Here is a 72,089-nt window from a genome sequence, read left to right on the forward strand (position 1 = left end):
AAAATCAACTTTTTTCATCTCAGGGATTCATTTTGGGATGGTAACTAAAGTTTAAAGCAGAAATAGGGGCACTTTTAACATTTTCATTTTTGACCAAAATCGATGGGTCCGGGGCTTAGGGAATTTCTCATATGCCACAAAACCGTTGAAGCTCCTGTTCAAAAATCATGCTCCAAAATCAACTTTTTTCATCTCAGGGATTCATTTTGGGATGGTATCTAAAGTTTAAAGCAGAAATAGGGGCACTTTTAAAATTTTCATTTTTGACCAAAATCGATAGGTCCGGGGCTTAGGGAATTTCTCATATGCCCCAAAACCGTTGAAGCTCCTGTTCAAAAATCATGCTCCGAAATCAACTTTTTTCATCTCAGGGATTCATTTTGGGATGGTAACTAAAGTTTAAAGCAGAAATAGGGGCACTTTTAAAATTTTCATTTTTGACCAAAATCGATGGGTCCGGGGCTTAGGGAATTTCTCATATGCCCCAAAACCGTTGAAGCTCCTGTTCAAAAATCATGCTCCGAAATCAACTTTTTTCATCTCAGGAATTCATTTTGGGATGGTAACTAAAGTTTAAAGCAGAAATAGGGACACTTTTAAAATTTTCATTTTTGACCAAAATCGATGGGTCCGGGGCTTAGGGAATTTCTCATATGCCCCAAAACCGTTGAAGCTCCTGTTCAAAAATCATGCTCCGAAATCAACTTTTTTCATCTCAGGGATTCATTTTGGGATGGTAACTAAAGTTTAAAGCAGAAATAGGGGCACTTTAAAAATTTTCATTTTTGACCAAAATCGATGGGTCCGGGGCTTAGGGAATTTCTCATATGCCCCAAAACCGTTGAAGCTCCTGTTCAAAAATCATGCTCCGAAATCAACTTTTTTCATCTCAGGGATTCATTTTGGGATGGTAACTAAAGTTTAAAGCAGAAATAGGGGCACTTTTAAAATTTTCATTTTTGACCAAAATCGATGGGTCCGGGGCTTAGGGAATTTCTCATATGCCCCAAAACCGTTGAAGCTCCTGTTCAAAAATCATGCTCCGAAATCAACTTTTTTCATCTCAGGGATTCATTTTGGGATGGTAACTAAAGTTTAAAGCAGAAATAGGGGCACTTTAAAAATTTTCATTTTTGACCAAAATCGATGGGTCCGGGGCTTAGGGAATTTCTCATATGCCCCAAAACCGTTGAAGCTCCTGTTCAAAAATCATGCTCCGAAATCAACTTTTTTCATCTCAGGGATTCATTTTGGGATGGTAACTAAAGTTTAAAGCAGAAATAGGGGCACTTTAAAAATTTTCATTTTTGACCAAAATCGATGGGTCCGGGGCTTAGGGAATTTCTCATATGCCCCAAAACCGTTGAAGCTCCTGTTCAAAAATCATGCTCCGAAATCAACTTTTTTCATCTCAGGGATTCATTTTGGGATGGTAACTAAAGTTTAAAGCAGAAATAGGGGCACTTTAAAAATTTTCATTTTTGACCAAAATCGATGGGTCCGGGGCTTAGGGAATTTCTCATATGCCCCAAAACCGTTGAAGCTCCTGTTCAAAAATCATGCTCCGAAATCAACTTTTTTCATCTCAGGGATTCATTTTGGGATGGTAACTAAAGTTTAAAGCAGAAATAGGGGCACTTTTAAAATTTTCATTTTTGACCAAAATCGATGGGTCCGGGGCTTAGGGAATTTCTCATATGCCCCAAAACCGTTGAAGCTCCTGTTCAAAAATCATGCTCCGAAATCAACTTTTTTCATCTCAGGGATTCATTTTGGGATGGTAACTAAAGTTTAAAGCAGAAATAGGGGCACTTTTAAAATTTTCAATTTTGACCAAAATCGATGGGTCCGGGGCTTAGGGAATTTCTCATATGCCCCAAAACCGTTGAAGCTCCTGTTCAAAAATCATGCTCCGAAATCAACTTTTTTCATCTCAGGGATTCATTTTGGGATGGTAACTAAAGTTTAAAGCAGAAATAGGGGCACTTTTAACATTTTCATTTTTGACCAAAATCGATGGGTCCGGGGCTTAGGGAATTTCTCATATGCCCCAAAACCGTTGAAGCTCCTGTTCAAAAATCATGCTCAAAAATCAACTTTTTTCATCTCAGGGATTCATTTTGGGATGGTAACTAAAGTTTAAAGCAGAAATAGGGGCACTTTTAACATTTTCATTTTTGACCAAAATCGATGGGTCCGGGGCTTAGGGAATTTCTCATATGCCACAAAACCGTTGAAGCTCCTGTTCAAAAATCATGCTCCAAAATCAACTTTTTTCATCTCAGGGATTCATTTTGGGATGGTATCTAAAGTTTAAAGCAGAAATAGGGGCACTTTTAAAATTTTAATTTTTGACCAAAATCGATAGGTCCGGGGCTTAGGGAATTTCTCATATGCCCCAAAACCGTTGAAGCTCCTGTTCAAAAATCATGCTCCGAAATCAACTTTTTTCATCTCAGGGATTCATTTTGGGATGGTAACTAAAGTTTAAAGCAGAAATAGGGGCACTTTAAAAATTTTCATTTTTGACCAAAATCGATGGGTCCGGGGCTTAGGGAATTTCTCATATGCCCCAAAACCGTTGAAGCTCCTGTTCAAAAATCATGCTCCGAAATCAACTTTTTTCATCTCAGGGATTAATTTTGGGATGATAACTAAAGTTTAAAGCAGAAATAGGGGCACTTTTAAAATTTTCATTTTTGACCAAAATCGATGGGTCCGGGGCTTAGGGAATTTCTCATATGCCCCAAAACCGTTGAAGCTCCTGTTCAAAAATCATGCTCCAAAATCAACTTTTTTCATCTCAGGGATTCATTTTGGGATGGTATCTAAAGTTTAAAGCAGAAATAGGGGCACTTTTAAAATTTTCATTTTTGACCAAAATCGATAGGTCCGGGGCTTAGGGAATTTCTCATATGCCCCAAAACCGTTGAAGCTCCTGTTCAAAAATCATGCTCCGAAATCAACTTTTTTCATCTCAGGGATTCATTTTGGGATGGTAACTAAAGTTTAAAGCAGAAATAGGGGCACTTTAAAAATTTTCATTTTTGACCAAAATCGATGGGTCCGGGGCTTAGGGAATTTCTCATATGCCCCAAAACCGTTGAAGCTCCTGTTCAAAAATCATGCTCCGAAATCAACTTTTTTCATCTCAGGGATTCATTTTGGGATGATAACTAAAGTTTAAAGCAGAAATAGGGGCACTTTTAAAATTTTCATTTTTGACCAAAATCGATGGGTCCGGGGCTTAGGGAATTTCTCATATGCCCCAAAACCGTTGAAGCTCCTGTTCAAAAATCATGCTCCGAAATCAACTTTTTTCATCTCAGGGATTCATTTTGGGATGGTAACTAAAGTTTAAAGCAGAAATAGTGACACTTTTAAAATTTTCATTTTTGACCAAAATCGATGGGTCCGGGGCTTAGGGAATTTCTCATATGCCCCAAAACCGTTGAAGCTCCTGTTCAAAAATCATGCTCCGAAATCAACTTTTTTCATCTCAGGGATTCATTTTGGGATGGTAACTAAAGTTTAAAGCAGAAATAGGGGCACTTTTAACATTTTCATTTTTGACCAAAATCGATGGGTCCGGGGCTTAGGGAATTTCTCATATGCCACAAAACCGTTGAAGCTCCTGTTCAAAAATCATGCTCCAAAATCAACTTTTTTCATCTCAGGGATTCATTTTGGGATGGTAACAAAAGTTTAAAGCAGATATAGGGGCACTTTTAAAATTTTTATTTTTGACCAAAATCGATGGGTCCGGGGCTTAGGTAATTTCTCATATGCCCCAAAACCGTTGAAGCTCCTGTTCAAAAATCATGCTCAAAAATCAACTTTTTTCATCTCAGGGATTCATTTTGGGATGGTATCTAAAGTTTAAAGCAGAAATAGGGGCACTTTTAAAATTTTCATTTTTGACCAAAATCGATAGGTCCGGGGCTTAGGGAATTTCTCATATGCCCCAAAACCGTTGAAGCTCCTGTTCAAAAATCATGCTCCGAAATCAACTTTTTTCATCTCAGGGATTCATTTTGGGATGGTAACTAAAGTTTAAAGCAGAAATAGGGGCACTTTTAAAATTTTCATTTTTGACCAAAATCGATGGGTCCGGGGCTTAGGGAATTTCTCATATGCCCCAAAACCGTTGAAGCTCCTGTTCAAAAATCATGCTCCGAAATCAACTTTTTTCATCTCAGGAATTCATTTTGGGATGGTAACTAAAGTTTAAAGCAGAAATAGGGACACTTTTAAAATTTTCATTTTTGACCAAAATCGATGGGTCCGGGGCTTAGGGAATTTCTCATATGCCCCAAAACCGTTGAAGCTCCTGTTCAAAAATCATGCTCCGAAATCAACTTTTTTCATCTCAGGGATTCATTTTGGGATGGTAACTAAAGTTTAAAGCAGAAATAGGGGCACTTTAAAAATTTTCATTTTTGACCAAAATCGATGGGTCCGGGGCTTAGGGAATTTCTCATATGCCCCAAAACCGTTGAAGCTCCTGTTCAAAAATCATGCTCCGAAATCAACTTTTTTCATCTCAGGGATTCATTTTGGGATGGTAACTAAAGTTTAAAGCAGAAATAGGGGCACTTTTAAAATTTTCATTTTTGACCAAAATCGATGGGTCCGGGGCTTAGGGAGTTTCTCATATGCCACAAAACCGTTGAAGCTCCTGTTCAAAAATCATGCTCTGAAATCAACTTTTTTCATCTCAGGGATTCATTTTGGGATGGTAACTAAAGTTTAAAGCAGAAATAGGGGCACTTTTAAAATTTTCATTTTTGACCAAAATCGATGGGTCCGGGGCTTAGGGAATTTCTCATATGCCCCAAAACCGTTGAAGCTCCTGTTCAAAAATCATGCTCCGAAATCAACTTTTTTCATCTCAGGGATTCATTTTGGGATGGTATCTAAAGTTTAAAGCAGAAATAGGGGCACTTTTAAAATTTTCATTTTTGACCAAAATCGATAGGTCCGGGGCTTAGGGAATTTCTCATATGCCACAAAACCGTTGAAGCTCCTGTTCAAAAATCATGCTCCGAAATCAACTTTTTTCATCTCAGGGATTCATTTTGGATTGGTAACTAAAGTTTAAAGCAGAAATAGGGGCACTTTAAAAATTTTCATTTTTGACCAAAATCGATGGGTCCGGGGCTTAGGGAATTTCTCATATGCCCCAAAACCGTTGAAGCTCCTGTTCAAAAATCATGCTCCGAAATCAACTTTTTTCATCTCAGGGATTCATTTTGGGATGGTAACTAAAGTTTAAAGCAGAAATAGGGGCACTTTTAAAATTTTCATTTTTGACCAAAATCGATGGGTCCGGGGCTTAGGGAATTTCTCATATGCCCCAAAACCGTTGAAGCTCCTGTTCAAAAATCATGCTCCGAAATCAACTTTTTTCATCTCAGGGATTCATTTTGGGATGGTAACTAAAGTTTAAAGCAGAAATAGGGGCACTTTTAAAATTTTCATTTTTGACCAAAATCGATGGGTCCGGGGCTTAGGGAGTTTCTCATATGCCACAAAACCGTTGAAGCTCCTGTTCAAAAATCATGCTCTGAAATCAACTTTTTTCATCTCAGGGATTCATTTTGGGATGGTAACTAAAGTTTAAAGCAGAAATAGGGGCACTTTTAAAATTTTCATTTTTGACCAAAATCGATGGGTCCGGGGCTTAGGGAATTTCTCATATGCCCCAAAACCGTTGAAGCTCCTGTTCAAAAATCATGCTCCGAAATCAACTTTTTTCATCTCAGGGATTCATTTTGGGATGGTATCTAAAGTTTAAAGCAGAAATAGGGGCACTTTTAAAATTTTCATTTTTGACCAAAATCGATAGGTCCGGGGCTTAGGGAATTTCTCATATGCCACAAAACCGTTGAAGCTCCTTTTCAAAAATCATGCTCCGAAATCAACTTTTTTCATCTCAGGGATTCATTTTGGGATGGTAACTAAAGTTTAAAGCAGAAATAGGGGCACTTTAAAAATTTTCATTTTTGACTAAAATCGATGGGTCCGGGGCTTAGGGAATTTCTCATATGCCCCAAAACCGTTGAAGCTCCTGTTCAAAAATCATGCTCCGAAATCAACTTTTTTCATCTCAGGGATTCATTTTGGGATGGTAACTAAAGTTTAAAGCAGAAATAGGGGCACTTTTAAAATTTTCATTTTTGACCAAAATCGATGGGTCCGGGGCTTAGGGAATTTCTCATATGCCACAAAACCGTTGAAGCTCCTGTTCAAAAATCATGCTCCGAAATCAACTTTTTTCATCTCAGGGATTCATTTTGGGATGGTAACTAAAGTTTAAAGCAGAAATAGGGGCACTTTTAAAATTTTCATTTTTGACCAAAATCGATGGGTCCGGGGCTTAGGGAATTTCTCATATGCCCCAAAACCGTTGAAGCTCCTGTTCAAAAATCATGCTCCGAAATCAACTTTTTTCATCTCAGGGATTCATTTTGGGATGGTAACTAAAGTTTAAAGCAGAAATAGGGGCACTTTTAAAATTTTCATTTTTGACCAAAACCGATGGGTCCGGGGCTTAGGGAATTTCTCATATGCCCCAAAACCGTTGAAGCTCCTGTTCAAAAATCATGCTCCGAAATAAACTTTTTTCATCTCAGGGATTCATTTTGGGATGGTAACTAAAGTTTAAAGCAGAAATAGGGGCACTTTTAACATTTTCATTTTTGACCAAAATCGATGGGTCCGGGGCTTAGGGAATTTCTCATATGCCCCAAAACCGTTGAAGCTCCTGTTCAAAAATCATGCTCAAAAATCAACTTTTTTCATCTCAGGGATTCATTTTGGGATGGTAACTAAAGTTTAAAGCAGAAATAGGGGCACTTTTAACATTTTCATTTTTGACCAAAATCGATGGGTCCGGGGCTTAGGGAATTTCTCATATGCCACAAAACCGTTGAAGCTCCTGTTCAAAAATCATGCTCCAAAATCAACTTTTTTCATCTCAGGGATTCATTTTGGGATGGTATCTAAAGTTTAAAGCAGAAATAGGGGCACTTTTAAAATTTTCATTTTTGACCAAAATCGATAGGTCCGGGGCTTAGGGAATTTCTCATATGCCCCAAAACCGTTGAAGCTCCTGTTCAAAAATCATGCTCCGAAATCAACTTTTTTCATCTCAGGGATTCATTTTGGGATGGTAACTAAAGTTTAAAGCAGAAATAGGGGCACTTTAAAAATTTTCATTTTTGACCAAAATCGATGGGTCCGGGGCTTAGGGAATTTCTCATATGCCCCAAAACCGTTGAAGCTCCTGTTCAAAAATCATGCTCCGAAATCAACTTTTTTCATCTCAGGGATTCATTTTGGGATGATAACTAAAGTTTAAAGCAGAAATAGGGGCACTTTAAAAATTTTCATTTTTGACCAAAATCGATGGGTCCGGGGCTTAGGGAATTTCTCATATGCCCCAAAACCGTTGAAGCTCCTGTTCAAAAATCATGCTCCGAAATCAACTTTTTTCATCTCAGGGATTCATTTTGGGATGATAACTAAAGTTTAAAGCAGAAATAGGGGCACTTTTAAAATTTTCATTTTTGACCAAAATCGATGGGTCCGGGGCTTAGGGAATTTCTCATATGCCCCAAAACCGTTGAAGCTCCTGTTCAAAAATCATGCTCCGAAATCAACTTTTTTCATCTCAGGGATTCATTTTGGGATGGTAACTAAAGTTTAAAGCAGAAATAGTGACACTTTTAAAATTTTCATTTTTGACCAAAATCGATGGGTCCGGGGCTTAGGGAATTTCTCATATGCCCCAAAACCGTTGAAGCTCCTGTTCAAAAATCATGCTCCGAAATCAACTTTTTTCATCTCAGGGATTCATTTTGGGATGGTAACTAAAGTTTAAAGCAGAAATAGGGGCACTTTTAACATTTTCATTTTTGACCAAAATCGATGGGTCCGGGGCTTAGGGAATTTCTCATATGCCACAAAACCGTTGAAGCTCCTGTTCAAAAATCATGCTCCAAAATCAACTTTTTTCATCTCAGGGATTCATTTTGGGATGGTAACAAAAGTTTAAAGCAGATATAGGGGCACTTTTAAAATTTTTATTTTTGACCAAAATCGATGGGTCCGGGGCTTAGGTAATTTCTCATATGCCCCAAAACCGTTGAAGCTCCTGTTCAAAAATCATGCTCAAAAATCAACTTTTTTCATCTCAGGGATTCATTTTGGGATGGTATCTAAAGTTTAAAGCAGAAATAGGGGCACTTTTAAAATTTTCATTTTTGACCAAAATCGATAGGTCCGGGGCTTAGGGAATTTCTCATATGCCCCAAAACCGTTGAAGCTCCTGTTCAAAAATCATGCTCCGAAATCAACTTTTTTCATCTCAGGGATTCATTTTGGGATGGTAACTAAAGTTTAAAGCAGAAATAGGGGCACTTTTAAAATTTTCATTTTTGACCAAAATCGATGGGTCCGGGGCTTAGGGAATTTCTCATCTGCCCCAAAACCATTGAAGCTCCTGTTCAAAAATCATGCTCCGAAATCAACTTTTTTCATCTCAGGGATTCATTTTGGGATGGTAACTAAAGTTTAAAGCAGAAATAGGGGCACTTTTAAAATTTTCATTTTTGACCAAAATCGATGGGTCCGGGGCTTAGGGAATTTCTCATATGCCCCAAAACCGTTGAAGCTCCTGTTCAAAAATCATGCTCCGAAATCAACTTTTTTCATCTCAGGGATTCATTTTGGGATGATAACTAAAGTTTAAAGCAGAAATAGGGGCACTTTTAAAATTTTCATTTTTGACCAAAATCGATGGGTCCGGGGCTTAGGGAATTTCTCATATGCCACAAAACCGTTGAAGCTCCTGTTCAAAAATCATGCTCTGAAATCAACTTTTTTCATCTCAGGGATTCATTTTGGGATGGTAACTAAAGTTTAAAGCAGAAATAGGGGCACTTTTAAAATTTTCATTTTTGACCAAAATCGATGGGTCCGGGGCTTAGGGAATTTCTCATATGCCCCAAAACCGTTGAAGCTCCTGTTCAAAAATCATGCTCCGAAATCAACTTTTTTCATCTCAGGGATTCATTTTGGGATGATAACTAAAGTTTAAAGCAGAAATAGGGGCACTTTTAAAATTTTCATTTTTGACCAAAATCGATGGGTCCGGGGCTTAGGGAATTTCTCATATGCCACAAAACCGTTGAAGCTCCTGTTCAAAAATCATGCTCTGAAATCAACTTTTTTTCATCTCAGGGATTCATTTTGGGATGGTAACTAAAGTTTAAAGCAGAAATAGGGGCACTTTTAAAATTTTCATTTTTGACCAAAATCGATGGGTCCGGGGCTTAGGTAATTTTTCATATGCCCCAAAACCGTTGAAGCTCCTGTTCAAAAATCATGCTCAAAAATCAACTTTTTTCATCTCAGGGATTCATTTTGGGATGGTATCTAAAGTTTAAAGCAGAAATAGGGGCACTTTTAAAATTTTCATTTTTGACCAAAATCGATAGGTCCGGGGCTTAGGGAATTTCTCATATGCCCCAAAACCGTTGAAGCTCCTGTTCAAAAATCATGCTCCGAAATCAACTTTTTTCATCTCAGGGATTCATTTTGGGATGGTAACTAAAGTTTAAAGCAGAAATAGGGGCACTTTTAAAATTTTCATTTTTGACCAAAATCGATGGGTCCGGGGCTTAGGGAATTTCTCATCTGCCCCAAAACCGTTGAAGCTCCTGTTCAAAAATCATGCTCCGAAATCAACTTTTTTCATCTCAGGGATTCATTTTGGGATGGTAACTAAAGTTTAAAGCAGAAATAGGGGCACTTTTAAAATTTTCATTTTTGACCAAAATCGATGGGTCCGGGGCTTAGGGAATTTCTCATATGCCACAAAACCGTTGAAGCTCCTGTTCAAAAATCATGCTCTGAAATCAACTTTTTTCATCTCAGGGATTCATTTTGGGATGGTAACTAAAGTTTAAAGCAGAAATAGGGGCACTTTTAAAATTTTCATTTTAGAACAAAATTGATGGGTCCGGGGCTTAGGGAATTTCTCATATGCCACAAAACCGTTGAAGCTCCTGTTCAAAAATCATGCTCCGAAATCAACTTTTTTCATCTCAGGGATTCATTTTGGGATGGTAACTAAAGTTTAAAGCAGAAATAGGGGCACTTTTAAAATTTTCATTTTTGACCATAATCGATGGGTCCAGGGCTTAGGGAATTTCTCATATGCCACAAAACCGTTGAAGCTCCTGTTCAAAAATCATGCTCTGAAATCAACTTTTTTCATCTCAGGGATTCATTTTGGGATGGTAACTAAAGTTTAAAGCAGAAATAGGGGCACTTTTAAAATTTTCATTTTAGAACAAAATTGATGGGTCCGGGGCTTAGGGAATTTCTCATATGCCACAAAACCGTTGAAGCTCCTGTTCAAAAATCATGCTCCGAAATCAACTTTTTTCATCTCAGGGATTCATTTTGGGATGGTAACTAAAGTTTAAAGCAGAAATAGGGGCACTTTTAAAATTTTCATTTTTGACCATAATCGATGGGTCCAGGGCTTAGGGAATTTCTCATATGCCACAAAACCGTTGAAGCTCCTGTTCAAAAATCATGCTCTGAAATCAACTTTTTTCATCTCAGGGATTCATTTTGGGATGGTAACTAAAGTTTAAAGCAGAAATAGGGGCACTTTTAAAATTTTCATTTTTGACCAAAATCGATGGGTCCGGGGCTTAGGGAATTTCTCATATGCCACAAAACCGTTGAAGCTCCTGTTCAAAAATCATGCTCTGAAATCAACTTTTTTTCATCTCAGGGATTCATTTTGGGATGGTAACTAAAGTTTAAAGCAGAAATAGGGGCACTTTTAAAATTTTCATTTTTGACCAAAATCGATGGGTCCGGGGCTTAGGGAATTTCTCATATGCCCCAAAACCGTTGAAGCTCCTGTTCAAAAATCATGCTCCGAAATCAACTTTTTTCATCTCAGGGATTCATTTTGGGATGATAACTAAAGTTTAAAGCAGAAATAGGGGCACTTTTAAAATTTTCATTTTTGACCAAAATCGATGGGTCCGGGGCTTAGGGAATTTCTCATATGCCACAAAACCGTTGAAGCTCCTGTTCAAAAATCATGCTCTGAAATCAACTTTTTTTCATCTCAGGGATTCATTTTGGGATGGTAACTAAAGTTTAAAGCAGAAATAGGGGCACTTTTAAAATTTTCATTTTTGACCAAAATCGATGGGTCCGGGGCTTAGGGAATTTCTCATATGCCCCAAAACCGTTGAAGCTCCTGTTCAAAAATCATGCTCCGAAATCAACTTTTTTCATCTCAGGGATTCATTTTGGGATGGTAACTAAAGTTTAAAGCAGAAATAGGGGCACTTTTAACATTTTCATTTTTGACCAAAATCGATGGGTCCGGGGCTTAGGTAATTTCTCATATGCCCCAAAACCGTTGAAGCTCCTGTTCAAAAATCATGCTCCGAAATCAACTTTTTTCATCTCAGGGATTCATTTTGGGATGGTAACTAAAGTTTAAAGCAGAAATAGGGGCACTTTAAAAATTTTCATTTTTGACCAAAATCGATGGGTCCGGGGCTTAGGGAATTTCTCATATGCCCCAAAACCGTTGAAGCTCCTGTTCAAAAATCATGCTCCGAAATCAACTTTTTTCATCTCAGGGATTCATTTTGGGATGATAACTAAAGTTTAAAGCAGAAATAGGGGCACTTTTAAAATTTTCATTTTTGACCAAAATCGATGGGTCCGGGGCTTAGGGAATTTCTCATATGCCCCAAAACCGTTGAAGCTCCTGTTCAAAAATCATGCTCCGAAATCAACTTTTTTCATCTCAGGGATTCATTTTGGGATGGTAACTAAAGTTTAAAGCAGAAATAGTGACACTTTTAAAATTTTCATTTTTGACCAAAATCGATGGGTCCGGGGCTTAGGGAATTTCTCATATGCCCCAAAACCGTTGAAGCTCCTGTTCAAAAATCATGCTCCGAAATCAACTTTTTTCATCTCAGGGATTCATTTTGGGATGGTAACTAAAGTTTAAAGCAGAAATAGGGGCACTTTTAACATTTTCATTTTTGACCAAAATCGATGGGTCCGGGGCTTAGGGAATTTCTCATATGCCACAAAACCGTTGAAGCTCCTGTTCAAAAATCATGCTCCAAAATCAACTTTTTTCATCTCAGGGATTCATTTTGGGATGGTAACAAAAGTTTAAAGCAGATATAGGGGCACTTTTAAAATTTTTATTTTTGACCAAAATCGATGGGTCCGGGGCTTAGGTAATTTCTCATATGCCCCAAAACCGTTGAAGCTCCTGTTCAAAAATCATGCTCAAAAATCAACTTTTTTCATCTCAGGGATTCATTTTGGGATGGTATCTAAAGTTTAAAGCAGAAATAGGGGCACTTTTAAAATTTTCATTTTTGACCAAAATCGATAGGTCCGGGGCTTAGGGAATTTCTCATATGCCCCAAAACCGTTGAAGCTCCTGTTCAAAAATCATGCTCCGAAATCAACTTTTTTCATCTCAGGGATTCATTTTGGGATGGTAACTAAAGTTTAAAGCAGAAATAGGGGCACTTTTAAAATTTTCATTTTTGACCAAAATCGATGGGTCCGGGGCTTAGGGAATTTCTCATCTGCCCCAAAACCATTGAAGCTCCTGTTCAAAAATCATGCTCCGAAATCAACTTTTTTCATCTCAGGGATTCATTTTGGGATGGTAACTAAAGTTTAAAGCAGAAATAGGGGCACTTTTAAAATTTTCATTTTTGACCAAAATCAATGGGTCCGGGGCTTAGGGAATTTCTCATATGCCACAAAACCGTTGAAGCTCCTGTTCAAAAATCATGCTCTGAAATCAACTTTTTTCATCTCAGGGATTCATTTTGGGATGGTAACTAAAGTTTAAAGCAGAAATAGGGGCACTTTTAAAATTTTCATTTTTGACCAAAATCGATGGGTCCGGGGCTTAGGGAATTTCTCATATGCCACAAAACAGTTGAAGCTCCTGTTCAAAAATCATGCTCCGAAATCAACTTTTTTCATCTCAGGGATTCATTTTGGGATGATAACTAAAGTTTAAAGCAGAAATAGGGGCACTTTTAAAATTTTCATTTTTGACCAAAATCGATGGGTCCGGGGCTTAGGGAATTTCTCATATGCCACAAAACCGTTGAAGCTCCTGTTCAAAAATCATGCTCTGAAATCAACTTTTTTTCATCTCAGGGATTCATTTTGGGATGGTAACTAAAGTTTAAAGCAGAAATAGGGGCACTTTTAAAATTTTCATTTTTGACCAAAATCGATGGGTCCGGGGCTTAGGTAATTTCTCATATGCCCCAAAACCGTTGAAGCTCCTGTTCAAAAATCATGCTCAAAAATCAACTTTTTTCATCTCAGGGATTCATTTTGGGATGGTATCTAAAGTTTAAAGCAGAAATAGGGGCACTTTTAAAATTTTCATTTTTGACCAAAATCGATGGGTCCGGGGCTTAGGGAATTTCTCATCTGCCCCAAAACCATTGAAGCTCCTGTTCAAAAATCATGCTCCGAAATCAACTTTTTTCATCTCAGGGATTCATTTTGGGATGGTAACTAAAGTTTAAAGCAGAAATAGGGGCACTTTTAAAATTTTCATTTTTGACCAAAATCAATGGGTCCGGGGCTTAGGGAATTTCTCATATGCCACAAAACCGTTGAAGCTCCTGTTCAAAAATCATGCTCTGAAATCAACTTTTTTCATCTCAGGGATTCATTTTGGGATGGTAACTAAAGTTTAAAGCAGAAATAGGGGCACTTTTAAAATTTTCATTTTTGACCAAAATCGATGGGTCCGGGGCTTAGGGAATTTCTCATATGCCACAAAACAGTTGAAGCTCCTGTTCAAAAATCATGCTCCAAAATCAACTTTTTTTCATCTCAGGGATTCATTTTGGGATGGTAACTAAAGTTTAAAGCAGAAATAGGGGCACTTTTAAAATTTTCATTTTTGACCAAAATCGATGGGTCCGGGGCTTAGGGAATTTCTCATATGCCCCAAAACCGTTGAAGCTCCTGTTCAAAAATCATGCTCCGAAATCAACTTTTTTCATCTCAGGGATTCATTTTGGGATGATAACTAAAGTTTAAAGCAGAAATAGGGGCACTTTTAAAATTTTCATTTTTGACCAAAATCGATGGGTCCGGGGCTTAGGGAATTTCTCATATGCCACAAAACCGTTGAAGCTCCTGTTCAAAAATCATGCTCTGAAATCAACTTTTTTTCATCTCAGGGATTCATTTTGGGATGGTAACTAAAGTTTAAAGCAGAAATAGGGGCACTTTTAAAATTTTCATTTTTGACCAAAATCGATGGGTCCGGGGCTTAGGTAATTTCTCATATGCCCCAAAACCGTTGAAGCTCCTGTTCAAAAATCATGCTCAAAAATCAACTTTTTTCATCTCAGGGATTCATTTTGGGATGGTATCTAAAGTTTAAAGCAGAAATAGGGGCACTTTTAAAATTTTCATTTTTGACCAAAATCGATAGGTCCGGGGCTTAGGGAATTTCTCATATGCCCCAAAACCGTTGAAGCTCCTGTTCAAAAATCATGCTCCGAAATCAACTTTTTTCATCTCAGGGATTCATTTTGGGATGGTAACTAAAGTTTAAAGCAGAAATAGGGGCACTTTTAAAATTTTCATTTTTGACCAAAATCGATGGGTCCGGGGCTTAGGGAATTTCTCATCTGCCCCAAAACCGTTGAAGCTCCTGTTCAAAAATCATGCTCCGAAATCAACTTTTTTCATCTCAGGGATTCATTTTGGGATGGTAACTAAAGTTTAAAGCAGAAATAGGGGCACTTTTAAAATTTTCATTTTTGACCAAAATCGATGGGTCCGGGGCTTAGGGAATTTCTCATATGCCACAAAACCGTTGAAGCTCCTGTTCCAAAATCATGCTCTGAAATCAACTTTTTTCATCTCAGGAATTCATTTTGGGATGGTAACTAAAGTTTAAAGCAGAAATAGGGGCACTTTTAAAATTTTCATTTTAGAACAAAATTGATGGGTCCGGGGCTTAGGGAATTTCTCATATGCCACAAAACCGTTGAAGCTCCTGTTCAAAAATCATGCTCCGAAATCAACTCTTTTCATCTCAGGGATTCATTTTGGGATGGTAAATAAAGTTTAAAGCAGAAATAGGGGCACTTTTAAAATTTTCATTTTTGACCATAATCGATGGGTCCAGGGCTTAGGGAATTTCTCATATGCCACAAAACCGTTGAAGCTCCTGTTCAAAAATCATGCTCTGAAATCAACTTTTTTCATCTCAGGGATTCATTTTGGGATGGTAACTAAAGTTTAAAGCAGAAATAGGGGCACTTTTAAAATTTTCATTTTTGACCAAAATCGATGGGTCCGGGGCTTAGGGAATTTCTCATATGCCACAAAACCGTTGAAGCTCCTGTTCAAAAATCATGCTCTGAAATCAACTTTTTTCATCTCAGGGATTCATTTTGGGATGGTAACTAAAGTTTAAAGCAGAAATAGGGGCACTTTTAAAATTTTCATTTTAGAACAAAATTGATGGGTCCGGGGCTTAGGGAATTTCTCATATGCCACAAAACCGTTGAAGCTCCTGTTCAAAAATCATGCTCCGAAATCAACTTTTTTCATCTCAGGGATTCATTTTGGGATGGTAACTAAAGTTTAAAGCAGAAATAGGGGCACTTTTAAAATTTTCATTTTTGACCATAATCGATGGGTCCAGGGCTTAGGGAATTTCTCATATGCCACAAAACCGTTGAAGCTCCTGTTCAAAAATCATGCTCTGAAATCAACTTTTTTCATCTCAGGGATTCATTTTGGGATGGTAACTAAAGTTTAAAGCAGAAATAGGGGCACTTTTAAAATTTTCATTTTTGACCAAAATCGATGGGTCCGGGGCTTAGGGAATTTCTCATATGCCACAAAACCGTTGAAGCTCCTGTTCAAAAATCATGCTCTGAAATCAACTTTTTTTCATCTCAGGGATTCATTTTGGGATGGTAACTAAAGTTTAAAGCAGAAATAGGGGCACTTTTAAAATTTTCATTTTTGACCAAAATTGATGGGTCCGGGGCTTAGGGAATTTCTCATATGCCCCAAAACCGTTGAAGCTCCTGTTCAAAAATCATGCTCCGAAATCAACTTTTTTCATCTCAGGGATTCATTTTGGGATGATAACTAAAGTTTAAAGCAGAAATAGGGGCACTTTTAAAATTTTCATTTTTGACCAAAATCGATGGGTCCGGGGCTTAGGGAATTTCTCATATGCCACAAAACCGTTGAAGCTCCTGTTCAAAAATCATGCTCTGAAATCAACTTTTTTTCATCTCAGGGATTCATTTTGGGATGGTAACTAAAGTTTAAAGCAGAAATAGGGGCACTTTTAAAATTTTCATTTTTGACCAAAATCGATGGGTCCGGGGCTTAGGGAATTTCTCATATGCCCCAAAACCGTTGAAGCTCCTGTTCAAAAATCATGCTCCGAAATCAACTTTTTTCATCTCAGGGATTCATTTTGGGATGGTAACTAAAGTTTAAAGCAGAAATAGGGGCACTTTTAACATTTTCATTTTTGACCAAAATCGATGGGTCCGGGGCTTAGGTAATTTCTCATATGCCCCAAAACCGTTGAAGCTCCTGTTCAAAAATCATGCTCCAAAATCAACTTTTTTCATCTCAGGGATTCATTTTGGGATGGCATCTAAAGTTTAAAGCAGAAATAGGGGCACTTTTAAAATTTTCATTTTTGACCAAAATCGATAGGTCCGGGGCTTAGGGAATTTCTCATATGCCCCAAAACCGTTGAAGCTCCTGTTCAAAAATCATGCTCCGAAATAAACTTTTTTCATCTCAGGGATTCATTTTGGGATGGTAACTAAAGTTTAAAGCAGAAATAGGGGCACTTTAAAATTTTCATTTTTGACCAAAATCGATGGGTCCGGGGCTTAGGGAATTTCTCATATGCCCCAAAACCGTTGAAGCTCCTGTTCAAAAATCATGCTCCGAAATCAACTTTTTTCATCTCAGGGATTCATTTTGGGATGGTAACTAAAGTTTAAAGCAGAAATAGGGGCACTTTTAACATTTTCATTTTTGACCAAAATCGATGGGTCCGGGGCTTAGGTAATTTCTCATATGCCCCAAAACCGTTGAAGCTCCTGTTCAAAAATCATGCTCCAAAATCAACTTTTTTCATCTCAGGGATTCATTTTGGGATGGTATCTAAAGTTTAAAGCAGAAATAGGGGCACTTTTAAAATTTTCATTTTTGACCAAAATCGATAGGTCCGGGGCTTAGGGAATTTCTCATATGCCCCAAAACCGTTGAAGCTCCTGTTCAAAAATCATGCTCCGAAATAAACTTTTTTCATCTCAGGGATTCATTTTGGGATGGTAACTAAAGTTTAAAGCAGAAATAGGGGCACTTTAAAAATTTTCATTTTTGACCAAAATCGATGGGTCCGGGGCTTAGGGAATTTCTCATATGCCACAAAACCGTTGAAGCTCCTGTTCAAAAATCATGCTCTGAAATCAACTTTTTTTCATCTCAGGGATTCACTTTGGGATGATAACTAAAGTTTAAAGCAGAAATAGGGGCACTTTTAAAATTTTCATTTTTGACCAAAATCGATGGGTCCGGGGCTTAGGGAATTTCTCATATGCCACAAAACCGTTGAAGCTCCTGTTCAAAAATCATGCTCTGAAATCAACTTTTTTTCATCTCAGGGATTCATTTTGGGATGGTAACTAAAGTTTAAAGCAGAAATAGGGGCACTTTTAAAATTTTCATTTTTGACCAAAATCGATGGGTCCGGGGCTTAGGGAATTTCTCATATGCCCCAAAACCGTTGAAGCTCCTGTTCAAAAATCATGCTCCGAAATCAACTTTTTTCATCTCAGGGATTCATTTTGGGATGATAACTAAAGTTTAAAGTAGAAATAGGGGCACTTTTAAAATTTTCATTTTTGACCAAAATCGATGGGTCCGGGGCTTAGGGAATTTCTCATATGCCCCAAAACCGTTGAAGCTCCTGTTCAAAAATCATGCTCCGAAATCAACTTTTTTCATCTCAGGGATTCATTTTGGGATGGTAACTAAAATTTAAAGCAGAAATAGGGACACTTTTAAAATTTTCATTTTTGACCAAAATCGATGGGTCCGGGGCTTAGGGAATTTCTCATATGCCCCAAAACCGTTGAAGCTCCTGTTCAAAAATCATGCTCCAAAATCAACTTTTTTCATCTCAGGGATTCATTTTGGGATGGTAACTAAAGTTTAAAGCAGAAATAGGGGCACTTTTAAAATTTTCATTTTTGACCAAAATCGATGGGTCCGGGGCTTAGAGAATTTCTCATCTGCCCCAAAACCGTTGAAGCTCCTGTTCAAAAATCATGCTCCGAAATCAACTTTTTTCATCTCAGGGATTCATTTTGGGATGGTAACTAAAGTTTAAAGCAGAAATAGGGGCACTTTTAAAATTTTCATTTTTGACCAAAATCGATGGGTCCGGGGCTTAGGGAATTTCTCATATGCCACAAAACCGTTGAAGCTCCTGTTCAAAAATCATGCTCTGAAATCAACTTTTTTCATCTCAGGGATTCATTTTGGGATGGTAACTAAAGTTTAAAGCAGAAATAGGGGCACTTTTAAAATTTTCATTTTTGACCAAAATCGATGGGTCCGGGGCTTAGGGAATTTCTCATATGCCACAAAACCGTTGAAGCTCCTGTTCAAAAATCATGCTCTGAAATCAACTTTTTTTCATCTCAGGGATTCATTTTGGGATGGTAACTAAAGTTTAAAGCAGAAATAGGGGCACTTTTAAAATTTTCATTTTTGACCAAAATCGATGGGTCCGGGGCTTAGGGAATTTCTCATATGCCCCAAAACCGTTGAAGCTCCTGTTCAAAAATCATGCTCCGAAATCAACTTTTTTTAACTCAGGGATTCATTTTGGGATGATAACTAAAGTTTAAAGCAGAAATAGGGGCACTTTTAAAATTTTCATTTTTGACCAAAATCGATGGGTCCGGGGCTTAGGGAATTTCTCATATGCCACAAAACCGTTGAAGCTCCTGTTCAAAAATCATGCTCTGAAATCAACTTTTTTTCATCTCAGGGATTCATTTTGGGATGGTAACTAAAGTTTAAAGCAGAAATAGGGGCACTTTTAAAATTTTCATTTTTGACCAAAATCGATGGGTCCGGGGCTTAGGTAATTTCTCATATGCCCCAAAACCGTTGAAGCTCCTGTTCAAAAATCATGCTCAAAAATCGACTTTTTTCATCTCAGGGATTCATTTTGGGATGGTATCTAAAGTTTAAAGCAGAAATAGGGGCACTTTTAAAATTTTCATTTTTGACCAAAATCGATAGGTCCGGGGCTTAGGGAATTTCTCATATGCCCCAAAACCGTTGAAGCTCCTGTTCAAAAATCATGCTCCGAAATCAACTTTTTTCATCTCAGGGATTCATTTTGGGATGGTAACTAAAGTTTAAAGCAGAAATAGGGGCACTTTTAAAATTTTCATTTTTGACCAAAATCGATGGGTCCGGGGCTTAGGGAATTTCTCATCTGCCCCAAAACCGTTGAAGCTCCTGTTCAAAAATCATGCTCCGAAATCAACTTTTTTCATCTCAGGGATTCATTTTGGGATGGTAACTAAAGTTTAAAGCAGAAATAGGGGCACTTTTAAAATTTTCATTTTTGACCAAAATCGATGGGTCCGGGGCTTAGGGAATTTCTCATATGCCCCAAAACCGTTGAAGCTCCTGTTCAAAAATCATGCTCCGAAATCAACTTTTTTCATCTCAGGGATTCATTTTGGGATGGTAACTAAAGTTTAAAGCAGAAATAGTGACACTTTTAAAATTTTCATTTTTGACCAAAATCGATGGGTCCGGGGCTTAGGGAATTTCTCATATGCCCCAAAACCGTTGAAGCTCCTGTTCAAAAATCATGCTCCGAAATCAACTTTTTTCATCTCAGGGATTCATTTTGGGATGGTAACTAAAGTTTAAAGCAGAAATAGGGGCACTTTTAACATTTTCATTTTTGACCAAAATCGATGGGTCCGGGGCTTAGGGAATTTCTCATATGCCACAAAACCGTTGAAGCTCCTGTTCAAAAATCATGCTCCAAAATCAACTTTTTTCATCTCAGGGATTCATTTTGGGATGGTAACAAAAGTTTAAAGCAGATATAGGGGCACTTTTAAAATTTTTATTTTTGACCAAAATCGATGGGTCCGGGGCTTAGGTAATTTCTCATATGCCCCAAAACCGTTGAAGCTCCTGTTCAAAAATCATGCTCAAAAATCAACTTTTTTCATCTCAGGGATTCATTTTGGGATGGTATCTAAAGTTTAAAGCAGAAATAGGGGCACTTTTAAAATTTTCATTTTTGACCAAAATCGATAGGTCCGGGGCTTAGGGAATTTCTCATATGCCCCAAAACCGTTGAAGCTCCTGTTCAAAAATCATGCTCCGAAATCAACTTTTTTCATCTCAGGGATTCATTTTGGGATGGTAACTAAAGTTTAAAGCAGAAATAGGGGCACTTTTAAAATTTTCATTTTTGACCAAAATCGATGGGTCCGGGGCTTAGGGAATTTCTCATATGCCACAAAACCGTTGAAGCTCCTGTTCAAAAATCATGCTCTGAAATCAACTTTTTTCATCTCAGGGATTCATTTTGGGATGGTAACTAAAGTTTAAAGCAGAAATAGGGGCACTTTTAAAATTTTCATTTTTGACCAAAATCGATGGGTCCGGGGCTTAGGGAATTTCTCATATGCCACAAAACCGTTGAAGCTCCTGTTCAAAAATCATGCTCTGAAATCAACTTTTTTTCATCTCAGGGATTCATTTTGGGATGGTAACTAAAGTTTAAAGCAGAAATAGGGGCACTTTTAAAATTTTCATTTTTGACCAAAATCGATGGGTCCGGGGCTTAGGGAATTTCTCATATGCCCCAAAACCGTTGAAGCTCCTGTTCAAAAATCATGCTCCGAGATCAACTTTTTTTAACTCAGGGATTCATTTTGGGATGATAACTAAAGTTTAAAGCAGAAATAGGGGCACTTTTAAAATTTTCATTTTTGACCAAAATCGATGGGTCCGGGGCTTAGGGAATTTCTCATATGCCACAAAACCGTTGAAGCTCCTGTTCAAAAATCATGCTCTGAAATCAACTTTTTTTCATCTCAGGGATTCATTTTGGGATGGTAACTAAAGTTTAAAGCAGAAATAGGGGCACTTTTAAAATTTTCATTTTTGACCAAAATCGATGGGTCCGGGGCTTAGGTAATTTCTCATATGCCCCAAAACCGTTGAAGCTCCTGTTCAAAAATCATGCTCAAAAATCGACTTTTTTCATCTCAGGGATTCATTTTGGGATGGTATCTAAAGTTTAAAGCAGAAATAGGGGCACTTTTAAAATTTTCATTTTTGACCAAAATCGATAGGTCCGGGGCTTAGGGAATTTCTCATATGCCCCAAAACCGTTGAAGCTCCTGTTCAAAAATCATGCTCCGAAATCAACTTTTTTCATCTCAGGGATTCATTTTGGGATGGTAACTAAAGTTTAAAGCAGAAATAGGGGCACTTTTAAAATTTTCATTTTTGACCAAAATCGATGGGTCCGGGGCTTAGGGAATTTCTCATCTGCCCCAAAACCGTTGAAGCTCCTGTTCAAAAATCATGCTCCGAAATCAACTTTTTTCATCTCAGGGATTCATTTTGGGATGGTAACTAAAGTTTAAAGCAGAAATAGGGGCACTTTTAAAATTTTCATTTTTGACCAAAATCGATGGGTCCGGGGCTTAGGGAATTTCTCATATGCCCCAAAACCGTTGAAGCTCCTGTTCAAAAATCATGCTCCGAAATCAACTTTTTTCATCTCAGGGATTCATTTTGGGATGGTAACTAAAGTTTAAAGCAGAAATAGTGACACTTTTAAAATTTTCATTTTTGACCAAAATCGATGGGTCCGGGGCTTAGGGAATTTCTCATATGCCCCAAAACCGTTGAAGCTCCTGTTCAAAAATCATGCTCCGAAATCAACTTTTTTCATCTCAGGGATTCATTTTGGGATGGTAACTAAAGTTTAAAGCAGAAATAGGGGCACTTTTAACATTTTCATTTTTGACCAAAATCGATGGGTCCGGGGCTTAGGGAATTTCTCATATGCCACAAAACCGTTGAAGCTCCTGTTCAAAAATCATGCTCCAAAATCAACTTTTTTCATCTCAGGGATTCATTTTGGGATGGTAACAAAAGTTTAAAGCAGATATAGGGGCACTTTTAAAATTTTTATTTTTGACCAAAATCGATGGGTCCGGGGCTTAGGTAATTTCTCATATGCCCCAAAACCGTTGAAGCTCCTGTTCAAAAATCATGCTCAAAAATCAACTTTTTTCATCTCAGGGATTCATTTTGGGATGGTATCTAAAGTTTAAAGCAGAAATAGGGGCACTTTTAAAATTTTCATTTTTGACCAAAATCGATAGGTCCGGGGCTTAGGGAATTTCTCATATGCCCCAAAACCGTTGAAGCTCCTGTTCAAAAATCATGCTCCGAAATCAACTTTTTTCATCTCAGGGATTCATTTTGGGATGGTAACTAAAGTTTAAAGCAGAAATAGGGGCACTTTTAAAATTTTCATTTTTGACCAAAATCGATGGGTCCGGGGCTTAGGGAATTTCTCATCTGCCCCAAAACCATTGAAGCTCCTGTTCAAAAATCATGCTCCGAAATCAACTTTTTTCATCTCAGGGATTCATTTTGGGATGGTAACTAAAGTTTAAAGCAGAAATAGGGGCACTTTTAAAATTTTCATTTTTGACCAAAATCAATGGGTCCGGGGCTTAGGGAATTTCTCATATGCCACAAAACAGTTGAAGCTCCTGTTCAAAAATCATGCTCCGAAATCAACTTTTTTCATCTCAGGGATTCATTTTGGGATGATAACTAAAGTTTAAAGCAGAAATAGGGGCACTTTTAAAATTTTCATTTTTGACCAAAATCGATGGGTCCGGGGCTTAGGGAATTTCTCATATGCCACAAAACCGTTGAAGCTCCTGTTCAAAAATCATGCTCTGAAATCAACTTTTTTTCATCTCAGGGATTCATTTTGGGATGGTAACTAAAGTTTAAAGCAGAAATAGGGGCACTTTTAAAATTTTCATTTTTGACCAAAATCGATGGGTCCGGGGCTTAGGTAATTTCTCATATGCCCCAAAACCGTTGAAGCTCCTGTTCAAAAATCATGCTCAAAAATCAACTTTTTTCATCTCAGGGATTCATTTTGGGATGGTATCTAAAGTTTAAAGCAGAAATAGGGGCACTTTTAAAATTTTCATTTTTGACCAAAATCGATGGGTCCGGGGCTTAGGGAATTTCTCATCTGCCCCAAAACCATTGAAGCTCCTGTTCAAAAATCATGCTCCGAAATCAACTTTTTTCATCTCAGGGATTCATTTTGGGATGGTAACTAAAGTTTAAAGCAGAAATAGGGGCACTTTTAAAATTTTCATTTTTGACCAAAATCAATGGGTCCGGGGCTTAGGGAATTTCTCATATGCCACAAAACCGTTGAAGCTCCTGTTCAAAAATCATGCTCTGAAATCAACTTTTTTCATCTCAGGGATTCATTTTGGGATGGTAACTAAAGTTTAAAGCAGAAATAGGGGCACTTTTAAAATTTTCATTTTTGACCAAAATCGATGGGTCCGGGGCTTAGGGAATTTCTCATATGCCACAAAACAGTTGAAGCTCCTGTTCAAAAATCATGCTCCAAAATCAACTTTTTTTCATCTCAGGGATTCATTTTGGGATGGTAACTAAAGTTTAAAGCAGAAATAGGGGCACTTTTAAAATTTTCATTTTTGACCAAAATCGATGGGTCCGGGGCTTAGGGAATTTCTCATATGCCCCAAAACCGTTGAAGCTCCTGTTCAAAAATCATGCTCCGAAATCAACTTTTTTCATCTCAGGGATTCATTTTGGGATGATAACTAAAGTTTAAAGCAGAAATAGGGGCACTTTTAAAATTTTCATTTTTGACCAAAATCGATGGGTCCGGGGCTTAGGGAATTTCTCATATGCCACAAAACCGTTGAAGCTCCTGTTCAAAAATCATGCTCTGAAATCAACTTTTTTTCATCTCAGGGATTCATTTTGGGATGGTAACTAAAGTTTAAAGCAGAAATAGGGGCACTTTTAAAATTTTCATTTTTGACCAAAATCGATGGGTCCGGGGCTTAGGTAATTTCTCATATGCCCCAAAACCGTTGAAGCTCCTGTTCAAAAATCATGCTCAAAAATCAACTTTTTTCATCTCAGGGATTCATTTTGGGATGGTATCTAAAGTTTAAAGCAGAAATAGGGGCACTTTTAAAATTTTCATTTTTGACCAAAATCGATAGGTCCGGGGCTTAGGGAATTTCTCATATGCCCCAAAACCGTTGAAGCTCCTGTTCAAAAATCATGCTCCGAAATCAACTTTTTTCATCTCAGGGATTCATTTTGGGATGGTAACTAAAGTTTAAAGCAGAAATAGGGGCACTTTTAAAATTTTCATTTTTGACCAAAATCGATGGGTCCGGGGCTTAGGGAATTTCTCATCTGCCCCAAAACCGTTGAAGCTCCTGTTCAAAAATCATGCTCCGAAATCAACTTTTTTCATCTCAGGGATTCATTTTGGGATGGTAACTAAAGTTTAAAGCAGAAATAGGGGCACTTTTAAAATTTTCATTTTTGACCAAAATCGATGGGTCCGGGGCTTAGGGAATTTCTCATATGCCACAAAACCGTTGAAGCTCCTGTTCCAAAATCATGCTCTGAAATCAACTTTTTTCATCTCAGGAATTCATTTTGGGATGGTAACTAAAGTTTAAAGCAGAAATAGGGGCACTTTTAAAATTTTCATTTTAGAACAAAATTGATGGGTCCGGGGCTTAGGGAATTTCTCATATGCCACAAAACCGTTGAAGCTCCTGTTCAAAAATCATGCTCCGAAATCAACTCTTTTCATCTCAGGGATTCATTTTGGGATGGTAAATAAAGTTTAAAGCAGAAATAGGGGCACTTTTAAAATTTTCATTTTTGACCATAATCGATGGGTCCAGGGCTTAGGGAATTTCTCATATGCCACAAAACCGTTGAAGCTCCTGTTCAAAAATCATGCTCTGAAATCAACTTTTTTCATCTCAGGGATTCATTTTGGGATGGTAACTAAAGTTTAAAGCAGAAATAGGGGCACTTTTAAAATTTTCATTTTTGACCAAAATCGATGGGTCCGGGGCTTAGGGAATTTCTCATATGCCACAAAACCGTTGAAGCTCCTGTTCAAAAATCATGCTCTGAAATCAACTTTTTTCATCTCAGGGATTCATTTTGGGATGGTAACTAAAGTTTAAAGCAGAAATAGGGGCACTTTTAAAATTTTCATTTTAGAACAAAATTGATGGGTCCGGGGCTTAGGGAATTTCTCATATGCCACAAAACCGTTGAAGCTCCTGTTCAAAAATCATGCTCCGAAATCAACTTTTTTCATCTCAGGGATTCATTTTGGGATGGTAACTAAAGTTTAAAGCAGAAATAGGGGCACTTTTAAAATTTTCATTTTTGACCATAATCGATGGGTCCAGGGCTTAGGGAATTTCTCATATGCCACAAAACCGTTGAAGCTCCTGTTCAAAAATCATGCTCTGAAATCAACTTTTTTCATCTCAGGGATTCATTTTGGGATGGTAACTAAAGTTTAAAGCAGAAATAGGGGCACTTTTAAAATTTTCATTTTTGACCAAAATCGATGGGTCCGGGGCTTAGGGAATTTCTCATATGCCACAAAACCGTTGAAGCTCCTGTTCAAAAATCATGCTCTGAAATCAACTTTTTTTCATCTCAGGGATTCATTTTGGGATGGTAACTAAAGTTTAAAGCAGAAATAGGGGCACTTTTAAAATTTTCATTTTTGACCAAAATTGATGGGTCCGGGGCTTAGGGAATTTCTCATATGCCCCAAAACCGTTGAAGCTCCTGTTCAAAAATCATGCTCCGAAATCAACTTTTTTCATCTCAGGGATTCATTTTGGGATGATAATTAAAGTTTAAAGCAGAAATAGGGGCACTTTTAAAATTTTCATTTTTGACCAAAATCGATGGGTCCGGGGCTTAGGGAATTTCTCATATGCCACAAAACCGTTGAAGCTCCTGTTCAAAAATCATGCTCTGAAATCAACTTTTTTTCATCTCAGGGATTCATTTTGGGATGGTAACTAAAGTTTAAAGCAGAAATAGGGGCACTTTTAAAATTTTCATTTTTGACCAAAATCGATGGGTCCGGGGCTTAGGGAATTTCTCATATGCCCCAAAACCGTTGAAGCTCCTGTTCAAAAATCATGCTCCGAAATCAACTTTTTTCATCTCAGGGATTCATTTTGGGATGGTAACTAAAGTTTAAAGCAGAAATAGGGGCACTTTTAACATTTTCATTTTTGACCAAAATCGATGGGTCCGGGGCTTAGGTAATTTCTCATATGCCCCAAAACCGTTGAAGCTCCTGTTCAAAAATCATGCTCCAAAATCAACTTTTTTCATCTCAGGGATTCATTTTGGGATGGCATCTAAAGTTTAAAGCAGAAATAGGGGCACTTTTAAAATTTTCATTTTTGACCAAAATCGATAGGTCCGGGGCTTAGGGAATTTCTCATATGCCCCAAAACCGTTGAAGCTCCTGTTCAAAAATCATGCTCCGAAATAAACTTTTTTCATCTCAGGGATTCATTTTGGGATGGTAACTAAAGTTTAAAGCAGAAATAGGGGCACTTTAAAATTTTCATTTTTGACCAAAATCGATGGGTCCGGGGCTTAGGGAATTTCTCATATGCCCCAAAACCGTTGAAGCTCCTGTTCAAAAATCATGCTCCGAAATCAACTTTTTTCATCTCAGGGATTCATTTTGGGATGGTAACTAAAGTTTAAAGCAGAAATAGGGGCACTTTTAACATTTTCATTTTTGACCAAAATCGATGGGTCCGGGGCTTAGGTAATTTCTCATATGCCCCAAAACCGTTGAAGCTCCTGTTCAAAAATCATGCTCCAAAATCAACTTTTTTCATCTCAGGGATTCATTTTGGGATGGTATCTAAAGTTTAAAGCAGAAATAGGGGCACTTTTAAAATTTTCATTTTTGACCAAAATCGATAGGTCCGGGGCTTAGGGAATTTCTCATATGCCCCAAAACCGTTGAAGCTCCTGTTCAAAAATCATGCTCCGAAATAAACTTTTTTCATCTCAGGGATTCATTTTGGGATGGTAACTAAAGTTTAAAGCAGAAATAGGGGCACTTTAAAAATTTTCATTTTTGACCAAAATCGATGGGTCCGGGGCTTAGGGAATTTCTCATATGCCACAAAACCGTTGAAGCTCCTGTTCAAAAATCATGCTCTGAAATCAACTTTTTTTCATCTCAGGGATTCACTTTGGGATGATAACTAAAGTTTAAAGCAGAAATAGGGGCACTTTTAAAATTTTCATTTTTGACCAAAATCGATGGGTCCGGGGCTTAGGGAATTTCTCATATGCCACAAAACCGTTGAAGCTCCTGTTCAAAAATCATGCTCTGAAATCAACTTTTTTCATCTCAGGGATTCATTTTGGGATGGTAACTAAAGTTTAAAGCAGAAATAGGGGCACTTTTAAAATTTTCATTTTTGACCAAAATCGATGGGTCCGGGGCTTAGGGAATTTCTCATATGCCACAAAACAGTTGAAGCTCCTGTTCAAAAATCATGCTCCGAAATCAACTTTTTTCATCTCAGGGATTCATTTTGGGATGATAACTAAAGTTTAAAGCAGAAATAGGGGCACTTTTAAAATTTTCATTTTTGACCAAAATCGATGGGTCCGGGGCTTAGGGAATTTCTCATATGCCACAAAACCGTTGAAGCTCCTGTTCAAAAATCATGCTCTGAAATCAACTTTTTTTCATCTCAGGGATTCATTTTGGGATGGTAACTAAAGTTTAAAGCAGAAATAGGGGCACTTTTAAAATTTTCATTTTTGACCAAAATCGATGGGTCCGGGGCTTAGGTAATTTCTCATATGCCCCAAAACCGTTGAAGCTCCTGTTCAAAAATCATGCTCAAAAATCAACTTTTTTCATCTCAGGGATTCATTTTGGGATGGTATCTAAAGTTTAAAGCAGAAATAGGGGCACTTTTAAAATTTTCATTTTTGACCAAAATCGATGGGTCCGGGGCTTAGGGAATTTCTCATCTGCCCCAAAACCATTGAAGCTCCTGTTCAAAAATCATGCTCCGAAATCAACTTTTTTCATCTCAGGGATTCATTTTGGGATGGTAACTAAAGTTTAAAGCAGAAATAGGGGCACTTTTAAAATTTTCATTTTTGACCAAAATCAATGGGTCCGGGGCTTAGGGAATTTCTCATATGCCACAAAACCGTTGAAGCTCCTGTTCAAAAATCATGCTCTGAAATCAACTTTTTTCATCTCAGGGATTCATTTTGGGATGGTAACTAAAGTTTAAAGCAGAAATAGGGGCACTTTTAAAATTTTCATTTTTGACCAAAATCGATGGGTCCGGGGCTTAGGGAATTTCTCATATGCCACAAAACAGTTGAAGCTCCTGTTCAAAAATCATGCTCCAAAATCAACTTTTTTTCATCTCAGGGATTCATTTTGGGATGGTAACTAAAGTTTAAAGCAGAAATAGGGGCACTTTTAAAATTTTCATTTTTGACCAAAATCGATGGGTCCGGGGCTTAGGGAATTTCTCATATGCCCCAAAACCGTTGAAGCTCCTGTTCAAAAATCATGCTCCGAAATCAACTTTTTTCATCTCAGGGATTCATTTTGGGATGATAACTAAAGTTTAAAGCAGAAATAGGGGCACTTTTAAAATTTTCATTTTTGACCAAAATCGATGGGTCCGGGGCTTAGGGAATTTCTCATATGCCACAAAACCGTTGAAGCTCCTGTTCAAAAATCATGCTCTGAAATCAACTTTTTTTCATCTCAGGGATTCATTTTGGGATGGTAACTAAAGTTTAAAGCAGAAATAGGGGCACTTTTAAAATTTTCATTTTTGACCAAAATCGATGGGTCCGGGGCTTAGGTAATTTCTCATATGCCCCAAAACCGTTGAAGCTCCTGTTCAAAAATCATGCTCAAAAATCAACTTTTTTCATCTCAGGGATTCATTTTGGGATGGTATCTAAAGTTTAAAGCAGAAATAGGGGCACTTTTAAAATTTTCATTTTTGACCAAAATCGATAGGTCCGGGGCTTAGGGAATTTCTCATATGCCCCAAAACCGTTGAAGCTCCTGTTCAAAAATCATGCTCCGAAATCAACTTTTTTCATCTCAGGGATTCATTTTGGGATGGTAACTAAAGTTTAAAGCAGAAATAGGGGCACTTTTAAAATTTTCATTTTTGACCAAAATCGATGGGTCCGGGGCTTAGGGAATTTCTCATCTGCCCCAAAACCGTTGAAGCTCCTGTTCAAAAATCATGCTCCGAAATCAACTTTTTTCATCTCAGGGATTCATTTTGGGATGGTAACTAAAGTTTAAAGCAGAAATAGGGGCACTTTTAAAATTTTCATTTTTGACCAAAATCGATGGGTCCGGGGCTTAGGGAATTTCTCATATGCCACAAAACCGTTGAAGCTCCTGTTCCAAAATCATGCTCTGAAATCAACTTTTTTCATCTCAGGAATTCATTTTGGGATGGTAACTAAAGTTTAAAGCAGAAATAGGGGCACTTTTAAAATTTTCATTTTAGAACAAAATTGATGGGTCCGGGGCTTAGGGAATTTCTCATATGCCACAAAACCGTTGAAGCTCCTGTTCAAAAATCATGCTCCGAAATCAACTCTTTTCATCTCAGGGATTCATTTTGGGATGGTAAATAAAGTTTAAAGCAGAAATAGGGGCACTTTTAAAATTTTCATTTTTGACCATAATCGATGGGTCCAGGGCTTAGGGAATTTCTCATATGCCACAAAACCGTTGAAGCTCCTGTTCAAAAATCATGCTCTGAAATCAACTTTTTTCATCTCAGGGATTCATTTTGGGATGGTAACTAAAGTTTAAAGCAGAAATAGGGGCACTTTTAAAATTTTCATTTTTGACCAAAATCGATGGGTCCGGGGCTTAGGGAATTTCTCATATGCCACAAAACCGTTGAAGCTCCTGTTCAAAAATCATGCTCTGAAATCAACTTTTTTCATCTCAGGGATTCATTTTGGGATGGTAACTAAAGTTTAAAGCAGAAATAGGGGCACTTTTAAAATTTTCATTTTAGAACAAAATTGATGGGTCCGGGGCTTAGGGAATTTCTCATATGCCACAAAACCGTTGAAGCTCCTGTTCAAAAATCATGCTCCGAAATCAACTTTTTTCATCTCAGGGATTCATTTTGGGATGGTAACTAAAGTTTAAAGCAGAAATAGGGGCACTTTTAAAATTTTCATTTTTGACCATAATCGATGGGTCCAGGGCTTAGGGAATTTCTCATATGCCACAAAACCGTTGAAGCTCCTGTTCAAAAATCATGCTCTGAAATCAACTTTTTTCATCTCAGGGATTCATTTTGGGATGGTAACTAAAGTTTAAAGCAGAAATAGGGGCACTTTTAAAATTTTCATTTTTGACCAAAATCGATGGGTCCGGGGCTTAGGGAATTTCTCATATGCCACAAAACCGTTGAAGCTCCTGTTCAAAAATCATGCTCTGAAATCAACTTTTTTTCATCTCAGGGATTCATTTTGGGATGGTAACTAAAGTTTAAAGCAGAAATAGGGGCACTTTTAAAATTTTCATTTTTGACCAAAATTGATGGGTCCGGGGCTTAGGGAATTTCTCATATGCCCCAAAACCGTTGAAGCTCCTGTTCAAAAATCATGCTCCGAAATCAACTTTTTTCATCTCAGGGATTCATTTTGGGATGATAATTAAAGTTTAAAGCAGAAATAGGGGCACTTTTAAAATTTTCATTTTTGACCAAAATCGATGGGTCCGGGGCTTAGGGAATTTCTCATATGCCACAAAACCGTTGAAGCTCCTGTTCAAAAATCATGCTCTGAAATCAACTTTTTTTCATCTCAGGGATTCATTTTGGGATGGTAACTAAAGTTTAAAGCAGAAATAGGGGCACTTTTAAAATTTTCATTTTTGACCAAAATCGATGGGTCCGGGGCTTAGGGAATTTCTCATATGCCCCAAAACCGTTGAAGCTCCTGTTCAAAAATCATGCTCCGAAATCAACTTTTTTCATCTCAGGGATTCATTTTGGGATGGTAACTAAAGTTTAAAGCAGAAATAGGGGCACTTTTAACATTTTCATTTTTGACCAAAATCGATGGGTCCGGGGCTTAGGTAATTTCTCATATGCCCCAAAACCGTTGAAGCTCCTGTTCAAAAATCATGCTCCAAAATCAACTTTTTTCATCTCAGGGATTCATTTTGGGATGGCATCTAAAGTTTAAAGCAGAAATAGGGGCACTTTTAAAATTTTCATTTTTGACCAAAATCGATAGGTCCGGGGCTTAGGGAATTTCTCATATGCCCCAAAACCGTTGAAGCTCCTGTTCAAAAATCATGCTCCGAAATAAACTTTTTTCATCTCAGGGATTCATTTTGGGATGGTAACTAAAGTTTAAAGCAGAAATAGGGGCACTTTAAAATTTTCATTTTTGACCAAAATCGATGGGTCCGGGGCTTAGGGAATTTCTCATATGCCCCAAAACCGTTGAAGCTCCTGTTCAAAAATCATGCTCCGAAATCAACTTTTTTCATCTCAGGGATTCATTTTGGGATGGTAACTAAAGTTTAAAGCAGAAATAGGGGCACTTTTAACATTTTCATTTTTGACCAAAATCGATGGGTCCGGGGCTTAGGTAATTTCTCATATGCCCCAAAACCGTTGAAGCTCCTGTTCAAAAATCATGCTCCAAAATCAACTTTTTTCATCTCAGGGATTCATTTTGGGATGGTATCTAAAGTTTAAAGCAGAAATAGGGGCACTTTTAAAATTTTCATTTTTGACCAAAATCGATAGGTCCGGGGCTTAGGGAATTTCTCATATGCCCCAAAACCGTTGAAGCTCCTGTTCAAAAATCATGCTCCGAAATAAACTTTTTTCATCTCAGGGATTCATTTTGGGATGGTAACTAAAGTTTAAAGCAGAAATAGGGGCACTTTAAAAATTTTCATTTTTGACCAAAATCGATGGGTCCGGGGCTTAGGGAATTTCTCATATGCCACAAAACCGTTGAAGCTCCTGTTCAAAAATCATGCTCTGAAATCAACTTTTTTTCATCTCAGGGATTCACTTTGGGATGATAACTAAAGTTTAAAGCAGAAATAGGGGCACTTTTAAAATTTTCATTTTTGACCAAAATCGATGGGTCCGGGGCTTAGGGAATTTCTCATATGCCACAAAACCGTTGAAGCTCCTGTTCAAAAATCATGCTCTGAAATCAACTTTTTTTCATCTCAGGGATTCATTTTGGGATGGTAACTAAAGTTTAAAGCAGAAATAGGGGCACTTTTAAAATTTTCATTTTTGACCAAAATCGATGGGTCCGGGGCTTAGGGAATTTCTCATATGCCCCAAAACCGTTGAAGCTCCTGTTCAAAAATCATGCTCCGAAATCAACTTTTTTCATCTCAGGGATTCATTTTGGGATGATAACTAAAGTTTAAAGTAGAAATAGGGGCACTTTTAAAATTTTCATTTTTGACCAAAATCGATGGGTCCGGGGCTTAGGGAATTTCTCATATGCCCCAAAACCGTTGAAGCTCCTGTTCAAAAATCATGCTCCGAAATCAACTTTTTTCATCTCAGGGATTCATTTTGGGATGGTAACTAAAATTTAAAGCAGAAATAGGGACACTTTTAAAATTTTCATTTTTGACCAAAATCGATGGGTCCGGGGCTTAGGGAATTTCTCATATGCCCCAAAACCGTTGAAGCTCCTGTTCAAAAATCATGCTCCAAAATCAACTTTTTTCATCTCAGGGATTCATTTTGGGATGGTAACTAAAGTTTAAAGCAGAAATAGGGGCACTTTTAAAATTTTCATTTTTGACCAAAATCGATGGGTCCGGGGCTTAGAGAATTTCTCATCTGCCCCAAAACCGTTGAAGCTCCTGTTCAAAAATCATGCTCCGAAATCAACTTTTTTCATCTCAGGGATTCATTTTGGGATGGTAACTAAAGTTTAAAGCAGAAATAGGGGCACTTTTAAAATTTTCATTTTTGACCAAAATCGATGGGTCCGGGGCTTAGGGAATTTCTCATATGCCACAAAACCGTTGAAGCTCCTGTTCAAAAATCATGCTCTGAAATCAACTTTTTTCATCTCAGGGATTCATTTTGGGATGGTAACTAAAGTTTAAAGCAGAAATAGGGGCACTTTTAAAATTTTCATTTTTGACCAAAATCGATGGGTCCGGGGCTTAGGGAATTTCTCATATGCCACAAAACCGTTGAAGCTCCTGTTCAAAAATCATGCTCTGAAATCAACTTTTTTTCATCTCAGGGATTCATTTTGGGATGGTAACTAAAGTTTAAAGCAGAAATAGGGGCACTTTTAAAATTTTCATTTTTGACCAAAATCGATGGGTCCGGGGCTTAGGGAATTTCTCATATGCCCCAAAACCGTTGAAGCTCCTGTTCAAAAATCATGCTCCGAAATCAACTTTTTTTAACTCAGGGATTCATTTTGGGATGATAACTAAAGTTTAAAGCAGAAATAGGGGCACTTTTAAAATTTTCATTTTTGACCAAAATCGATGGGTCCGGGGCTTAGGGAATTTCTCATATGCCACAAAACCGTTGAAGCTCCTGTTCAAAAATCATGCTCTGAAATCAACTTTTTTTCATCTCAGGGATTCATTTTGGGATGGTAACTAAAGTTTAAAGCAGAAATAGGGGCACTTTTAAAATTTTCATTTTTGACCAAAATCGATGGGTCCGGGGCTTAGGTAATTTCTCATATGCCCCAAAACCGTTGAAGCTCCTGTTCAAAAATCATGCTCCGAAATCAACTTTTTTCATCTCAGGGATTCATTTTGGGATGGTAACTAAAGTTTAAAGCAGAAATAGGGGCACTTTTAAAATTTTCATTTTTGACCAAAATCGATGGGTCCGGGGCTTAGGGAATTTCTCATCTGCCCCAAAACCGTTGAAGCTCCTGTTCAAAAATCATGCTCCGAAATCAACTTTTTTCATCTCAGGGATTCATTTTGGGATGGTAACTAAAGTTTAAAGCAGAAATAGGGGCACTTTTAAAATTTTCATTTTTGACCAAAATCGATGGGTCCGGGGCTTAGGGAATTTCTCATATGCCACAAAACCGTTGAAGCTCCTGTTAAAAAATCATGCTCTGAAATCAACTTTTTTCATCTCAGGGATTCATTTTGGGATGGTAACTAAAGTTTAAAGCAGAAATAGGGGCACTTTTAAAATTTTCATTTTTGACCAAAATCGATGGGTCCGGGGCTTAGGGAATTTCTCATCTGCCCCAAAACCGTTGAAGCTCCTGTTCAAAAATCATACTCCGAAATCAACTTTTTTCATCTCAGGGATTCATTTTGGGATGGTAACTAAAGTTTAAAGCAGAAATAGGGGCACTTTTAAAATTTTCATTTTTGACCAAAATCGATGGGTCCGGGGCTTAGGGAATTTCTCATATGCCACAAAACCGTTGAAGCTCCTGTTCAAAAATCATGCTCTGAAATCAACTTTTTTCATCTCAGGGATTCATTTTGGGATGGTAACTAAAGTTTAAAGCAGAATTAGGGGCACTTTTAAAATTTTCATTTTAGAACAAAATTGATGGGTCCGGGGCTTAGGGAATTTCTCATATGCCACAAAACCGTTGAAGCTCCTGTTCAAAAATCATACTCCGAAATCAACTTTTTTCATCTCAGGGATTCATTTTGGGATGGTAACTAAAGTTTAAAGCAGAAATAGGGGCACTTTTAAAATTTTCATTTTTGACCATAATCGATGGGTCCAGGGCTTAGGGAATTTCTCATATGCCACAAAACCGTTGAAGCTCCTGTTCAAAAATCATGCTCCGAAATCAACTTTTTTCATCTCAGGGATTCATTTTGGGATGGTAACTAAAGTTTAAAGCAGAAATAGGGGCACTTTTAAAATTTTCATTTTTGACCAAAATCGATGGGTCCGGGGCTTAGGGAATTTCTCATATGCCACAAAACCGTTGAAGCTCCTGTTCAAAAATCATGCTCTGAAATCAACTTTTTTTCATCTCAGGGATTCATTTTGGGATGGTAACTAAAGTTTAAAGCAGAAATAGGGGCACTTTTAAAATTTTCATTTTTGACCAAAATCGATGGGTCCGGGGCTTAGGGAATTTCTCATATGCCCCAAAACCGTTGAAGCTCCTGTTCAAAAATCATGCTCCGAAATCAACTTTTTTCATCTCAGGGATTCATTTTGGGATGATAACTAAAGTTTAAAGCAGAAATAGGGGCACTTTTAACATTTTCATTTTTGACCAAAATCGATGGGTCCGGGGCTTAGGGAATTTCTCATATGCCACAAAACCGTTGAAGCTCCTGTTCAAAAATCATGCTCCAAAATCAACTTTTTTCATCTCAGGGATTCATTTTGGGATGGTAACAAAAGTTTAAAGCAGATATAGGGGCACTTTTAAAATTTTTATTTTTGACCAAAATCGATGGGTCCGGGGCTTAGGTAATTTCTCATATGCCCCAAAACCGTTGAAGCTCCTGTTCAAAAATCATGCTCAAAAATCAACTTTTTTCATCTCAGGGATTCATTTTGGGATGGTATCTAAAGTTTAAAGCAGAAATAGGGGCACTTTTAAAATTTTCATTTTTGACCAAAATCGATAGGTCCGGGGCTTAGGGAATTTCTCATATGCCCCAAAACCGTTGAAGCTCCTGTTCAAAAATCATGCTCCAAAATCAACTTTTTTCATCTCAGGGATTCATTTTGGGATGGTAACTAAAGTTTAAAGCAGAAATAGGGGCACTTTTAAAATTTTCATTTTTGACCAAAATCGATGGGTCCGGGGCTTAGGGAATTTCTCATCTGCCCCAAAACCGTTGAAGCTCCTGTTCAAAAATCATGCTCTGAAATCAACTTTTTTCATCTCAGGGATTCATTTTGGGATGATAACTAAAGTTTAAAGCAGAAATAGGGGCACTTTTAAAATTTTCATTTTTGACCAAAATCGATGGGTCCGGGGCTTAGGGAATTTCTCATATGCCACAAAACCGTTGAAGCTCCTGTTCAAAAATCATGCTCTGAAATCAACTTTTTTTCATCTCAGGGATTCATTTTGGGATGGTAACTAAAGTTTAAAGCAGAAATAGGGGCACTTTTAAAATTTTCATTTTTGACCAAAATCGATGGGTCCGGGGCTTAGGTAATTTCTCATATGCCCCAAAACCGTTGAAGCTCCTGTTCAAAAATCATGCTCAAAAATCAACTTTTTTCATCTCAGGGATTCATTTTGGGATGGTATCTAAAGTTTAAAGCAGAAATAGGGGCACTTTTAAAATTTTCATTTTTGACCAAAATCAATAGGTCCGGGGCTTAGGGAATTTCTCATATGCCCCAAAACCGTTGAAGCTCCTGTTCAAAAATCATGCTCCGAAATCAACTTTTTTTCATCTCAGGGATTCATTTTGGGATGGTAACTAAAGTTTAAAGCAGAAACAGGGACACTTTTAAAATTTTCATTTTTGACCAAAATCGATGGGTCCGGGGCTTAGGGAATTTCTCATCTGCCCCAAAACCGTTGAAGCTCCTGTTCAAAAATCATGCTCCGAAATCAACTTTTTTCATCTCAGGGATTCATTTTGGGATGGTAACTAAAGTTTAAAGCAGAAATAGGGGCACTTTTAAAATTTTCATTTTTGACCAAAATCGATGGGTCCGGGGCTTAGGGAATTTCTCATATGCCACAAAACCGTTGAAGCTCCTGTTCAAAAATCATGCTCTGAAATCAACTTTTTTTCATCTCAGGGATTCATTTTGGGATGGTAACTAAAGTTTAAAGCAGAAATAGGGGCACTTTTAAAATTTTCATTTTTGACCAAAATCGATGGGTCCGGGGCTTAGGGAATTTCTCATATGCCCCAAAACCGTTGAAGCTCCTGTTCAAAAATCATGCTCCGAAATCAACTTTTTTCATCTCAGGGATTCATTTTGGGATGATAACTAAAGTTTAAAGCAGAAATAGGGGCACTTTTAAAATTTTCATTTTTGACCAAAATCGATGGGTCCGGGGCTTAGGGAATTTCTCATATGCCCCAAAACCGTTGAAGCTCCTGTTCAAAAATCATGCTCCGAAATCAACTTTTTTCATCTCAGGGATTCATTTTTGGATGATAACTAAAGTTTAAAGCAGAAATAGGGGCACTTTTAAAATCTTCATTTTTGACCAAAATCGATGGGTCCGGGGCTTAGGGAATTTCTCATATGCCCCAAAACCGTTGAAGCTCCTGTTCAAAAATCATGCTCCGAAATCAACTTTTTTCATCTCAGGGATTCATTTTGGGATGGTAACTAAAGTTTAAAGCAGAAATAGGGGCACTTTTAACATTTTCATTTTTTACCAAAATCGATGGGTCCGGGGCTTAGGTAATTTCTCATATGCCCCAAAACCGTTGAAGCTCCTGTTCAAAAATCATGCTCCAAAATCAACTTTTTTCATCTCAGGGATTCATTTTGGGATGGTATCTAAAGTTTAAAGCAGAAATAGGGGCACTTTAAAAATTTTCATTTTTGACCAAAATCGATGGGTCCGGGGCTTAGGGAATTTCTCATATGCCACAAAACCGTTGAAGCTCCTGTTCAAAAATCATGCTCTGAAATCAACTTTTTTTCATCTCAGGGATTCATTTTGGGATGATAACTAAAGTTTAAAGCAGAAATAGGGGCACTTTTAAAATTTTCATTTTTGACCAAAATCGATGGGTCCGGGGCTTAGGGAATTTCTCATATGCCACAAAACCGTTGAAGCTCCTGTTCAAAAATCATGCTCTGAAATCAACTTTTTTTCATCTCAGGGATTCATTTTGGGATGGTAACTAAAGTTTAAAGCAGAAATAGGGGCACTTTTAAAATTTTCATTTTTGACCAAAATCGATGGGTCCGGGGCTTAGGGAATTTCTCATATGCCCCAAAACCGTTGAAGCTCCTGTTCAATAATCATGCTCCGAAATCAACTTTTTTCATCTCAGGGATTCATTTTGGGATGATAACTAAAGTTTAAAGCAGAAATAGGGGCACTTTTAAAATTTTCATTTTTGACCAAAATCGATGGGTCCGGGGCTTAGGGAATTTCTCATATGCCCCAAAACCGTTGAAGCTCCTGTTCAAAAATCATGCTCCGAAATCAACTTTTTTCATCTCAGGGATTCATTTTGGGATGGTAACTAAAATTTAAAGCAGAAATAGGGACACTTTTAAAATTTTCATTTTTGACCAAAATCGATGGGTCCGGGGCTTAGGGAATTTCTCATATGCCCCAAAACCGTTGAAGCTCCTGTTCAAAAATCATGCTCCGAAATCAACTTTTTTCATCTCAGGGATTCATTTTGGGATGGTAACTAAAGTTTAAAGCAGAAATAGGGGCACTTTTAACATTTTCATTTTTGACCAAAATCGATGGGTCCGGGGCTTAGGTAATTTCTCATATGCCCCAAAACCGTTGAAGCTCCTGTTCAAAAATCATGCTCCAAAATCAACTTTTTTCATCTCAGGGATTCATTTTGGGATGGTATCTAAAGTTTAAAGCAGAATTAGGGGCACTTTTAAAATTTTCATTTTTGACCAAAATCGATAGGTCCGGGGATTAGGGAATTTCTCATATGCCCCAAAACCGTTGAAGCTCCTGTTCAAAAATCATGCTCCGAAATCAACTTTTTTCATCTCAGGGATTCATTTTGGGATGGTAACTAAAGTTTAAAGCAGAAATAGGGGCACTTTAAAAATTTTCATTTTTGACCAAAATCGATGGGTCCGGGGCTTAGGGAATTTCTCATATGCCCCAAAACCGTTGAAGCTCCTGTTCAAAAATCATGCTCCGAAATCAACTTTTTTCATCTCAGGGATTCATTTTGGGATGGTAACTAAAGTTTAAAGCAGAAATAGGGGCACTTTTAAAATTTTCATTTTTGACCAAAATCGATGGGTCCGGGGCTTAGGGAATTTCTCATATTCCACAAAACCGTTGAAGCTCCTGTTCAAAAATCATGCTCCAAAATCAACTTTTTTCATCTCAGGGATTCATTTTGGGATGGTAACTAAAGTTTAAAGCAGAAATAGGGGCACTTTTAACATTTTCATTTTTGACCAAAATCGATGGGTCCGGGGCTTAGGGAATTTCTCATATGCCACAAAACCGTTGAAGCTCCTGTTCAAAAATCATGCTCTGAAATCAACTTTTTTTCATCTCAGGGATTCATTTTGGGATGGTAACTAAAGTTTAAAGCAGAAATAGGGGCACTTTTAAAATTTTCATTTTTGACCAAAATCGATGGGTCCGGGGCTTAGGTAATTTCTCATATGCCCCAAAACCGTTGAAGCTCCTGTTCAAAAATCATGCTCAAAAATCAACTTTTTTCATCTCAGGGATTCATTTTGGGATGGTATCTAAAGTTTAAAGTAGAAATAGGGGCACTTTTAAAATTTTCATTTTTGACCAAAATCGATAGGTCCGGGGCTTAGGGAATTTCTCATATGCCCCAAAACCGTTGAAGCTCCTGTTCAAAAATCATGCTCCGAAATCAACTTTTTTCATCTCAGGGATTCATTTTGGGATGGTAACTAAAGTTTAAAGCAGAAATAGGGGCACTTTTAAAATTTTCATTTTTGACCAAAATCGATGGGTCCGGGGCTTAGGGAATTTCTCATCTGCCCCAAAACCGTTGAAGCTCCTGTTCAAAAATCATGCTCCGAAATCAACTTTTTTCATCTCAGGGATTCATTTTGGGATGGTAACTAAAGTTTAAAGCAGAAATAGGGGCACTTTTAAAATTTTCATTTTTGACCAAAATCGATGGGTCCGGGGCTTAGGGAATTTCTCATATGCCACAAAACCGTTGAAGCTCCTGTTCAAAAATCATGCTCTGAAATCAACTTTTTTCATCTCAGGGATTCATTTTGGGATGGTAACTAAAGTTTAAAGCAGAAATAGGGGCACTTTTAAAATTTTCATTTTAGAACAAAATTGATGGGTCCGGGGCTTAGGGAATTTCTCATATGCCACAAAACCGTTGAAGCTCCTGTTCAAAAATCATGCTCCGAAATCAACTTTTTTCATCTCAGGGATTCATTTTGGGATGGTAACTAAAGTTTAAAGCAGAAATAGGGGCACTTTTAAAATTTTCATTTTTGACCATAATCGATGGGTCCGGGGCTTAGGGAATTTCTCATATGCCACAAAACCGTTGAAGCTCCTGTTCAAAAATCATGCTCTGAAATCAACTTTTTTCATCTCAGGGATTCATTTTGGGATGGTAACTAAAGTTTAAAGCAGAAATAGGGGCACTTTTAAAATTTTCATTTTTGACCAAAATCGATGGGTCCGGGGCTTAGGGAATTTCTCATATGCCACAAAACCGTTGAAGCTCCTGTTCAAAAATGATGCTCTGAAATCAACTTTTTTCATCTCAGGGATTCATTTTGGGATGGTAACTAAAGTTTAAAGCAGAAATAGGGGCACTTTTAAAATTTTCATTTTAGAACAAAATTGATGGGTCCGGGGCTTAGGGAATTTCTCATATGCCACAAAACCGTTGAAGCTCCTGTTCAAAAATCATGCTCCGAAATCAACTTTTTTCATCTCAGGGATTCATTTTGGGATGGTAACTAAAGTTTAAAGCAGAAATAGGGGCACTTTTAAAATTTTCATTTTTGACCAAAATCGATGGGTCCGGGGCTTAGGGAATTTCTCATATGCCACAAAACCGTTGAAGCTCCTGTTCAAAAATCATGCTCTGAAATCAACTTTTTTCATCTCAGGGATTCATTTTGGGATGGTAACTAAAGTTTAAAGCAGAAATAGGGGCACTTTTAAAATTTTCATTTTAGAACAAAATTGATGGGTCCGGGGCTTAGGGAATTTCTCATATGCCACAAAACCGTTGAAGCTCCTGTTCAAAAATCATGCTCCGAAATCAACTTTTTTCATCTCAGGGATTCATTTTGGGATGGTAACTAAAGTTTAAAGCAGAAATAGGGGCACTTTTAAAATTTTCATTTTTGACCATAATCGATGGGTCCGGGGCTTAGGGAATTTCTCATATGCCACAAAACCGTTGAAGCTCCTGTTCAAAAATCATGCTCTGAAATCAACTTTTTTCATCTCAGGGATTCATTTTGGGATGGTAACTAAAGTTTAAAGCAGAAATAGGGGCACTTTTAAAATTTTCATTTTTGACCAAAATCGATGGGTCCGGGGCTTAGGGAATTTCTCATATGCCACAAAACCGTTGAAGCTCCTGTTCAAAAATCATGCTCTGAAATCAACTTTTTTCATCTCAGGGATTCATTTTGGGATGGTAACTAAAGTTTAAAGCAGAAATAGGGGCACTTTTAAAATTTTCATTTTAGAACAAAATTGATGGGTCCGGGGCTTAGGGAATTTCTCATATGCCACAAAACCGTTGAAGCTCCTGTTCAAAAATCATGCTCTGAAATCAACTTTTTTCATCTCAGGGATTCATTTTGGGATGGTAACTAAAGTTTAAAGCAGAAATAGGGGCACTTTTAAAATTTTCATTTTTGACCAAAATCGATGGGTCCGGGGCTTAGGGAATTTCTCATATGCCCCAAAACCGTTGAAGCTCCTGTTCAAAAATCATGCTCCGAAATCAACTTTTTTCATCTCAGGGATTCATTTTGGGATGATAACTAAAGTTTAAAGCAGAAATAGGGGCACTTTTAAAATTTTCATTTTTGACCAAAATCGATGGGTCCGGGGCTTAGGGAATTTCTCATATGCCACAAAACCGTTGAAGCTCCTGTTCAAAAATCATGCTCTGAAATCAACTTTTTTTCATCTCAGGGATTCATTTTGGGATGGTAACTAAAGTTTAAAGCAGAAATAGGGGCACTTTTAAAATTTTCATTTTTGACCAAAATCGATGGGTCCGGGGCTTAGGGAATTTCTCATATGCCCCAAAACCGTTGAAGCTCCTGTTCAAAAATCATGCTCCGAAATCAACTTTTTTCATCTCAGGGATTCATTTTGGGATGATAACTAAAGTTTAAAGCAGAAATAGGGGCACTTTTAAAATTTTCATTTTTGACCAAAATCGATGGGTCCGGGGCTTAGGGAATTTCTCATATGCCCCAAAACCGTTGAAGCTCCTGTTCAAAAATCATGCTCCGAAATCAACTTTTTTCATCTCAGGGATTCATTTTGGGATGGTAACTAAAGTTTAAAGCAGAAATAGGGGCACTTTTAACATTTTCATTTTTTACCAAAATCGATGGGTCCGGGGCTTAGGTAATTTCTCATATGCCCCAAAACCGTTGAAGCTCCTGTTCAAAAATCATGCTCCAAAATCAACTTTTTTCATCTCAGGGATTCATTTTGGGATGGTATCTAAAGTTTAAAGCAGAAATAGGGGCACTTTTAAAATTTTCATTTTTGACCAAAATCGATAGGTCCGGGGATTAGGGAATTTCTCATATGCCCCAAAACCGTTGAAGCTCCTGTTCAAAAATCATGCTCCGAAATAAACTTTTTTCATCTCAGGGATTCATTTTGGGATGGTAACTAAAGTTTAAAGCAGAAATAGGGGCACTTTAAAAATTTTCATTTTTGACCAAAATCGATGGGTCCGGGGCTTAGGGAATTTCTCATATGCCACAAAACCGTTGAAGCTCATGATCAAAAATCATGCTCTGAAATCAACTTTTTTTCATCTCAGGGATTCATTTTGGGATGATAACTAAAGTTTAAAGCAGAAATAGGGGCACTTTTAAAATTTTCATTTTTGACCAAAATCGATGGGTCCGGGGCTTAGGGAATTTCTCATATGCCACAAAACCGTTGAAGCTCCTGTTCAAAAATCATGCTCTGAAATCAACTTTTTTTCATCTCAGGGATTCATTTTGGGATGGTAACTAAAGTTTAAAGCAGAAATAGGGGCACTTTTAAAATTTTCATTTTTGACCAAAATCGATGGGTCCGGGGCTTAGGGAATTTCTCATATGCCCCAAAACCGTTGAAGCTCCTGTTCAAAAATCATGCTCCGAAATCAACTTTTTTCATCTCAGGGATTCATTTTGGGATGATAACTAAAGTTTAAAGCAGAAATAGGGGCACTTTTAAAATTTTCATTTTTGACCAAAATCGATGGGTCCGGGGCTTAGGGAATTTCTCATATGCCCCAAAACCGTTGAAGCTCCTGTTCAAAAATCATGCTCCGAAATCAACTTTTTTCATCTCAGGGATTCATTTTGGGATGGTAACTAAAGTTTAAAGCAGAAATAGGGGCACTTTTAACATTTTCATTTTTGACCAAAATCGATGGGTCCGGGGCTTAGGTAATTTCTCATATGCCCCAAAACCGTTGAAGCTCCTGTTCAAAAATCATGCTCCAAAATCAACTTTTTTCATCTCAGGGATTCATTTTGGGATGGTATCTAAAGTTTAAAGCAGAAATAGGGGCACTTTTAAAATTTTCATTTTTGACCAAAATCGATAGGTCCGGGGATTAGGGAATTTCTCATATGCCCCAAAACCGTTGAAGCTCCTATTCAAAAATCATGCTCCGAAATCAACTTTTTTCATCTCAGGGATTCATTTTGGGATGGTAACTAAAGTTTAAAGCAGAAATATGGGCACTTTAAAAATTTTCATTTTTGACCAAAATCGATGGGTCCGGGGCTTAGGGAATTTCTCATATGCCCCAAAACCGTTGAAGCTCCTGTTCAAAAATCATGCTCCGAAATCAACTTTTTTCATCTCAGGGATTCATTTTGGGATGGTAACTAAAGTTTAAAGCAGAAATAGGGGCACTTTTAACATTTTCATTTTTGACCAAAATCGATGGGTCCGGGGCTTAGGTAATTTCTCATATGCCCCAAAACCGTTGAAGCTCCTGTTCAAAAATCATGCTCTGAAATCAACTTTTTTCATCTCAGGGATTCATTTTGGGATGGTAACTAAAGTTTAAAGCAGAAATAGGGGCACTTTTAAAATTTTCATTTTAGAACAAAATTGATGGGTCCGGGGCTTAGGGAATTTCTCATATGCCACAAAACCGTTGAAGCTCCTGTTCAAAAATCATGCTCTGAAATCAACTTTTTTCATCTCAGGGATTCATTTTGGGATGGTAACTAAAGTTTAAAGCAGAAATAGGGGCACTTTTAAAATTTTCATTTTTGACCAAAATCGATGGGTCCGGGGCTTAGGGAATTTCTCATATGCCACAAAACCGTTGAAGCTCCTGTTCAAAAATCATGCTCTGAAATCAACTTTTTTCATCTCAGGGATTCATTTTGGGATGGTAACTAAAGTTTAAAGCAGAAATAGGGGCACTTTTAAAATTTTCATTTTTGACCAAAATCGATGGGTCCGGGGCTTAGGGAATTTCTCATATGCCACAAAACCGTTGAAGCTCCTGTTCAAAAATCATGCTCTGAAATCAACTTTTTTCATCTCAGGGATTCATTTTGGGATGGTAACTAAAGTTTAAAGCAGAAATAGGGGCACTTTTAAAATTTTCATTTTAGAACAAAATTGATGGGTCCGGGGCTTAGGGAATTTCTCATATGCCACAAAACCGTTGAAGCTCCTGTTCAAAAATCATGCTCTGAAATCAACTTTTTTCATCTCAGGGATTCATTTTGGGATGGTAACTAAAGTTTAAAGCAGAAATAGGGGCACTTTTAAAATTTTCATTTTTGACCAAAATCGATGGGTCCGGGGCTTAGGGAATTTCTCATATGCCCCAAAACCGTTGAAGCTCCTGTTCAAAAATCATGCTCCGAAATCAACTTTTTTCATCTCAGGGATTCATTTTGGGATGATAACTAAAGTTTAAAGCAGAAATAGGGGCACTTTTAAAATTTTCATTTTTGACCAAAATCGATGGGTCCGGGGCTTAGGGAATTTCTCATATGCCACAAAACCGTTGAAGCTCCTGTTCAAAAATCATGCTCTGAAATCAACTTTTTTTCATCTCAGGGATTCATTTTGGGATGGTAACTAAAGTTTAAAGCAGAAATAGGGGCACTTTTAAAATTTTCATTTTTGACCAAAATCGATGGGTCCGGGGCTTAGGGAATTTCTCATATGCCCCAAAACCGTTGAAGCTCCTGTTCAAAAATCATGCTCCGAAATCAACTTTTTTCATCTCAGGGATTCATTTTGGGATGATAACTAAAGTTTAAAGCAGAAATAGGGGCACTTTTAAAATTTTCATTTTTGACCAAAATCGATGGGTCCGGGGCTTAGGGAATTTCTCATATGCCCCAAAACCGTTGAAGCTCCTGTTCAAAAATCATGCTCCGAAATCAACTTTTTTCATCTCAGGGATTCATTTTGGGATGGTAACTAAAGTTTAAAGCAGAAATAGGGGCACTTTTAACATTTTCATTTTTTACCAAAATCGATGGGTCCGGGGCTTAGGTAATTTCTCATATGCCCCAAAACCGTTGAAGCTCCTGTTCAAAAATCATGCTCCAAAATCAACTTTTTTCATCTCAGGGATTCATTTTGGGATGGTATCTAAAGTTTAAAGCAGAAATAGGGGCACTTTTAAAATTTTCATTTTTGACCAAAATCGATAGGTCCGGGGATTAGGGAATTTCTCATATGCCCCAAAACCGTTGAAGCTCCTGTTCAAAAATCATGCTCCGAAATAAACTTTTTTCATCTCAGGGATTCATTTTGGGATGGTAACTAAAGTTTAAAGCAGAAATAGGGGCACTTTAAAAATTTTCATTTTTGACCAAAATCGATGGGTCCGGGGCTTAGGGAATTTCTCATATGCCACAAAACCGTTGAAGCTCATGATCAAAAATCATGCTCTGAAATCAACTTTTTTTCATCTCAGGGATTCATTTTGGGATGATAACTAAAGTTTAAAGCAGAAATAGGGGCACTTTTAAAATTTTCATTTTTGACCAAAATCGATGGGTCCGGGGCTTAGGGAATTTCTCATATGCCACAAAACCGTTGAAGCTCCTGTTCAAAAATCATGCTCTGAAATCAACTTTTTTTCATCTCAGGGATTCATTTTGGGATGGTAACTAAAGTTTAAAGCAGAAATAGGGGCACTTTTAAAATTTTCATTTTTGACCAAAATCGATGGGTCCGGGGCTTAGGGAATTTCTCATATGCCCCAAAACCGTTGAAGCTCCTGTTCAAAAATCATGCTCCGAAATCAACTTTTTTCATCTCAGGGATTCATTTTGGGATGATAACTAAAGTTTAAAGCAGAAATAGGGGCACTTTTAAAATTTTCATTTTTGACCAAAATCGATGGGTCCGGGGCTTAGGGAATTTCTCATATGCCCCAAAACCGTTGAAGCTCCTGTTCAAAAATCATGCTCCGAAATCAACTTTTTTCATCTCAGGGATTCATTTTGGGATGGTAACTAAAGTTTAAAGCAGAAATAGGGGCACTTTTAACATTTTCATTTTTGACCAAAATCGATGGGTCCGGGGCTTAGGTAATTTCTCATATGCCCCAAAACCGTTGAAGCTCCTGTTCAAAAATCATGCTCCAAAATCAACTTTTTTCATCTCAGGGATTCATTTTGGGATGGTATCTAAAGTTTAAAGCAGAAATAGGGGCACTTTTAAAATTTTCATTTTTGACCAAAATCGATAGGTCCGGGGATTAGGGAATTTCTCATATGCCCCAAAACCGTTGAAGCTCCTATTCAAAAATCATGCTCCGAAATCAACTTTTTTCATCTCAGGGATTCATTTTGGGATGGTAACTAAAGTTTAAAGCAGAAATATGGGCACTTTAAAAATTTTCATTTTTGACCAAAATCGATGGGTCCGGGGCTTAGGGAATTTCTCATATGCCCCAAAACCGTTGAAGCTCCTGTTCAAAAATCATGCTCCGAAATCAACTTTTTTCATCTCAGGGATTCATTTTGGGATGGTAACTAAAGTTTAAAGCAGAAATAGGGGCACTTTTAACATTTTCATTTTTGACCAAAATCGATGGGTCCGGGGCTTAGGTAATTTCTCATATGCCCCAAAACCGTTGAAGCTCCTGTTCAAAAATCATGCTCTGAAATCAACTTTTTTCATCTCAGGGATTCATTTTGGGATGGTAACTAAAGTTTAAAGCAGAAATAGGGGCACTTTTAAAATTTTCATTTTAGAACAAAATTGATGGGTCCGGGGCTTAGGGAATTTCTCATATGCCACAAAACCGTTGAAGCTCCTGTTCAAAAATCATGCTCTGAAATCAACTTTTTTCATCTCAGGGATTCATTTTGGGATGGTAACTAAAGTTTAAAGCAGAAATAGGGGCACTTTTAAAATTTTCATTTTTGACCAAAATCGATGGGTCCGGGGCTTAGGGAATTTCTCATATGCCACAAAACCGTTGAAGCTCCTGTTCAAAAATCATGCTCTGAAATCACCTTTTTTTCATCTCAGGGATTCATTTTGGGATGGTAACTAAAGTTTAAAGCAGAAATAGGGGCACTTTTAAAATTTTCATTTTTGACCAAAATCGATGGGTCCGGGGCTTAGGGAATTTCTCATATGCCACAAAACCGTTGAAGCTCCTGTTCAAAAATGATGCTCTGAAATCAACTTTTTTCATCTCAGGGATTCATTTTGGGATGGTAACTAAAGTTTAAAGCAGAAATAGGGGCACTTTTAAAATTTTCATTTTTGACCAAAATCGATGGGTCCGGGGCTTAGGGAATTTCTCATCTGCCCCAAAACCGTTGAAGCTCCTGTTCAAAAATCATGCTCCGAAATCAACTTTTTTCATCTCAGGGATTCATTTTGGGATGGTAACTAAAGTTTAAAGCAGAAATAGGGGCACTTTTAAAATTTTCATTTTTGACCAAAATCGATGGGTCCGGGGCTTAGGGAATTTCTCATATGCCACAAAACCGTTGAAGCTCCTGTTCAAAAATCATGCTCTGAAATCAACTTTTTTCATCTCAGGGATTCATTTTGGGATGGTAACTAAAGTTTAAAGCAGAAATAGGGGCACTTTTAAAATTTTCATTTTAGAACAAAATTGATGGGTCCGGGGCTTAGGGAATTTCTCATATGCCACAAAACCGTTGAAGCTCCTGTTCAAAAATCATGCTCCGAAATCAACTTTTTTCATCTCAGGGATTCATTTTGGGATGGTAACTAAAGTTTAAAGCAGAAATAGGGGCACTTTTAAAATTTTCATTTTTGACCATAATCGATGGGTCCGGGGCTTAGGGAATTTCTCATATGCCACAAAACCGTTGAAGCTCCTGTTCAAAAATCATGCTCTGAAATCAACTTTTTTCATCTCAGGGATTCATTTTGGGATGGTAACTAAAGTTTAAAGCAGAAATAGGGGCACTTTTAAAATTTTCATTTTTGACCAAAATCGATGGGTCCGGGGCTTAGGGAATTTCTCATATGCCACAAAACCGTTGAAGCTCCTGTTCAAAAATGATGCTCTGAAATCAACTTTTTTCATCTCAGGGATTCATTTTGGGATGGTAACTAAAGTTTAAAGCAGAAATAGGGGCACTTTTAAAATTTTCATTTTAGAACAAAATTGATGGGTCCGGGGCTTAGGGAATTTCTCATATGCCACAAAACCGTTGAAGCTCCTGTTCAAAAATCATGCTCCGAAATCAACTTTTTTCATCTCAGGGATTCATTTTGGGATGGTAACTAAAGTTTAAAGCAGAAATAGGGGCACTTTTAAAATTTTCATTTTTGACCAAAATCGATGGGTCCGGGGCTTAGGGAATTTCTCATATGCCACAAAACCGTTGAAGCTCCTGTTCAAAAATCATGCTCTGAAATCAACTTTTTTCATCTCAGGGATTCATTTTGGGATGGTAACTAAAGTTTAAAGCAGAAATAGGGGCACTTTTAAAATTTTCATTTTAGAACAAAATTGATGGGTCCGGGGCTTAGGGAATTTCTCATATGCCACAAAACCGTTGAAGCTCCTGTTCAAAAATCATGCTCCGAAATCAACTTTTTTCATCTCAGGGATTCATTTTGGGATGGTAACTAAAGTTTAAAGCAGAAATAGGGGCACTTTTAAAATTTTCATTTTTGACCATAATCGATGGGTCCGGGGCTTAGGGAATTTCTCATATGCCACAAAACCGTTGAAGCTCCTGTTCAAAAATCATGCTCTGAAATCAACTTTTTTCATCTCAGGGATTCATTTTGGGATGGTAACTAAAGTTTAAAGCAGAAATAGGGGCACTTTTAAAATTTTCATTTTTGACCAAAATCGATGGGTCCGGGGCTTAGGGAATTTCTCATATGCCACAAAACCGTTGAAGCTCCTGTTCAAAAATCATGCTCTGAAATCAACTTTTTTCATCTCAGGGATTCATTTTGGGATGGTAACTAAAGTTTAAAGCAGAAATAGGGGCACTTTTAAAATTTTCATTTTAGAACAAAATTGATGGGTCCGGGGCTTAGGGAATTTCTCATATGCCACAAAACCGTTGAAGCTCCTGTTCAAAAATCATGCTCTGAAATCAACTTTTTTCATCTCAGGGATTCATTTTGGGATGGTAACTAAAGTTTAAAGCAGAAATAGGGGCACTTTTAAAATTTTCATTTTTGACCAAAATCGATGGGTCCGGGGCTTAGGGAATTTCTCATATGCCCCAAAACCGTTGAAGCTCCTGTTCAAAAATCATGCTCCGAAATCAACTTTTTTCATCTCAGGGATTCATTTTGGGATGATAACTAAAGTTTAAAGCAGAAATAGGGGCACTTTTAAAATTTTCATTTTTGACCAAAATCGATGGGTCCGGGGCTTAGGGAATTTCTCATATGCCACAAAACCGTTGAAGCTCCTGTTCAAAAATCATGCTCTGAAATCAACTTTTTTTCATCTCAGGGATTCATTTTGGGATGGTAACTAAAGTTTAAAGCAGAAATAGGGGCACTTTTAAAATTTTCATTTTTGACCAAAATCGATGGGTCCGGGGCTTAGGGAATTTCTCATATGCCCCAAAACCGTTGAAGCTCCTGTTCAAAAATCATGCTCCGAAATCAACTTTTTTCATCTCAGGGATTCATTTTGGGATGATAACTAAAGTTTAAAGCAGAAATAGGGGCACTTTTAAAATTTTCATTTTTGACCAAAATCGATGGGTCCGGGGCTTAGGGAATTTCTCATATGCCCCAAAACCGTTGAAGCTCCTGTTCAAAAATCATGCTCCGAAATCAACTTTTTTCATCTCAGGGATTCATTTTGGGATGGTAACTAAAGTTTAAAGCAGAAATAGGGGCACTTTTAACATTTTCATTTTTTACCAAAATCGATGGGTCCGGGGCTTAGGTAATTTCTCATATGCCCCAAAACCGTTGAAGCTCCTGTTCAAAAATCATGCTCCAAAATCAACTTTTTTCATCTCAGGGATTCATTTTGGGATGGTATCTAAAGTTTAAAGCAGAAATAGGGGCACTTTTAAAATTTTCATTTTTGACCAAAATCGATAGGTCCGGGGATTAGGGAATTTCTCATATGCCCCAAAACCGTTGAAGCTCCTGTTCAAAAATCATGCTCCGAAATAAACTTTTTTCATCTCAGGGATTCATTTTGGGATGGTAACTAAAGTTTAAAGCAGAAATAGGGGCACTTTAAAAATTTTCATTTTTGACCAAAATCGATGGGTCCGGGGCTTAGGGAATTTCTCATATGCCACAAAACCGTTGAAGCTCATGATCAAAAATCATGCTCTGAAATCAACTTTTTTTCATCTCAGGGATTCATTTTGGGATGATAACTAAAGTTTAAAGCAGAAATAGGGGCACTTTTAAAATTTTCATTTTTGACCAAAATCGATGGGTCCGGGGCTTAGGGAATTTCTCATATGCCACAAAACCGTTGAAGCTCCTGTTCAAAAATCATGCTCTGAAATCAACTTTTTTTCATCTCAGGGATTCATTTTGGGATGGTAACTAAAGTTTAAAGCAGAAATAGGGGCACTTTTAAAATTTTCATTTTTGACCAAAATCGATGGGTCCGGGGCTTAGGGAATTTCTCATATGCCCCAAAACCGTTGAAGCTCCTGTTCAAAAATCATGCTCCGAAATCAACTTTTTTCATCTCAGGGATTCATTTTGGGATGATAACTAAAGTTTAAAGCAGAAATAGGGGCACTTTTAAAATTTTCATTTTTGACCAAAATCGATGGGTCCGGGGCTTAGGGAATTTCTCATATGCCCCAAAACCGTTGAAGCTCCTGTTCAAAAATCATGCTCCGAAATCAACTTTTTTCATCTCAGGGATTCATTTTGGGATGGTAACTAAAATTTAAAGCAGAAATAGGGACACTTTTAAAATTTTCATTTTTGACCAAAATCGATGGGTCCGGGGCTTAGGGAATTTCTCATATGCCCCAAAACCGTTGAAGCTCCTGTTCAAAAATCATGCTCCGAAATCAACTTTTTTCATCTCAGGGATTCATTTTGGGATGGTAACTAAAGTTTAAAGCAGAAATAGGGGCACTTTTAACATTTTCATTTTTGACCAAAATCGATGGGTCCGGGGCTTAGGTAATTTCTCATATGCCCCAAAACCGTTGAAGCTCCTGTTCAAAAATCATGCTCCAAAATCAACTTTTTTCATCTCAGGGATTCATTTTGGGATGGTATCTAAAGTTTAAAGCAGAAATAGGGGCACTTTTAAAATTTTCATTTTTGACCAAAATCGATAGGTCCGGGGATTAGGGAATTTCTCATATGCCCCAAAACCGTTGAAGCTCCTATTCAAAAATCATGCTCCGAAATCAACTTTTTTCATCTCAGGGATTCATTTTGGGATGGTAACTAAAGTTTAAAGCAGAAATATGGGCACTTTAAAAATTTTCATTTTTGACCAAAATCGATGGGTCCGGGGCTTAGGGAATTTCTCATATGCCCCAAAACCGTTGAAGCTCCTGTTCAAAAATCATGCTCCGAAATCAACTTTTTTCATCTCAGGGATTCATTTTGGGATGGTAACTAAAGTTTAAAGCAGAAATAGGGGCACTTTTAACATTTTCATTTTTGACCAAAATCGATGGGTCCGGGGCTTAGGTAATTTCTCATATGCCCCAAAACCGTTGAAGCTCCTGTTCAAAAATCATGCTCTGAAATCAACTTTTTTCATCTCAGGGATTCATTTTGGGATGGTAACTAAAGTTTAAAGCAGAAATAGGGGCACTTTTAAAATTTTCATTTTAGAACAAAATTGATGGGTCCGGGGCTTAGGGAATTTCTCATATGCCACAAAACCGTTGAAGCTCCTGTTCAAAAATCATGCTCTGAAATCAACTTTTTTCATCTCAGGGATTCATTTTGGGATGGTAACTAAAGTTTAAAGCAGAAATAGGGGCACTTTAAAAATTTTCATTTTTGACCAAAATCGATGGGTCCGGGGCTTAGGGAATTTCTCATATGCCACAAAACCGTTGAAGCTCCTGTTCAAAAATCATGCTCTGAAATCACCTTTTTTTCATCTCAGGGATTCATTTTGGGATGGTAACTAAAGTTTAAAGCAGAAATAGGGGCACTTTTAAAATTTTCATTTTTGACCAAAATCGATGGGTCCGGGGCTTAGGGAATTTCTCATATGCCACAAAACCGTTGAAGCTCCTGTTCAAAAATGATGCTCTGAAATCAACTTTTTTCATCTCAGGGATTCATTTTGGGATGGTAACTAAAGTTTAAAGCAGAAATAGGGGCACTTTTAAAATTTTCATTTTTGACCAAAATCGATGGGTCCGGGGCTTAGGGAATTTCTCATCTGCCCCAAAACCGTTGAAGCTCCTGTTCAAAAATCATGCTCCGAAATCAACTTTTTTCATCTCAGGGATTCATTTTGGGATGGTAACTAAAGTTTAAAGCAGAAATAGGGGCACTTTTAAAATTTTCATTTTTGACCAAAATCGATGGGTCCGGGGCTTAGGGAATTTCTCATATGCCACAAAACCGTTGAAGCTCCTGTTCAAAAATCATGCTCTGAAATCAACTTTTTTCATCTCAGGGATTCATTTTGGGATGGTAACTAAAGTTTAAAGCAGAAATAGGGGCACTTTTAAAATTTTCATTTTAGAACAAAATTGATGGGTCCGGGGCTTAGGGAATTTCTCATATGCCACAAAACCGTTGAAGCTCCTGTTCAAAAATCATGCTCCGAAATCAACTTTTTTCATCTCAGGGATTCATTTTGGGATGGTAACTAAAGTTTAAAGCAGAAATAGGGGCACTTTTAAAATTTTCATTTTTGACCATAATCGATGGGTCCGGGGCTTAGGGAATTTCTCATATGCCACAAAACCGTTGAAGCTCCTGTTCAAAAATCATGCTCTGAAATCAACTTTTTTCATCTCAGGGATTCATTTTGGGATGGTAACTAAAGTTTAAAGCAGAAATAGGGGCACTTTTAAAATTTTCATTTTTGACCAAAATCGATGGGTCCGGGGCTTAGGGAATTTCTCATATGCCACAAAACCGTTGAAGCTCCTGTTCAAAAATGATGCTCTGAAATCAACTTTTTTCATCTCAGGGATTCATTTTGGGATGGTAACTAAAGTTTAAAGCAGAAATAGGGGCACTTTTAAAATTTTCATTTTAGAACAAAATTGATGGGTCCGGGGCTTAGGGAATTTCTCATATGCCACAAAACCGTTGAAGCTCCTGTTCAAAAATCATGCTCCGAAATCAACTTTTTTCATCTCAGGGATTCATTTTGGGATGGTAACTAAAGTTTAAAGCAGAAATAGGGGCACTTTTAAAATTTTCATTTTTGACCAAAATCGATGGGTCCGGGGCTTAGGGAATTTCTCATATGCCACAAAACCGTTGAAGCTCCTGTTCAAAAATCATGCTCTGAAATCAACTTTTTTCATCTCAGGGATTCATTTTGGGATGGTAACTAAAGTTTAAAGCAGAAATAGGGGCACTTTTAAAATTTTCATTTTAGAACAAAATTGATGGGTCCGGGGCTTAGGGAATTTCTCATATGCCACAAAACCGTTGAAGCTCCTGTTCAAAAATCATGCTCCGAAATCAACTTTTTTCATCTCAGGGATTCATTTTGGGATGGTAACTAAAGTTTAAAGCAGAAATAGGGGCACTTTTAAAATTTTCATTTTTGACCATAATCGATGGGTCCGGGGCTTAGGGAATTTCTCATATGCCACAAAACCGTTGAAGCTCCTGTTCAAAAATCATGCTCTGAAATCAACTTTTTTCATCTCAGGGATTCATTTTGGGATGGTAACTAAAGTTTAAAGCAGAAATAGGGGCACTTTTAAAATTTTCATTTTTGACCAAAATCGATGGGTCCGGGGCTTAGGGAATTTCTCATATGCCACAAAACCGTTGAAGCTCCTGTTCAAAAATCATGCTCTGAAATCAACTTTTTTCATCTCAGGGATTCATTTTGGGATGGTAACTAAAGTTTAAAGCAGAAATAGGGGCACTTTTAAAATTTTCATTTTAGAACAAAATTGATGGGTCCGGGGCTTAGGGAATTTCTCATATGCCACAAAACCGTTGAAGCTCCTGTTCAAAAATCATGCTCTGAAATCAACTTTTTTCATCTCAGGGATTCATTTTGGGATGGTAACTAAAGTTTAAAGCAGAAATAGGGGCACTTTTAAAATTTTCATTTTTGACCAAAATCGATGGGTCCGGGGCTTAGGGAATTTCTCATATGCCCCAAAACCGTTGAAGCTCCTGTTCAAAAATCATGCTCCGAAATCAACTTTTTTCATCTCAGGGATTCATTTTGGGATGATAACTAAAGTTTAAAGCAGAAATAGGGGCACTTTTAAAATTTTCATTTTTGACCAAAATCGATGGGTCCGGGGCTTAGGGAATTTCTCATATGCCACAAAACCGTTGAAGCTCCTGTTCAAAAATCATGCTCTGAAATCAACTTTTTTTCATCTCAGGGATTCATTTTGGGATGGTAACTAAAGTTTAAAGCAGAAATAGGGGCACTTTTAAAATTTTCATTTTTGACCAAAATCGATGGGTCCGGGGCTTAGGGAATTTCTCATATGCCCCAAAACCGTTGAAGCTCCTGTTCAAAAATCATGCTCCGAAATCAACTTTTTTCATCTCAGGGATTCATTTTGGGATGATAACTAAAGTTTAAAGCAGAAATAGGGGCACTTTTAAAATTTTCATTTTTGACCAAAATCGATGGGTCCGGGGCTTAGGGAATTTCTCATATGCCCCAAAACCGTTGAAGCTCCTGTTCAAAAATCATGCTCCGAAATCAACTTTTTTCATCTCAGGGATTCATTTTGGGATGGTAACTAAAGTTTAAAGCAGAAATAGGGGCACTTTTAACATTTTCATTTTTTACCAAAATCGATGGGTCCGGGGCTTAGGTAATTTCTCATATGCCCCAAAACCGTTGAAGCTCCTGTTCAAAAATCATGCTCCAAAATCAACTTTTTTCATCTCAGGGATTCATTTTGGGATGGTATCTAAAGTTTAAAGCAGAAATAGGGGCACTTTTAAAATTTTCATTTTTGACCAAAATCGATAGGTCCGGGGATTAGGGAATTTCTCATATGCCCCAAAACCGTTGAAGCTCCTGTTCAAAAATCATGCTCCGAAATAAACTTTTTTCATCTCAGGGATTCATTTTGGGATGGTAACTAAAGTTTAAAGCAGAAATAGGGGCACTTTAAAAATTTTCATTTTTGACCAAAATCGATGGGTCCGGGGCTTAGGGAATTTCTCATATGCCACAAAACCGTTGAAGCTCATGATCAAAAATCATGCTCTGAAATCAACTTTTTTTCATCTCAGGGATTCATTTTGGGATGATAACTAAAGTTTAAAGCAGAAATAGGGGCACTTTTAAAATTTTCATTTTTGACCAAAATCGATGGGTCCGGGGCTTAGGGAATTTCTCATATGCCACAAAACCGTTGAAGCTCCTGTTCAAAAATCATGCTCTGAAATCAACTTTTTTTCATCTCAGGGATTCATTTTGGGATGGTAACTAAAGTTTAAAGCAGAAATAGGGGCACTTTTAAAATTTTCATTTTTGACCAAAATCGATGGGTCCGGGGCTTAGGGAATTTCTCATATGCCCCAAAACCGTTGAAGCTCCTGTTCAAAAATCATGCTCCGAAATCAACTTTTTTCATCTCAGGGATTCATTTTGGGATGATAACTAAAGTTTAAAGCAGAAATAGGGGCACTTTTAAAATTTTCATTTTTGACCAAAATCGATGGGTCCGGGGCTTAGGGAATTTCTCATATGCCCCAAAACCGTTGAAGCTCCTGTTCAAAAATCATGCTCCGAAATCAACTTTTTTCATCTCAGGGATTCATTTTGGGATGGTAACTAAAATTTAAAGCAGAAATAGGGACACTTTTAAAATTTTCATTTTTGACCAAAATCGATGGGTCCGGGGCTTAGGGAATTTCTCATATGCCCCAAAACCGTTGAAGCTCCTGTTCAAAAATCATGCTCCGAAATCAACTTTTTTCATCTCAGGGATTCATTTTGGGATGGTAACTAAAGTTTAAAGCAGAAATAGGGGCACTTTTAACATTTTCATTTTTGACCAAAATCGATGGGTCCGGGGCTTAGGTAATTTCTCATATGCCCCAAAACCGTTGAAGCTCCTGTTCAAAAATCATGCTCCAAAATCAACTTTTTTCATCTCAGGGATTCATTTTGGGATGGTATCTAAAGTTTAAAGCAGAAATAGGGGCACTTTTAAAATTTTCATTTTTGACCAAAATCGATAGGTCCGGGGATTAGGGAATTTCTCATATGCCCCAAAACCGTTGAAGCTCCTATTCAAAAATCATGCTCCGAAATCAACTTTTTTCATCTCAGGGATTCATTTTGGGATGGTAACTAAAGTTAAAAGCAGAAATATGGGCACTTTAAAAATTTTCATTTTTGACCAAAATCGATGGGTCCGGGGCTTAGGGAATTTCTCATATGCCCCAAAACCGTTGAAGCTCCTGTTCAAAAATCATGCTCCGAAATCAACTTTTTTCATCTCAGGGATTCATTTTGGGATGGTAACTAAAGTTTAAAGCAGAAATAGGGGCACTTTTAACATTTTCATTTTTGACCAAAATCGATGGGTCCGGGGCTTAGGTAATTTCTCATATGCCCCAAAACCGTTGAAGCTCCTGTTCAAAAATCATGCTCTGAAATCAACTTTTTTCATCTCAGGGATTCATTTTGGGATGGTAACTAAAGTTTAAAGCAGAAATAGGGGCACTTTTAAAATTTTCATTTTAGAACAAAATTGATGGGTCCGGGGCTTAGGGAATTTCTCATATGCCACAAAACCGTTGAAGCTCCTGTTCAAAAATCATGCTCTGAAATCAACTTTTTTCATCTCAGGGATTCATTTTGGGATGGTAACTAAAGTTTAAAGCAGAAATAGGGGCACTTTTAAAATTTTCATTTTTGACCAAAATCGATGGGTCCGGGGCTTAGGGAATTTCTCATATGCCACAAAACCGTTGAAGCTCCTGTTCAAAAATCATGCTCTGAAATCACCTTTTTTTCATCTCAGGGATTCATTTTGGGATGGTAACTAAAGTTTAAAGCAGAAATAGGGGCACTTTTAAAATTTTCATTTTTGACCAAAATCGATGGGTCCGGGGCTTAGGGAATTTCTCATATGCCACAAAACCGTTGAAGCTCCTGTTCAAAAATGATGCTCTGAAATCAACTTTTTTCATCTCAGGGATTCATTTTGGGATGGTAACTAAAGTTTAAAGCAGAAATAGGGGCACTTTTAAAATTTTCATTTTTGACCAAAATCGATGGGTCCGGGGCTTAGGGAATTTCTCATCTGCCCCAAAACCGTTGAAGCTCCTGTTCAAAAATCATGCTCCGAAATCAACTTTTTTCATCTCAGGGATTCATTTTGGGATGGTAACTAAAGTTTAAAGCAGAAATAGGGGCACTTTTAAAATTTTCATTTTTGACCAAAATCGATGGGTCCGGGGCTTAGGGAATTTCTCATATGCCACAAAACCGTTGAAGCTCCTGTTCAAAAATCATGCTCTGAAATCAACTTTTTTCATCTCAGGGATTCATTTTGGGATGGTAACTAAAGTTTAAAGCAGAAATAGGGGCACTTTTAAAATTTTCATTTTAGAACAAAATTGATGGGTCCGGGGCTTAGGGAATTTCTCATATGCCACAAAACCGTTGAAGCTCCTGTTCAAAAATCATGCTCCGAAATCAACTTTTTTCATCTCAGGGATTCATTTTGGGATGGTAACTAAAGTTTAAAGCAGAAATAGGGGCACTTTTAAAATTTTCATTTTTGACCATAATCGATGGGTCCGGGGCTTAGGGAATTTCTCATATGCCACAAAACCGTTGAAGCTCCTGTTCAAAAATCATGCTCTGAAATCAACTTTTTTCATCTCAGGGATTCATTTTGGGATGGTAACTAAAGTTTAAAGCAGAAATAGGGGCACTTTTAAAATTTTCATTTTTGACCAAAATCGATGGGTCCGGGGCTTAGGGAATTTCTCATATGCCACAAAACCGTTGAAGCTCCTGTTCAAAAATGATGCTCTGAAATCAACTTTTTTCATCTCAGGGATTCATTTTGGGATGGTAACTAAAGTTTAAAGCAGAAATAGGGGCACTTTTAAAATTTTCATTTTAGAACAAAATTGATGGGTCCGGGGCTTAGGGAATTTCTCATATGCCACAAAACCGTTGAAGCTCCTGTTCAAAAATCATGCTCCGAAATCAACTTTTTTCATCTCAGGGATTCATTTTGGGATGGTAACTAAAGTTTAAAGCAGAAATAGGGGCACTTTTAAAATTTTCATTTTTGACCAAAATCGATGGGTCCGGGGCTTAGGGAATTTCTCATATGCCACAAAACCGTTGAAGCTCCTGTTCAAAAATCATGCTCTGAAATCAACTTTTTTCATCTCAGGGATTCATTTTGGGATGGTAACTAAAGTTTAAAGCAGAAATAGGGGCACTTTTAAAATTTTCATTTTAGAACAAAATTGATGGGTCCGGGGCTTAGGGAATTTCTCATATGCCACAAAACCGTTGAAGCTCCTGTTCAAAAATCATGCTCCGAAATCAACTTTTTTCATCTCAGGGATTCATTTTGGGATGGTAACTAAAGTTTAAAGCAGAAATAGGGGCACTTTTAAAATTTTCATTTTTGACCATAATCGATGGGTCCGGGGCTTAGGGAATTTCTCATATGCCACAAAACCGTTGAAGCTCCTGTTCAAAAATCATGCTCTGAAATCAACTTTTTTCATCTCAGGGATTCATTTTGGGATGGTAACTAAAGTTTAAAGCAGAAATAGGGGCACTTTTAAAATTTTCATTTTTGACCAAAATCGATGGGTCCGGGGCTTAGGGAATTTCTCATATGCCACAAAACCGTTGAAGCTCCTGTTCAAAAATCATGCTCTGAAATCAACTTTTTTCATCTCAGGGATTCATTTTGGGATGGTAACTAAAGTTTAAAGCAGAAATAGGGGCACTTTTAAAATTTTCATTTTAGAACAAAATTGATGGGTCCGGGGCTTAGGGAATTTCTCATATGCCACAAAACCGTTGAAGCTCCTGTTCAAAAATCATGCTCTGAAATCAACTTTTTTCATCTCAGGGATTCATTTTGGGATGGTAACTAAAGTTTAAAGCAGAAATAGGGGCACTTTTAAAATTTTCATTTTTGACCAAAATCGATGGGTCCGGGGCTTAGGGAATTTCTCATATGCCCCAAAACCGTTGAAGCTCCTGTTCAAAAATCATGCTCCGAAATCAACTTTTTTCATCTCAGGGATTCATTTTGGGATGATAACTAAAGTTTAAAGCAGAAATAGGGGCACTTTTAAAATTTTCATTTTTGACCAAAATCGATGGGTCCGGGGCTTAGGGAATTTCTCATATGCCACAAAACCGTTGAAGCTCCTGTTCAAAAATCATGCTCTGAAATCAACTTTTTTTCATCTCAGGGATTCATTTTGGGATGGTAACTAAAGTTTAAAGCAGAAATAGGGGCACTTTTAAAATTTTCATTTTTGACCAAAATCGATGGGTCCGGGGCTTAGGGAATTTCTCATATGCCCCAAAACCGTTGAAGCTCCTGTTCAAAAATCATGCTCCGAAATCAACTTTTTTCATCTCAGGGATTCATTTTGGGATGATAACTAAAGTTTAAAGCAGAAATAGGGGCACTTTTAAAATTTTCATTTTTGACCAAAATCGATGGGTCCGGGGCTTAGGGAATTTCTCATATGCCCCAAAACCGTTGAAGCTCCTGTTCAAAAATCATGCTCCGAAATCAACTTTTTTCATCTCAGGGATTCATTTTGGGATGGTAACTAAAGTTTAAAGCAGAAATAGGGGCACTTTTAACATTTTCATTTTTTACCAAAATCGATGGGTCCGGGGCTTAGGTAATTTCTCATATGCCCCAAAACCGTTGAAGCTCCTGTTCAAAAATCATGCTCCAAAATCAACTTTTTTCATCTCAGGGATTCATTTTGGGATGGTATCTAAAGTTTAAAGCAGAAATAGGGGCACTTTTAAAATTTTCATTTTTGACCAAAATCGATAGGTCCGGGGATTAGGGAATTTCTCATATGCCCCAAAACCGTTGAAGCTCCTGTTCAAAAATCATGCTCCGAAATAAACTTTTTTCATCTCAGGGATTCATTTTGGGATGGTAACTAAAGTTTAAAGCAGAAATAGGGGCACTTTAAAAATTTTCATTTTTGACCAAAATCGATGGGTCCGGGGCTTAGGGAATTTCTCATATGCCACAAAACCGTTGAAGCTCATGATCAAAAATCATGCTCTGAAATCAACTTTTTTTCATCTCAGGGATTCATTTTGGGATGATAACTAAAGTTTAAAGCAGAAATAGGGGCACTTTTAAAATTTTCATTTTTGACCAAAATCGATGGGTCCGGGGCTTAGGGAATTTCTCATATGCCACAAAACCGTTGAAGCTCCTGTTCAAAAATCATGCTCTGAAATCAACTTTTTTTCATCTCAGGGATTCATTTTGGGATGGTAACTAAAGTTTAAAGCAGAAATAGGGGCACTTTTAAAATTTTCATTTTTGACCAAAATCGATGGGTCCGGGGCTTAGGGAATTTCTCATATGCCCCAAAACCGTTGAAGCTCCTGTTCAAAAATCATGCTCCGAAATCAACTTTTTTCATCTCAGGGATTCATTTTGGGATGATAACTAAAGTTTAAAGCAGAAATAGGGGCACTTTTAAAATTTTCATTTTTGACCAAAATCGATGGGTCCGGGGCTTAGGGAATTTCTCATATGCCCCAAAACCGTTGAAGCTCCTGTTCAAAAATCATGCTCCGAAATCAACTTTTTTCATCTCAGGGATTCATTTTGGGATGGTAACTAAAATTTAAAGCAGAAATAGGGACACTTTTAAAATTTTCATTTTTGACCAAAATCGATGGGTCCGGGGCTTAGGGAATTTCTCATATGCCCCAAAACCGTTGAAGCTCCTGTTCAAAAATCATGCTCCGAAATCAACTTTTTTCATCTCAGGGATTCATTTTGGGATGGTAACTAAAGTTTAAAGCAGAAATAGGGGCACTTTTAACATTTTCATTTTTGACCAAAATCGATGGGTCCGGGGCTTAGGTAATTTCTCATATGCCCCAAAACCGTTGAAGCTCCTGTTCAAAAATCATGCTCCAAAATCAACTTTTTTCATCTCAGGGATTCATTTTGGGATGGTATCTAAAGTTTAAAGCAGAAATAGGGGCACTTTTAAAATTTTCATTTTTGACCAAAATCGATAGGTCCGGGGATTAGGGAATTTCTCATATGCCCCAAAACCGTTGAAGCTCCTATTCAAAAATCATGCTCCGAAATCAACTTTTTTCATCTCAGGGATTCATTTTGGGATGGTAACTAAAGTTTAAAGCAGAAATATGGGCACTTTAAAAATTTTCATTTTTGACCAAAATCGATGGGTCCGGGGCTTAGGGAATTTCTCATATGCCCCAAAACCGTTGAAGCTCCTGTTCAAAAATCATGCTCCGAAATCAACTTTTTTCATCTCAGGGATTCATTTTGGGATGGTAACTAAAGTTTAAAGCAGAAATAGGGGCACTTTTAACATTTTCATTTTTGACCAAAATCGATGGGTCCGGGGCTTAGGTAATTTCTCATATGCCCCAAAACCGTTGAAGCTCCTGTTCAAAAATCATGCTCTGAAATCAACTTTTTTCATCTCAGGGATTCATTTTGGGATGGTAACTAAAGTTTAAAGCAGAAATAGGGGCACTTTTAAAATTTTCATTTTAGAACAAAATTGATGGGTCCGGGGCTTAGGGAATTTCTCATATGCCACAAAACCGTTGAAGCTCCTGTTCAAAAATCATGCTCTGAAATCAACTTTTTTCATCTCAGGGATTCATTTTGGGATGGTAACTAAAGTTTAAAGCAGAAATAGGGGCACTTTTAAAATTTTCATTTTTGACCAAAATCGATGGGTCCGGGGCTTAGGGAATTTCTCATATGCCACAAAACCGTTGAAGCTCCTGTTCAAAAATCATGCTCTGAAATCACCTTTTTTTCATCTCAGGGATTCATTTTGGGATGGTAACTAAAGTTTAAAGCAGAAATAGGGGCACTTTTAAAATTTTCATTTTTGACCAAAATCGATGGGTCCGGGGCTTAGGGAATTTCTCATATGCCCCAAAACCGTTGAAGCTCCTGTTCAAAAATCATGCTCCGAAATCAACTTTTTTCATCTCAGGGATTCATTTTGGGATGATAACTAAAGTTTAAAGCAGAAATAGGGGCACTTTTAAAATTTTCATTTTTGACCAAAATCGATGGGTCCGGGGCTTAGGGAATTTCTCATATGCCACAAAACCGTTGAAGCTCCTGTTCAAAAATCATGCTCTGAAATCAACTTTTTTTCATCTCAGGGATTCATTTTGGGATGGTAACTAAAGTTTAAAGCAGAAATAGGGGCACTTTTAAAATTTTCATTTTTGACCAAAATCGATGGGTCCGGGGCTTAGGGAATTTCTCATATGCCCCAAAACCGTTGAAGCTCCTGTTCAAAAATCATGCTCCGAAATCAACTTTTTTCATCTCAGGGATTCATTTTGGGATGATAACTAAAGTTTAAAGCAGAAATAGGGGCACTTTTAAAATTTTCATTTTTGACCAAAATCGATGGGTCCGGGGCTTAGGGAATTTCTCATATGCCCCAAAACCGTTGAAGCTCCTGTTCAAAAATCATGCTCCGAAATCAACTTTTTTCATCTCAGGGATTCATTTTGGGATGGTAACTAAAGTTTAAAGCAGAAATAGGGGCACTTTTAACATTTTCATTTTTTACCAAAATCGATGGGTCCGGGGCTTAGGTAATTTCTCATATGCCCCAAAACCGTTGAAGCTCCTGTTCAAAAATCATGCTCCAAAATCAACTTTTTTCATCTCAGGGATTCATTTTGGGATGGTATCTAAAGTTTAAAGCAGAAATAGGGGCACTTTTAAAATTTTCATTTTTGACCAAAATCGATAGGTCCGGGGATTAGGGAATTTCTCATATGCCCCAAAACCGTTGAAGCTCCTGTTCAAAAATCATGCTCCGAAATAAACTTTTTTCATCTCAGGGATTCATTTTGGGATGGTAACTAAAGTTTAAAGCAGAAATAGGGGCACTTTAAAAATTTTCATTTTTGACCAAAATCGATGGGTCCGGGGCTTAGGGAATTTCTCATATGCCACAAAACCGTTGAAGCTCCTGTTCAAAAATCATGCTCTGAAATCAACTTTTTTTCATCTCAGGGATTCATTTTGGGATGATAACTAAAGTTTAAAGCAGAAATAGGGGCACTTTTAAAATTTTCATTTTTGACCAAAATCGATGGGTCCGGGGCTTAGGGAATTTCTCATATGCCACAAAACCGTTGAAGCTCCTGTTCAAAAATCATGCTCTGAAATCAACTTTTTTTCATCTCAGGGATTCATTTTGGGATGGTAACTAAAGTTTAAAGCAGAAAAAGGGGCACTTTTAAAATTTTCATTTTTGACCAAAATCGATGGGTCCGGGGCTTAGGGAATTTCTCATATGCCCCAAAACCGTTGAAGCTCCTGTTCAAAAATCATGCTCCGAAATCAACTTTTTTCATCTCAGGGATTCATTTTGGGATGGTAACTAAAGTTTAAAGCAGAAATAGGGGCACTTTTAAAATTTTCATTTTTGACCAAAATCGATGGGTCCGGGGCTTAGGGAATTTCTTATATGCCCCAAAACCGTTGAAGCTCCTGTTCAAAAATCATGCTCCGAAATCAACTTTTTTCATCTCAGGGATTCATTTTGGGATGGTAACTAAAGTTTAAAGCAGAAATAGGGGCACTTTTAAAATTTTCATTTTTGACCAAAATCGATGGGTCTGGGGCTTAGGGAATTTCTCATATGCCACAAAACCGTTGAGGCTCCTGTTCAAAAATCATGCTCCAAAATCAACTTTTTTCATCTCAGGGATTCATTTTGGGATGGTAACTAAAGTTTAAAGCAGAAATAGGGGCACTTTTAAAATTTTCAGTTTTGACCAAAATCTATGGGTCCGGGGCTTAGGGAATTTCTCATATGCCCCAAAACCGTTGAAGCTCCTGTTCAAAAATCATGCTCCGAAATCAACTTTTTTCATCTCAGGGATTCATTTTGGGATGGTAACTAAAGTTTAAAGCAGAAATAGGGGCACTTTTAAAATTTTCATTTTTGACCAAAATCGATGGGTCCGGGGCTTAGGGAATTTCTTATATGCCCCAAAACCGTTGAAGCTCCTGTTCAAAAATCATGCTCCGAAATCAACTTTTTTCATCTCAGGGATTCATTTTGGGATGGTATCTAAAGTTTAAAGCAGAAATAGGGGCACTTTTAAAATTTTCATTTTTGACCAAAATCGATAGGTCCGGGGCTTAGGGAATTTCTCATATGCCCCAAAACCGTTGAAGCTCCTGTTCAAAAATCATGCTCCGAAATCAACTTTTTTCATCTCAGGGATTCATTTTGGGATGGTAACTAAAGTTTAAAGCAGAAATAGGGGCACTTTTAACATTTTCATTTTTGACCAAAATCGATGGGTCCGGGGCTTAGGTAATTTCTCATATGCCCCAAAACCGTTGAAGCTCCTGTTCAAAAATCATGCTCCAAAATCAACTTTTTTCATCTCAGGGATTCATTTTGGGATGGTATCTAAAGTTTAAAGCAGAAATAGGGGCACTTTAAAAATTTTCATTTTTGACCAAAATCGATGGGTCCGGGGCTTAGGGAATTTCTCATATGCCACAAAACCGTTGAAGCTCCTGTTCAAAAATCATGCTCTGAAATCAACTTTTTTTCATCTCAGGGATTCATTTTGGGATGGTAACTAAAGTTTAAAGCAGAAATAGGGGCACTTTTAAAATTTTCATTTTTGACCAAAATCGATGGGTCCGGGGCTTAGGGAATTTCTCATATGCCCCAAAACCGTTGAAGCTCCTGTTCAAAAATCATGCTCCGAAATCAACTTTTTTCATCTCAGGGATTCATTTTGGGATGATAACTAAAGTTTAAAGTAGAAATAGGGGCACTTTTAAAATTTTCATTTTTGACCAAAATCGATGGGTCCGGGGCTTAGGGAATTTCTCATATGCCCCAAAACCGTTGAAGCTCCTGTTCAAAAATCATGCTCCGAAATCAACTTTTTTCATCTCAGGGATTCATTTTGGGATGGTAACTAAAATTTAAAGCAGAAATAGGGACACTTTTAAAATTTTCATTTTTGACCAAAATCGATGGGTCCGGGGCTTAGGGAATTTCTCATATGCCCCAAAACCGTTGAAGCTCCTGTTCAAAAATCATGCTCCAAAATCAACTTTTTTCATCTCAGGGATTCATTTTGGGATGGTAACTAAAGTTTAAAGCAGAAATAGGGGCACTTTTAAAATTTTCATTTTTGACCAAAATCGATGGGTCCGGGGCTTAGAGAATTTCTCATCTGCCCCAAAACCGTTGAAGCTCCTGTTCAAAAATCATGCTCCGAAATCAACTTTTTTCATCTCAGGGATTCATTTTGGGATGGTAACTAAAGTTTAAAGCAGAAATAGGGGCACTTTTAAAATTTTCATTTTTGACCAAAATCGATGGGTCCGGGGCTTAGGGAATTTCTCATATGCCACAAAACCGTTGAAGCTCCTGTTCAAAAATCATGCTCTGAAATCAACTTTTTTCATCTCAGGGATTCATTTTGGGATGGTAACTAAAGTTTAAAGCAGAAATAGGGGCACTTTTAAAATTTTCATTTTTGACCAAAATCGATGGGTCCGGGGCTTAGGGAATTTCTCATATGCCACAAAACCGTTGAAGCTCCTGTTCAAAAATCATGCTCTGAAATCAACTTTTTTTCATCTCAGGGATTCATTTTGGGATGGTAACTAAAGTTTAAAGCAGAAATAGGGGCACTTTTAAAATTTTCATTTTTGACCAAAATCGATGGGTCCGGGGCTTAGGGAATTTCTCATATGCCCCAAAACCGTTGAAGCTCCTGTTCAAAAATCATGCTCCGAAATCAACTTTTTTTTAACTCAGGGATTCATTTTGGGATGATAACTAAAGTTTAAAGCAGAAATAGGGGCACTTTTAAAATTTTCATTTTTGACCAAAATCGATGGGTCCGGGGCTTAGGGAATTTCTCATATGCCACAAAACCGTTGAAGCTCCTGTTCAAAAATCATGCTCTGAAATCAACTTTTTTTCATCTCAGGGATTCATTTTGGGATGGTAACTAAAGTTTAAAGCAGAAATAGGGGCACTTTTAAAATTTTCATTTTTGACCAAAATCGATGGGTCCGGGGCTTAGGTAATTTCTCATATGCCCCAAAACCGTTGAAGCTCCTGTTCAAAAATCATGCTCAAAAATCGACTTTTTTCATCTCAGGGATTCATTTTGGGATGGTATCTAAAGTTTAAAGCAGAAATAGGGGCACTTTTAAAATTTTCATTTTTGACCAAAATCGATAGGTCCGGGGCTTAGGGAATTTCTCATATGCCCCAAAACCGTTGAAGCTCCTGTTCAAAAATCATGCTCCGAAATCAACTTTTTTCATCTCAGGGATTCATTTTGGGATGGTAACTAAAGTTTAAAGCAGAAATAGGGGCACTTTTAAAATTTTCATTTTTGACCAAAATCGATGGGTCCGGGGCTTAGGGAATTTCTCATCTGCCCCAAAACCGTTGAAGCTCCTGTTCAAAAATCATGCTCCGAAATCAACTTTTTTCATCTCAGGGATTCATTTTGGGATGGTAACTAAAGTTTAAAGCAGAAATAGGGGCACTTTTAAAATTTTCATTTTTGACCAAAATCGATGGGTCCGGGGCTTAGGGAATTTCTCATATGCCACAAAACCGTTGAAGCTCCTGTTAAAAAATCATGCTCTGAAATCAACTTTTTTCATCTCAGGGATTCATTTTGGGATGGTAACTAAAGTTTAAAGCAGAAATAGGGGCACTTTTAAAATTTTCATTTTTGACCAAAATCGATGGGTCCGGGGCTTAGGGAATTTCTCATCTGCCCCAAAACCGTTGAAGCTCCTGTTCAAAAATCATACTCCGAAATCAACTTTTTTCATCTCAGGGATTCATTTTGGGATGGTAACTAAAGTTTAAAGCAGAAATAGGGGCACTTTTAAAATTTTCATTTTTGACCAAAATCGATGGGTCCGGGGCTTAGGGAATTTCTCATATGCCACAAAACCGTTGAAGCTCCTGTTCAAAAATCATGCTCTGAAATCAACTTTTTTCATCTCAGGGATTCATTTTGGGATGGTAACTAAAGTTTAAAGCAGAATTAGGGGCACTTTTAAAATTTTCATTTTAGAACAAAATTGATGGGTCCGGGGCTTAGGGAATTTCTCATATGCCACAAAACCGTTGAAGCTCCTGTTCAAAAATCATACTCCGAAATCAACTTTTTTCATCTCAGGGATTCATTTTGGGATGGTAACTAAAGTTTAAAGCAGAAATAGGGGCACTTTTAAAATTTTCATTTTTGACCATAATCGATGGGTCCAGGGCTTTGGGAATTTCTCATATGCCACAAAACCGTTGAAGCTCCTGTTCAAAAATCATGCTCCGAAATCAACTTTTTTCATCTCAGGGATTCATTTTGGGATGGTAACTAAAGTTTAAAGCAGAAATAGGGGCACTTTTAAAATTTTCATTTTTGACCAAAATCGATGGGTCCGGGGCTTAGGGAATTTCTCATATGCCACAAAACCGTTGAAGCTCCTGTTCAAAAATCATGCTCTGAAATCAACTTTTTTTCATCTCAGGGATTCATTTTGGGATGGTAACTAAAGTTTAAAGCAGAAATAGGGGCACTTTTAAAATTTTCATTTTTGACCAAAATCGATGGGTCCGGGGCTTAGGGAATTTCTCATATGCCCCAAAACCGTTGAAGCTCCTGTTCAAAAATCATGCTCCGAAATCAACTTTTTTCATCTCAGGGATTCATTTTGGGATGATAACTAAAGTTTAAAGCAGAAATAGGGGCACTTTTAACATTTTCATTTTTGACCAAAATCGATGGGTCCGGGGCTTAGGGAATTTCTCATATGCCACAAAACCGTTGAAGCTCCTGTTCAAAAATCATGCTCCAAAATCAACTTTTTTCATCTCAGGGATTCATTTTGGGATGGTAACAAAAGTTTAAAGCAGATATAGGGGCACTTTTAAAATTTTTATTTTTGACCAAAATCGATGGGTCCGGGGCTTAGGTAATTTCTCATATGCCCCAAAACCGTTGAAGCTCCTGTTCAAAAATCATGCTCAAAAATCAACTTTTTTCATCTCAGGGATTCATTTTGGGATGGTATCTAAAGTTTAAAGCAGAAATAGGGGCACTTTTAAAATTTTCATTTTTGACCAAAATCGATAGGTCCGGGGCTTAGGGAATTTCTCATCTGCCCCAAAACCGTTGAAGCTCCTGTTCAAAAATCATGCTCTGAAATCAACTTTTTTCATCTCAGGGATTCATTTTGGGATGGTAACTAAAGTTTAAAGCAGAAATAGGGGTACTTTTAAAATTTTCATTTTTGACCAAAATCGATGGGTCCGGGGCTTAGGGAATTTCTCATATGCCACAAAACCGTTAAAGCTCCTGTTCAAAAATCATGCTCTGAAATCAACTTTTTTCATCTCAGGGATTCATTTTGGGATGGTAACTAAAGTTTAAAGCAGAAATAGGGGCACTTTTAAAATTTTCATTTTTGACCAAAATCGATGGGTCCGGGGCTTAGGGAATTTCTCATATGCCACAAAACCGTTGAAGCTCCTGTTCAAAAATCATGCTCTGAAATCAACTTTTTTTCATCTCAGGGATTCATTTTGGGATGGTAACTAAAGTTTAAAGCAGAAATAGGGGCACTTTTAAAATTTTCATTTTTGACCAAAATCGATGGGTCCGGGGCTTAGGGAATTTCTCATATGCCCCAAAACCGTTGAAGCTCCTGTTCAAAAATCATGCTCTGAAATCAACTTTTTTTCATCTCAGGGATTCATTTTGGGATGGTAACTAAAGTTTAAAGCAGAAATAGGGGCACTTTTAAAATTTTCATTTTTGACCAAAATCGATGGGTCCGGGGCTTAGGTAATTTCTCATATGCCCCAAAACCGTTGAAGCTCCTGTTCAAAAATCATGCTCAAAAATCAACTTTTTTCATCTCAGGGATTCATTTTGGGATGGTATCTAAAGTTTAAAGCAGAAATAGGGGCACTTTTAAAATTTTCATTTTTGACCAAAATCGATAGGTCCGGGGCTTAGGGAATTTCTCATATGCCCCAAAACCGTTGAAGCTCCTGTTCAAAAATCATGCTCCGAAATCAACTTTTTTTCATCTCAGGGATTCATTTTGGGATGGTAACTAAAGTTTAAAGCAGAAATAGGGGCACTTTTAAAATTTTCATTTTTGACCAAAATCGATGGGTCCGGGGCTTAGGGAATTTCTCATATGCCCCAAAACCGTTGAAGCTCCTGTTCAAAAATCATGCTCCGAAATCAACTTTTTTCATCTCAGGGATTCATTTTGGGATGATAACTAAAGTTTAAAGCAGAAATAGGGGCACTTTTAAAATTTTCATTTTTGACCAAAATCGATGGGTCCGGGGCTTAGGGAATTTCTCATATGCCCCAAAACCGTTGAAGCTCCTGTTCAAAAATCATGCTCCGAAATCAACTTTTTTCATCTCAGGGATTCATTTTTGGATGATAACTAAAGTTTAAAGCAGAAATAGGGGCACTTTTAAAATCTTCATTTTTGACCAAAATCGATGGGTCCGGGGCTTAGGGAATTTCTCATATGCCCCAAAACCGTTGAAGCTCCTGTTCAAAAATCATGCTCCGAAATCAACTTTTTTCATCTCAGGGATTCATTTTGGGATGGTAACTAAAGTTTAAAGCAGAAATAGGGGCACTTTTAACATTTTCATTTTTTACCAAAATCGATGGGTCCGGGGCTTAGGTAATTTCTCATATGCCCCAAAACCGTTGAAGCTCCTGTTCAAAAATCATGCTCCAAAATCAACTTTTTTCATCTCAGGGATTCATTTTGGGATGGTATCTAAAGTTTAAAGCAGAAATAGGGGCACTTTAAAAATTTTCATTTTTGACCAAAATCGATGGGTCCGGGGCTTAGGGAATTTCTCATATGCCACAAAACCGTTGAAGCTCCTGTTCAAAAATCATGCTCTGAAATCAACTTTTTTTCATCTCAGGGATTCATTTTGGGATGATAACTAAAGTTTAAAGCAGAAATAGGGGCACTTTTAAAATTTTCATTTTTGACCAAAATCGATGGGTCCGGGGCTTAGGGAATTTCTCATATGCCACAAAACCGTTGAAGCTCCTGTTCAAAAATCATGCTCTGAAATCAACTTTTTTTCATCTCAGGGATTCATTTTGGGATGGTAACTAAAGTTTAAAGCAGAAATAGGGGCACTTTTAAAATTTTCATTTTTGACCAAAATCGATGGGTCCGGGGCTTAGGGAATTTCTCATATGCCCCAAAACCGTTGAAGCTCCTGTTCAATAATCATGCTCCGAAATCAACTTTTTTCATCTCAGGGATTCATTTTGGGATGGTAACTAAAGTTTAAAGCAGAAATAGGGGCACTTTTAAAATTTTCATTTTTGACCAAAATCGATGGGTCCGGGGCTTAGGGAATTTCTCATATGCCCCAAAACCGTTGAAGCTCCTGTTCAAAAATCATGCTCCGAAATCAACTTTTTTCATCTCAGGGATTCATTTTGGGATGATAACTAAAGTTTAAAGCAGAAATAGGGGCACTTTTAAAATTTTCATTTTTGACCAAAATCGATGGGTCCGGGGCTTAGGGAATTTCTCATATGCCCCAAAACCGTTGAAGCTCCTGTTCAAAAATCATGCTCCGAAATCAACTTTTTTCATCTCAGGGATTCATTTTTGGATGATAACTAAAGTTTAAAGCAGAAATAGGGGCACTTTTAAAATCTTCATTTTTGACCAAAATCGATGGGTCCGGGGCTTAGGGAATTTCTCATATGCCCCAAAACCGTTGAAGCTCCTGTTCAAAAATCATGCTCCGAAATCAACTTTTTTCATCTCAGGGATTCATTTTGGGATGGTAACTAAAGTTTAAAGCAGAAATAGGGGCACTTTTAACATTTTCATTTTTTACCAAAATCGATGGGTCCGGGGCTTAGGTAATTTCTCATATGCCCCAAAACCGTTGAAGCTCCTGTTCAA

The sequence above is a fragment of the Pseudophryne corroboree genome, unplaced genomic scaffold, assembly GCF_028390025.1.
Source record: "Pseudophryne corroboree isolate aPseCor3 unplaced genomic scaffold, aPseCor3.hap2 scaffold_325, whole genome shotgun sequence".
NCBI classification, from domain to species: Eukaryota; Metazoa; Chordata; class Amphibia; order Anura; family Myobatrachidae; genus Pseudophryne; species Pseudophryne corroboree.